This window comes from Bidens hawaiensis, unplaced genomic scaffold (assembly GCF_021521415.1).
Source record: "Bidens hawaiensis isolate Kalapana, Puna unplaced genomic scaffold, B.hawaiensis_p1.1 tig00000760_1, whole genome shotgun sequence".
Lineage (NCBI taxonomy): Eukaryota > Viridiplantae > Streptophyta > Magnoliopsida > Asterales > Asteraceae > Bidens > Bidens hawaiensis.
The window spans coordinates 5,203,724-5,275,812 of NW_027491043.1; the positions used below are offsets into that span (position 1 = coordinate 5,203,724).

Genomic DNA, 72,089 nt, shown 5'->3' on the forward strand with positions numbered 1-72,089 from the left:
TAGTTGGGTCAGTTAAAATGCCATGTAACGCTCATGGGCCGACCAACTCAATTGTGTTGTTACTTGTTATTTTAATTAGGCCAATAAATTGCTATGGAATGCTCATGGGAGGCCCAATTCACAAAATTTATGTTACATTATTTAGTTGGGCCATTCCAATTGTCATGGAAAGCTCATAGAAGGTCAACTCATTGGATGTATTTCGTTATTTAATTTGGGTTCTCAAGCTACCATGGAGAGCCCATGCAAAGCCCAACCCAATAACATTTTACTTTTTAATTTTAATAAGCATTATTTGTTCATTTAAATACCTCAAAATCATTCACATTATTTTAAATCGCGACTCATCCTCAAGTCATGATAAATCACTAGCACGATTTTATTACATTCCCCTATTATCTCACATTGACTCATTCACACAACTAACCCATCATCTTATAAAATTTCATTTTTGGTCCTAGTAGAATGTCTTCCCTAAGAAATCACCGTCGTAATCAACGTCGTTCTTCTGCTTCGATCGCCGTCTGGCTGCTAGAATCACCAAGGAATTTGCTGCTGCTATGCCTACTATTGTGACCCAGCTCCAAAGCCTCAATTCGAATGGTTCTGCTACTTCATCCGCCCACAGTAACTTTCACTACAAGAACTTCACTAGTGCTAAACCGCCCCCCGTACCTGGGAGAAAAGAACGCCACAAAAATTCTCTGATGGTTCGATAGAATGGAGAACATATTCATCCATTATGAATGTCCGGACGAAAAACAGACTAAGTATGCCTCGAGCGTCTTTGACGAGCGAGCTCTCAATTTGTGGAACACTTCCAAATCCCTTCAAGGAACCGAGAATGCTATGACTATGCCTTGGGATGAACTCAAAGAAGCTATGAAGAAGGAATTTTGCCCTGAACATGAACTGCAAAGGCTGGAGACAGAGTTTTGGGAGCTCAAACAAAGTGGTGATAACAACTCTTTTTACTCCAACCGTTTCAAGGAGCTTAGCCTACTAGTACTCCACCTCGTAACATCCGTGACTCGTGGTATTCGAACGTATATCCGTGGATTGACAACAATTTTTTGTGATGTCGTGGTTAGTTGAGACCCTCTCCATCGAGGAAGCTATTGCTCTTGCTGCTTCACTATCCGATGACCATGTTAGGGATGGAACCCTCTCTCAAAAGGACTCTAAACCTACCATTGACAAATCTAAAACCGAATCCTCAATCGATGCTAAGGGCGAACCCAAACCCACTCCGCACAATAACAACCCTTCTCACCACAAATGTAAGACCAATCACCAAAACTATGCCGTTAACCAAACCAACCATCCACCTCAACAAAACCAAACCGTCTCAAACAAAAAACCTTATACCGGACCTTACCCGTTATGCTCCACTTGCAACTATCATCGTCCTGCTCAATCCTCGTGCCGTCTTTGCACCCAATGCAATCGTTACGGTCACCTTGTTAATGTTTGCTACACACCGCATGCTCCTAGACCCCATACTACCCGTGCTTGCTACAATTGTGGAGACCCTAATCATCTCCACAATGTGTGTCCTCAACTCATCCATGCACACCAAGCTCAAGCTATACCTGCACCCTACTACACTACCAATGCTCATCAAGTCCAAACCTGTCAACCTTACATTCTTCATGCTCCTCTCAATCAAGATCATTCCAATTTAACCCAAACCTATCAAATCCCGTACCCACAAGCTCAAGTTTACCAAAGTTACTCCAATCAAACCCCACTATTGCCACCAGTTCAAGCTCAACCTATTCAATAGGGATGGCAATGGGTCGGGTTTAGGTATTCCCAAACCCATACTCGATTATGAAAGCTTGTCCCAAACCCGTCAAGTTTTAATTGGGTAATTACCCGTCGGGTTCCGGTTTTCTAATCGGGTTTTGTGAAAATAACCACTGGGTATCCCAAAACCAAAACCCGTCGGGTTTCTATCAGTTTGGACAAAGTATAACTAATCAATTACAAATAATGATTACCATAAAAATAAAATGTCTCAAATAATTGTCATAAACAAGTTGTAATAAATAATATATTTGAAATATTTTGAGTATACTTGTCAGGACCGTGAGTCGGGTGAAACCTCGAAAGGTTGACACGAACACACCGACTCTGTTTACCCAAAGGCCTGTTGAATATCCAGCGGAATCAGGATATCCAACAAGTGGAAACGAAGGAGTGAAAGAAAAAACAACAAACACGAAACGTAAATGAATAATCAGTAAGAACGAATTCAAAACAAAGATTCATTGTATTTAATAAATCATTAATGGAACAGTGTAATGGAATGTCTAGGGTTTCGTGTGACGGCGCAGGTGGCGGCGGCTATACAAGGAAACAAATAGAATATTCCTTTAAAATGTTTTCCGTACAGAGCGCCGGGTGAAAACTGTGTCTTAAAAGGTATCCTAGGACCCCTATTTATAGACCCTGACATTCCTTCTAGAAGTTTCTAATCATTACATAATGAAATACAAAATAATACAAGTGTTGAGTCATCGAGCAAGATAACAATCTTGCTCGAGCAAGCTCACTACGCTAGGTATGCTCGTTGACTGTCCTCGAGCATACTTAGAATATTTTCAGTGAAGATATTCCCTTCCAGTAGACTTCATTCTTCTTGACTAGTCCATGCTTTGCTCGAACCAATCCATCGAGCAAGCTCATTCTTCTTGATGTCTTCAGCTTTTCTTATTTAGCAATCTTTATCATGCTCGGATGTAAATCTTGCTCGGGAACTGAACTGTGCTCGAAGTCCTTGCTTTGATCACTTGACATCTTATTGCATCCATGCTTGTCCCCATGTGCTCGATCATCTTGTGCTCGTAACACTTGGTTAAAACTTGTTTGATCAAGCTGTTTGCTCGATTGGCAATCCATGCTCGATAGAATAATACTCTTGCTCATTGAAGTGTAGCTTGCTTGAAGCCTTAACACTAGAAGAATTGACCATTTAAGGTTCTGAAGACCTTGCTCGAAGTAGTAAAACCATGCTCGATCGCCTAGGCTTGCTCGAAGTCCATACTTAGCCGTTTTTCTGAGGAGGTTGAGAAGATTCCAATCTTCCTTATCATAAATCCGACCCAACAATTTTCTGAGGAGGTTGACCCGGACGCGGTAAGACCTAAGCATGTGACACGAGCCTCTCCACCACGAGTCAAACCCGAGTAATATATTTAACTCGGTCACAGCTTACACATCCAAGCACGTGATACGGGCCTCTCCACCACAGGTATAACCCGAGTAATATATTTGACCTAATCACGGCTCAACATACAAGGGGCCTCTTCACCACGGGATTTTAAAACCCGATTAATATATTTGACCCGCCAAAATGATGATCACGCCACACGGGCCTCTCCACCACGGGATTTGAAAACCCGAGTAATATATTTGACCCGGCCGTGATCACCATGCACACACACATCAATAAGCCTACTCACATCATTCTTAGTCACGAGGAACTAAATGTCATCACACAACCGTAGGCTATATGGTAACACATATTCATACATACATACATACCTCCATACATACATATATATATATATATATATATATCATCCCAAATGTGAACTAAGTAAATAGGTCTACTCGTATTCAATTTCTACCAAGCCTATTAACATCCTCGAGTCTAGACCATCAACGATATATGTAACCTTAAAGGATATAAGACCATAAACGAGACTAAAATATCCTAAAGCATAGCAAATAATTCAAATATAGCTTTCAAAATGCACAATCACGAGTAAGGCTATGTAATACCATTCAAATCGTTGTAACTAGTAAAATCGTATAAAATTTGTATTTCGGTGTATATGCTAGCCCAAAACTTAAAAAGAGTAAAAAAGGCATCATGAACTCACCTGACACAAGACACGTATTCACCACAAGCCAGATGATCCCTCCCAAGACTCAAACACCTGTCGGCTTACATTCAATCAATACTAATGACATCAAGATGACTCGTTTACCCTACGAGACGTTCTAACGGGGTTCGGGTCACCTAAAGCCTCGACCTCATCAAACTAAATCATAACATCCCCCGAGGCCTCACATTCACCAAAACGACCCTTAGACACTTCCAGGAATAAAGAAATCCCAAATTACCCCTGGAAGCTCTAGGTGATGCCAATACGAGTGTTTAAGAGTTGATTAGGCCATTAACATCCAACTCAGCCCCGTATGGACCCAACATGATAAAATCACAGCCAGCAAGTCCACACGACGCTACACGAGTCAAATGGGTCGGTAATTCGCAAGTACAACGCACCAACTACTCAATAAACGAAATTGCGCGTTGTACCGACCCGTTGGAGTAACCGACAACCAATTCATCCCCGTAACTTATAAAAATGATTTTCCATAGCCCGTATATCAAACCAAGTGTCCCCGAGCTGAATTGGTCGTTAACCACTTCAACCCTCGCGTTAAACGCGCCAAACTACAATTCTAGTCAACCAAACATAACAATCAAACTACAACTAGTTGATCAACTTAACGAACACCTATGAACATAATTTTGAAGTATGTAATACTAGACATACCTAGAAAGATGTTGGTGCAAAAACTCACTTCAAACAGCCCGACAAGAATATAATTGAACATCCACCGGTTAAGCCTAAAACGAACTTATCGATCAATAAAAAGTAAAACGTGCAGATTTTAGCATGCGAAGATGCATTTAATTACATAGGATAACTTTTGAAATGAATTATTAAATTTTTACCAGAATTTAATAAATGTCTTAGGTTTATAAAAATATTTTTATTATATTTTTCTAGTGGACACAAAAATCATAAAAATTCCTTCAACACAGAAAGGTATGTGCAGCTATTTCAGTACGCAACAAAATGGTTTTATTTTTATAAAAATCATTACCCAACCAAATTAAACAATTCCAATTGGGTTTGGTTCCTAACTCAAAATATTATCTACCAGAAGTGGAACCAACCAATTTGGACTTGTAGAAAAGAGTTATGATCTCGGCAAGACAGACCAGAATCAGTCATCCCGCATCAGCTTTGACACTCGATCTTATAAAATCATAAAAACTATTCAAATCTCGTCCAAAAATTACATATTATACCTTTCTGGAAACTAGACTCAAAGTAGAACATCATGGAAACAAGAATAGATAAAAAAAATAATTTTTAATTGAGTTACAGACCGAACAATAAACAAGTACGAATCTGTCAGCAACTGTTTTAATCAAAACTCAAACCCTAACATGTTTATGACATCTATAGGGTTCAATAAACATTTTAATGGTGAAAAAGACAATGCTTGATATAATACTAACCTTGAATTGGATGAAAATCACTTGAGAATGGTTGGAGAGGTGAGAAAAATGTGAAGGGGAGGTGGCTGGATGCTTGCGATCGGCAGAAGGAATAGAAGAGAGAGAGTTAGGGTTTATTAATATAAAAGTTACAGTTAGGCCCCCAAACTTGTAAATTATGAAAACCTGGATGAAAGGTTAGATATTTTGACTTACGGAAATGACAAGGAGGTCCCCGAAAATTCCGTATCAATCCCGGAAATTTATACAAACTCTACAAATGTCTCATGCCGATAACATAAATGTCAGGTCCTACATACTAATCTAACACTTTAAGTTATAAGAGACGATGTTTTGGGCAAAGGGATGAATAAATGGACTTTTACATTGTACTACAAGGCTCCTAAATTAGAAAGATGAAACCCCGCCTTTTTGACAAACTCGTATAAACGATCAAGCCGATTCACGAAATTTCCGGGCGTTACAAAAACATACCTGCATAAAGTTACACATGTATCAGACATAGAATATATATCATTCAAGAACATGTCATTTCATTGCATAATTAGGAATTCTGCCTCATGGGCATTACAAATTAAAGTTTTTACAAATTAAACAAAAATACAAAGATAAACAGAAATAAAATCCATCATCCATTAGCTCCAATTCTGTCATCTTCTTCCTTTGCTCCTTATATCAGATCTTTCCTTTAATCTCTTGACATAGGCAGCTCTTTGTTTGATCATATCCTATTCCACAGCATCTGAGGAGACATTTGGAAACTTTGCATCAATTAAGTCTTGAAGATCTTGAGGATGCATGAATTTGAGATCCTCATCATGTCGTATCACTGCAATGGGAATTCCAGACTCGTTTCTCAAAGTGATTGAATCATTGTGCTAATTGTACGTTATGTATGTGATTCTCCCAAATTGTTATACCATCGAGTTTGGTTCCTTCATTACTTCCCTCATTGCCAAGCACTCTTTCAAAGTCTTCCTTTTATAATGTGAGCTGCGTGCTTGAGTCTTTTGTTTCTTGCCATCAAAGAGGGAGAGCTCTTAGGTGTGCACTTCATTTATCCATTTGTTTCTTTTCTCCCTCTCTGCCTGGCTTCATATCTCCCTTTTCTTCTGTTGCATAAATGGGAACCCCCTTTCTGCCTGTTCCTTTAAAAATCTTGAGAGATCATTTCTTTGCTGACCAGATGGCTGACTTCTGATTTGATTGTCATACAAGGTCAATTAAGCCATCTTGGTTAGTTGTTCTTTCGTGAAATTTCTCAAATCATCCCTAAAGATGATGAGATGTTCTTCCTTATCTTCAGTAATGACTCTCAAGGTCTTTGATCGTCTATCGAAGAAGATATGTGTGGGTAAATTACATCACGTGGTGGTTCAGGCCTCACAACCTCTGACCTTTGAGTCCGGCTTGTGCTTCCTTGCTGAGTTTTCTTTTGTGCACCAAGCCCTTCTTCCTCATACCATCTCTTGATAGTCTCATCATTTTGTGAAATCAATCTTCCCATTCCAACTCCCTTCCTGTGCAATGCACTCATCATTTCTGCTCTCACTATATCATCCATCTTCCTTCTATCTTCCTGCAACTTTCTTTTTGTCTCCATGTACATTCTCTGCTCCCTTTTGTATATCTCTAGTAGTTGAGCATGGGGCATTCTATTGAACTCATCTTCGGACATTCCCTTGTTCATTACTAGCTCTTTTAAAGTCTGGACTCTCTTGGGGTCTTGAAACCATTCTTTTGCCTCAGTTTCTTTCTTCTCAGATTCAATTCTCTCTTTTTCTTTCTGCTCATTTTCTCTTTTCTCTCTTTCAAGATTTGCAGCTGTCTGTTTTCTTGCATGAGAGTCCTTCACATTTTGAACTTTCTTCTTCAGCTCCTCCAAGGTGAGATTAATCAATGACTCATATTTAAATCCATGAATTAGCAGGAATTGAATATCTTTATGTTTCTCCTTAACTGATTCATATTCCCTGTTATCATTAGTTCTTCTTCTTTTATTCACATCTTCAATCACCTTTGCCATGTCATCGACCAGAGCCTTTTTGTATAGTTTATCAATGGAGTCAAAGGATTGTAGATTTAAAAATGCAGGCTTATACCCAGCCTTTATCAGAAATTTCCTTCTATTCTCTCTCTCCATCCTTCAGCTTCAGAGGCTATGACTTCATTGGATAAGTCATATCCCAAGCTCATCAAATAGTCTCTATCTTCATTTTCCATTTCAGTCTCCTTAGACTCCTCATTGTCTTCATTCTCAACTTCCAAATCAATCACATCTTCAAGATTATGAAGAGCCTCAATCATTGGTTCTTCAACATTTGCAAATTGAGCCCTCCTTCTTTCTTCTAACTTTTCTGATCTCAATTTGTACACCATTTTCTTTACAGATTTCTGTCTTTTAGTTTTTGGTGTCTCAACTTCAGATGCAGATTTTCTTTTCAAAGATGATTGAGTTGGAGTGGATGTGTCAGGTTGCTCTACTTTAGTTTCTGGTTCTTCAATTATGATTTCCTCATCCACTGACTCTGATTCTTCAATAACAAGTTCATCTATATAAGTCTCTTCAGATTCTTCAGTAACTTTTTGAATAATGGGCTCATTTGGTTCAACATACTCTTCAACTCTTGGTTCTCCTTCTTTACTCAAAATAATGAAGTCTTGTTGAGCCTTTCTTGCTGCTATCACTATCTCTGGATGATGTCTCTCTGGGTTATTTAGAATGAGTGTAATATCCTTTATTATGACCAATTTAACCATAGTACTTGCGGAGACTTCAATGGTTTCATCTTCTTCATGGATAACTAATCCCAAGCCAAGTTCTTGTTCTTTTTCAGGATTTTCAGATTCAGTCACTGATTGTTCTGGTTCATTGGTTATTGGCTCTTCAGGCTCAGTGATAACTAGCTCTTCAGTCTGTGTAGATTCTTCATTCAAGTTTGTTTTAAGAGCTTTAATTGTAGCTTTAAAGGCATCATCTGCCTCTTTCATCATCTTTTCATCTTCCTCCTCCTTTTCTTTCATGTTTATTAAGGCTTCAATGACTTCCTGAGGAATTTCCTCTTCCTCTTCTTGATCCAAAGACTCTAACTCTTCATTTATCAATCTCATAGCACTCTTCTGCTATGTCTGGATCAATTATATTTTCTCTGTGTAGTATGTCATCAGATTGAACATTGTGTTAGGGCAGGGGATGTAGATCATCATCAGTAACTGCAATCCCCTTTCCCTTTGCTTTTCTTTTCAAAATTTCTTCTTCTGTTTCTTCTTTTTCCTCATTCTCCCCCTCATCCTCCGAATCTCCCTCATCATATGCTTGATTGATCATGTTTAAAGCATTTGATGGTTCAATCTCCATATCCTCCTCTTCTGAACTTTCATATAATTCACCAATTAAACTTAAGCCTTCTGCACCTTTAGTTTTCTCCCCCTGTTTTGGTGCATCTGAGGTCTTCTCAACCTCAGACTGCCCCTCAAGGGTTCGAATCTTCAATAAAGCTTCATTTAGTGCAACTTCCAATGACGAGTTCCTTGCAGCCAAAATGGCATTCTGTTCTTTTAACATTATGTTCTCAAACTCAAGTCTTGCATTCTCACAAACAACATCATATAGGTTAGGGCTTGATGGTGGGGTTTCCTTGAATTGGCTCTGGAGCAGGTTCAGAGGATGGCATTGGTTGAGTTGGTGGGGTAGGTTCAGAAGCATGTTGATCTTCAATGGGTTGGGTTGACTGAGGTGGTGAAGGAATGTTATCTGTTGGCTCATTTTCAGAGAAAACAGGTTCAGTGGTGGCTGGTGAAGAGATAACATTGTCATTTTCATCATTCACCTCAATGGAATCTGTGCCATCATGATAGACTGTAGGTGGTGGTGAGGCTGGTGGAGTTATCTTGTTGACTGTTTCTGCAACTTTTGTTACATCTTGAGTTACAAAAGTGTCATCATTCATTTGCTCAGTAGCTCGGTTAACTACACTCTCACCTTGTGCAACTGCCTCCTCCTGCACCTCAACTTCAGCATTACCTGCCTCATATGCGGCCTGCGCAATCAAAGGCACATTTACCTCAATTGCCTCTTGTGCAGCATCATCATTACCAATCATCATGTCATTTCCACCTTCCGCACCATCATCACCATCATTACTATTACCATCATCATTTGCACCATCACTATCTTCATCATCACTATTACCTGGAGTCCTTGGTATATCAATAGCTTCTAATGCTGGTACGAGCAACCATGGTAGTAAATCCCATTCATCATTATCAACAAACTTGCTTTTACCATCTTTCAATCCCTTGCAAATGTTTGGATTCTGCAATCCCAAAACTTCACCAGTCCGTTGAAGATCAGGAAAAACCCTATCTATCAAAATCTGTAGAAACCTCTGATACATGAGGAATCTTTGTCCTTCTGCCTTCTCTGCATTGGAAACCAACCCTTGAAAGATCAGTCTTGAAACACTAAAGGGTTGCCTGTAGAGTATTGCCACAGTGAGAGTCCCAAGCTCTCTGCTTAATAAAGTCCAAGTCCCTCTCCTAGGAGATAAGGACTGGATCACATGGTGAATTAAGAACCGGTAGATCAACGGAAAACTCCCCTTTTGAAACTGCCCCTCCTTCACTCCTCCCTAGTAGCCCATCGTCTCTTGAAAGACTCTCAATAGCCTTGGGACAGAGTAAGACAGCATAGCCCCAAAGTTGTCATTTAGGTCTAGTGCAGCTCTGATTGAGGCTTCTGTTATCTCCATGTCGTGATTCAGAACCGACGCCTCAATTCTCTCTCCGTTGACATCGTTGACATAAGTTGCAAAACCCCAAAAATCCGAAATATGATTCCTGTAGATTGTGGGATTTTCAGTCAATGCCACCCGCAGATTAGAGTTGCTTAAGAAATTTATCATCGGCTCCAACTCGCAATTTTCATCATCTATCTCCAACTGAGCGCACATATTGTGCCGTTTTTCGAATTTAAACGCCATCAGTTCTGTAAAGATAAAAGAATGTCAGTACACAAAGTTGCAAAACTAATATATGAGGATAGATAGATGATTAATGGTGTCTTCAATTAACCTGTTCCGTAGTAATATGCGTACCTTTCAGAACAGGTAAACAGTTAGTCAAAAGTTCAATTAGAAACCCTACTTTTGAAATCGTTGTGACGATTATCGAATAACGATGTCTTATCGAAGTCGAAACAGAGCTAATGGCTGTAATCGAAGTAAAATTAATCAGGTATTGAAGCAGCGAGCAAGAGGGAGATAGCACGAGCAAGAGGGTTTTTGCGAATAGGTTTAAAAAAGGAAGAGATATATGAAAAAGTTTCTAAGTCCCCCTTTTATACCTAACGTTTGGGTGGTACAGTACCTTGGTTTGTCGTCTAGCACACGACAGTTGTCATTTAATTTCAAATTTAATTGTACCTCCCTTGCTCGAGCATACAGCCAAAGTAAAAGATGCCCCCCTCTATACACGAGTACATGGTACGACCCTTGCTCGATGTACTTGGAATATTCTCTGTCCTTGCTCGAGTACACGGTACAACCCGTATATGAGACAGAGCAGTATTCCTCTAGACTTATGCTTGATTGCCTTCCCAAAAGTTTCAACTTACTGGAGTATCGAGTCATACTCGAGGTGTAATGTGCTCGAGTGTACTTGTCAATTTATTCAATATAAAGTCCTGAGTCATACAAGTAAGCAGACCTTACTCGACTATGCATCATGCTCGAGATACTTAGAAATATATCATCACTATTCTATGCGCGAGATGTATTCCAATGTTAGAAACTTTGCTCGACTCTATAGCTCTATGTGCTCGACGTACTTCTATGCTCGAAAGCCTTAGTAGATTAAATCTTTCCTATTCCGGTACTCAAATTCACAGCCTAAGTGTCTAGCTCTCAAGTTGTTCGAACTATTTCACAAAATGTTCCATCAAGTTCCTTATCTCGAATTCTTATACCTAAGTATCAAGCACATAATGATGCTCGAAACACATAAATGTCTCCTATCATTCAGTTCTTTGTGCTCGAAAACTTAGATCTTAACTACCTACCATGCAATCATGCTCGAAACACATAACATCAATTTTCATAGCATAGCATGTGCTCGAAGATAAGATTCATGCTCAAAACAATAAATTTTCAGTATGCTTGAGAGTAAGAGTCATGCTCGAAACACTTGACAACAAAATTTTCATGTCATGCTCAAAACATATGTCAATTCACACGTCACATAGTATACTCGAAGCAGCGATACTTAAGCAAGCACAGTCTCCATGCTCGAAACACTTAACTGAATATGCATGTCAGTTTGAGAATCACAACTGCTAAGCCACTAACCCAAGACATGATTAATCATGCCTTGTGCTCAAATATTAACTTTCACCAAAGAATTATCATTGCAGAATAGTAAGTTAAATTGAGCAATTTGTTTAAGGTGACTTAAGAGATCAAAATCCAATTCAAAATAAAATTCATTTTAAGTCATTTGGAAAGATCTCAACATGGGATCAGACTATTTAAAACAACGATCACACCACTTCATGGTCAGTGTTATTATGACTCAAGTCAGGTTGACAGCAGGTATACTTAGCATAATGGTCATTGCTTTCTGTGATACATTTAGGATTCAATTAGAGCATAAAATAGGAATGGTTATCACTATAGCTTCAGATTGCTTCTAATCTCTTCTCAAAACGTATTTAGCTTTTTCCAAATCACCCCGAATTGACTCCGACCCCCTGATGCCCTGGTCAAAATTGATTTTTTGTATACTAGAGCAGTTATTGATTTATATTTTGTCTTTGATAACAGACTGTAAGGTGAACGTTGGACTTACATGCCTTACATTCAGGGTGTTTAGGACTTACTTGTATGCCCCACCCTGTAGTTCCCTTAGTGCCCCTTAAGTCATGAAATCAGATAACTTATTTATATATATATTATACTTTTGATCTTTTTATACTTTTCAAACTCTTTCTTTCTCTTTTCTTTTGAGAGGTTTTCCATAAATCAATAATTTATTTCTGCTCAAATACTTAATAGATATTTTATAGACCAGAAACACCAACGGGCTCGTGTATGATTGATAATGACCTTTCTGCCTATCATTTGGAGAGATATGCTGGAGAACATACCTTATTTTCCAATGTTTCACCACATCATACTCAGCAAATTTAAGTGTATATCACATATTGCAACTACAGACTATGGAAAGCTACCATACTTTGCCAATGACTGTACTCAAAGCCTTTTGAACTTATAATCCATGGGTTAGTTATCTTAAACAGTTTTCTATCATTTCCCAATTTAGGTTGGATTCAATTTCCCAAAAAAAACAATTTCTTGCTTCCTTGACGCTGGGAACTTGGATGATATTATCATTTCTCTTATTCAATATCACCGAAAACAGTGTTGCTTAGTCAAAAACTTTTACCATTTTAAAAATCATTTCCTTTTGAGAGTTCAATTTAAGAACGGTGATTTTTAAAGATGGTGTTGTCATTTAAGCATTTGTAACAAGCACACACTTTCACAGGATCAAAACACAAACATTTAGATAGCATAGAACAAACAAATCATCACTTAAGTCTGTCGAGCATGCTCAGAACTTCATCGAGCATGCCCGAAAGTCTACCGAGCAACCTTAGTCAATGATTGTGCTCGAAAAACTTTAACTTTGTGCTCAAGCAGTAATTTGCAAGGAATAAGCACGGTATCCTGAACACATGTACATGCTCGACCACTGATAACAACACTCGTGCTCGAGTTACTTGAGAAAAAATTCAAGTATGGATTGTTTGTGCTCGAAGAGCATTAAACACCCATCTACCACAAAAGCATGCTCGAAACACTTGCAAAAGTTTTCAAGACAGCATTCTATGCTCGAGCTATTGAGCAATGACATATGTGCTCAAATGACTTAGAATAGTCTTACAGGAGCCTATGCTTGTGCTCGAAGAGCAACAATCACATTATCAAGCACAGATTCATGCTCAAAGTACTTAGAATCATAAAAATTCATCATGCAGGCACAGATAAAAGTACTAAAAGCTGAAATTAACACAGTTAACAGAAATTCCACACAAGAACAGTCACAAACATGATTCATGCTATTTGAGTAATCATTTAAGCATAGCAATTTTATCATGCAAACATTCAAAGTGAGTAACATAGATCATCAGTAAGCACCTCACTTGAGCACACATCCTAAATTAAACCTCATCAGCATTTATCATTCCTAGGCATTTTAACAGAAAATGAAACCTGGTCTTATCTAAAGGTTTGGTGAACAAATCAGCCAAATTATCAGATGTGTCTACTTTTTTCATTTCTTTTAGCCCTTTTTACTGACAATCCCTAATGAAATGATGTCTAATTTCAATGTGCTTAGTCTTAGAATGATGGACTGGATTCTTAACAATAAACATAGCAGCAGTATTATCAGTTAAGATAGGAGTAAGTAAGAAATTCAGACCATAGTCCAGCAGTTGATTTTGAATCCACAAAACTTGTGCACAGCAAGCAGAGGCAGCAGTATACTCAGCTTCAGCAGTGGAGATTGACACTGTAGTTTGCTTCTTGCATTGCCAAGACACCAGCCTATTCCCTAGAAACTGGCATCCTCCAGAGGTTGATTTTCTACTCATGTTGCAACCATCATAGTCACTGTCTGTGTAGGCCATCAAGTCAAAGGAAGGGTTCTTTGGATACCAAATCCCCAAATATGGTTTTCCCTTTAAAAATCTGAAAATCCTCTTAACTGCTAGCATATGTGAAACCTTGGGGTTAGCTTGAAATCTTGCATAGACACACACAGCAAACATAATATCTGGCCTAAATGCTGTGAGATACATCAATGATCCTATCTTGGCCCTGTATTCATGCTGGTCCACTGGCTCCCCCTTTTCATCAGGTACCATTTTCTCATGTGTATCCATTGGTGTGGACACTGTCTTGAAGTCTTAGCACTTGAATTTGTTAAGAATCTTTTGTACATATTTGGATTGATTTATGAAGAGGCTATCAGCTTTCTGTTGCACTTGAAGTCCAAGGAAGAAATTCATTTCTCCCATTGAGCTCATCTTGTACTTGGATTTCATTACTTGCTCAAACTCTTTGAACATCTGTTCATTTGTAGAGCCAAAGATAATGTCATCCACGTACACTTGCAGCAGCAGCAGATCTTTGTTCCTTCTTTTGTAGAAAAGAGTCTTGTCAATTGCCCCTCTGCAGAAGCCATTTTCCAACAAATGATTTGACAGCTCATCATACCAAGCTCTTGGTGCTTGATGTAATCCATACAGTGCCTTGCTGAGCTTGTAAACCTTGTTGGGATGCATTGGATCTTCAAATCCAGGAGGTTGAGTGACATAGACTTCTTCATCAATTTTTCCATTCAAAAATGCAGAGTTTACATCCAATTGATAAACCTTTATATTCATGGATGCTGCATATGCCAGAAAGATTCTGATTGCTTCTAGTCTTGCAACTGGAGCAAAAACTTCTTCAAAGTCCACTCCTTCCTCTTGTAAGCATCCTAGAGCTACCAGTCTTGCTTTGTTCTTAATAACAATTCCTCTTTTATCCTTTTTGTTTCTGAAGACCCATTTTGTGCCAATAGCATACTTACCTCTGGGCTTGTCAACCAAGTCCCATACATGTAAGTCTCAGAATTGGGCTAATTCCTCCTGCATAGCTTCTACCCAGCTGTTGTCTTTCAAAGCTTGATTAATGTTCTTTGGTTCAACTTGGAATAAGAAGCAGGCATACAGGCAGATGTTTGCCTTTTCAGAAGAACTTCTTGTCACTCTCTCATGCAAGTCTCCTATTATGTTTTCTGCAGGATGGTTTCTTTCAACAGAGGTGGTCTGCACAACTTGTTGTGCAGAAACTTCTGTCTCTAGATTTGTCATTTTTAACTCAGCAGATTCATCTTCAATTCTCACTTGGGATTCTTCATTTGCTTGAACTTGATTTATTTCTGATGAAGATGCTTCATTTGACCCAAATTGAAGAGAGTCAAACAAAGACTGAACCTATCTTCAACTTGATTTATCCTTTCAGTCTGAACAGGTTGCTGACTTTGAATTGGTTCACTCTGTACTTCACTTGGTCCTTCATTAGAGACTTCCACTGCATCATCTTGTCCATTTGTATCAACTTCAGAAGCTTGACGGTTGTTCCTTTCAAAGTTAAATCCATTAGAATCAGGAGCAACAGATGACCATAGCTTGTCCAGATCAAATTGTCTTTGTTTTTCTTTATCTTCAAAGCTGGCTCTGTACATGTTGTCATCCATATCTTCACTGTAGATTTTGAAGGACTTGATCATCTTGTCCAAGTCAAATAGCCACTTGGGTCCTTCAACATTATTGAAATGGTTTTCATTGAAAATTATATCAGAAGACTCAATAACCACCATGTGCTCTTTCACATAGACTCTATAAGCTTTTGAATGAGATGAATAGCCCACAAAGAAACATTCCAGTGATTTGGACTGGAACTTGTTCAAATAGTCATTTGTATTCAGGAGTGAGCATCTGCATCCAAAAGGCTTTAAGAACTTCACATAAGGATTTCTTTTAAAGATAACCTCATATGGAGTCTTATTTTGAGCCTTGTTCAATAGAACCCTGTTCTGCACATAACATGCAATGTTGATTGCTTCTGCCTAGAAAGTGATTGGCAGGTATGCATCAGCAATCATGGTCCTTGCAGCTTCAATTAATGTTCTGTTTCTTCTTTCTGCAACACCATTTTGTTCAAGAGTTCTGGGAGCACTATATTGTTGAAAGATACCCTTAGAAGTGCAGAATTCATCCATAGTTCCATTCTTGAACTCTGTCCCATTGTCACTTCTAATGACCTTCACCTTCCTCTCAAGCTGATTTTCCAATTTTAGCACATACGTTCTGATCAACTCTGTAGTTTCATCTTTGCTTCCCATAAAGTATACCCAAGTAAACCTTGAATAGTCATCAGTAATCACCAGGCAGTATCTTTTCTTCCCAATACTTGGAACACTTATAGGACCAAATAGATCCATGTGTAACAGTTCCAATACCTTATCAATAGTATTTATCATTTTGCTTTTATGTGAGGATTTATGTTGTTTCCCTTTCAGGAAAGATGTGCATTTTTCTTCCAATTTGAACTCTCTTGTGGGAAGACCAACAACATGTTCACCTTTTACAAGTTTGTTCATGTTCTTTAAGTTCACATGACACATCTTCCTATGCCATAGCTGAGTTTCATTTTCAGTTGCTTTTGACACAAAGCATGAACCACCTCTTAAAGTTGCATTGTTCATTCTCAGTTCATAGAGGTTGCCATTTCTTGGAGCCATCATCATAATCATATCAGTTGGAATCACAAATTCAGGCTTCAATATCAGGCAGTGTTCATCATTGAAAGCCACCTTGTATCCTTTGTCACAGACTTAAGAAATGCTAAGCAAATTGTATTGCAGTCCTTCAACATGCAGTACATTCTCAAAGGATACATTGTCATTTGTGAGTGTTCCTCTACCAACAATTTTACCTCCATTTTCATCACTCCCAAAGGCAACTGGCCCTTCATATTTCTTTTCATAATTGATTAACACACTCTTGTCACAGGTCATGTGCCTGGAACATCCACTGTCCATATACTATGAGTGATTTTTGTTCAAGGACTGTTCCTGCACATACACATAAAACAGAATTAGTTTGAATCTGATTTACAAACTGCATCAGTTTGTAATTCAGTGTCAGTGGAAGATTCATCAGGAGTTGAAAGTGGAACAGGATGTGGGTCTTCATACACAATTTCACAATCTTCTTCTGTGTCAGAATCTGACCCATTCTTCACTACTTGTGATTTAATTATTTCTTTTGTCTGCTCAATCACATAGGTTTTCTTTTCAATCACCTCCTTCTTTGTCTTTCATTGGAACCCTTTTGGTTCAAACCCCTATTTTAACAGAAACTTTTCATCACCATTAAGAACTCCAGGTCTGATCTTTGCTTTTCCCTTATCAGTTAACCTTTTGTTATTCTCAGCTTTATGTGACTCTTTCTCATTTACTTTGATTTTCATAATGGTCTTGAGTTTTCTTTCAAGAATCTCCTTTTGTTCCACACAACCAGATGGTTTCCTATTTCCACTCAAGTATTTCTGATACATCTCTTTGTAACTCTTCATATCAAATCCACTAACCACATCAGGAATTTCAAAGGTGTCCTCAAGAATCCAGCAAGAATCAGTGTGATGACCATATGCATCACACTTCTTGCACCAGACCTTGGCATAGCTTCCCATATCTTCAAGCAATTGTTTGTCTTTGATTTTGTCACTGGGTTTGGGAAAGTCAAAGCCTAAAGAGGTCTTTGGACACAAAGTGTTGGAGAAATCCATCTTGATTGGTTCACTGATGTCAATTGTCTGTGGATACTTTTCTTTGACAACACTATTTTCTTCAGCTTGAAGGGAGTTCTTAATGAGCTTCCTTCTTCTTCTCTTGAATATCTTCTTATTGGCACATAATCAACATCCCCAATATCAAATAACTCATGATTAGAGAAAACTGGGTAAATTGATGGATGTGACTGATCATAAGTAGATTTCTCAGTTTCTTCTGTTATTTTCTTGATCTCAGTTTGTGGTCTAGCACAGATGTCAAATACCACATGTTCTCTTCTCATTTTGTTATAATGCCTTTTCATCTTTGGAGTCATCTTTGGAAGAAGAGGAATCTTTTCACTCTTCTTTTTGCTTGATCATTTCTTCTTTTTGCCCTTGGATGACTTAGAGCTTTCACAACTGCAATTACTGTCTTCACTGGAGTACTCACTCCACTTCTTGTTTTCACTTACCAATTTGTTATTCTTCTCATTTTCTAGCTCCTCACCCTTCTTCACCGAAAATTCTCCATTCTTGTCCACATACACATCAGCATACTGCTTCACAAACTCATTCTTGTCATCAAAAACATTTTTGAATTGCTTAAGGTATTCACTTCTACTCTCCTTGTCTACTTTCAATGGGTAGCTGTCACAAAAAGGTGGTGGCACCTTTTTATACTTCTCTTCATCAGTCATTTTATCAACATAACCCACGATATTGCCAGTAGAAACAAGGTTCTTCAAGAAATCCATTTGAATTAGCAATTCAGCGTTCTTCATTTTCTCTTCTGCATACATCTTCTTCAGCCCTTCAATTTCAATTGTCATTCTTGATTGGGTCTGGTATGCCATCATACAGTCATTTTCAAGTCCTTTGATTTGACTTTCATATGTTGCTTCACTTGTTTCATAAACATTCAAGAAGGCTTCCTTCCTCCCACACTCAGTTTTCTATTTCCAATCTCCTTATTAAGTTAATAAATAGTAATAAGAAGATCAGAAATTGAGACATCAGATTGTACCTGAGTATTTGAAGATTCAGCCTGGTCATGCACTTTTACCATAAATGCAACATTTTCCCTCTCCATTTCAGCAGCATGATTGCTCCAATCAAATTCTCCATCCTGTGGCACCCTGGTAACAGCAACATTTCCTTGGTCTCTCTGCTGGTTCACATTATTCTGATTTGTTATGTTCTGGTTAGTGTAAGCCTGCATTTGGTTGTTTCTTTGAGGCTGAAATGTTTGTTGTTGGGGTCTGTTTGGATTTTGGTAGGGGTTCTGGTTGGTAATCTGATTCCTTTGCTGCTGGAAATTTTGATTCTGGTTCTGGTAGAATTAATTTTGATTCAATTGATTTCCAGCTTGCCTTGGCATGTTACATTCTCTGGCAAAGTGTCCAGGTTGTTGACAGTTATAACAGATGGCCTTCGATTTGTCAAATCCAATTCTTTCAGTTGGACCATTGAAGCTTGTTCTACCTGTCCTGTTATACAATCTCTTGCTTCTCACTGCTGGGCATAGCTGCTTGCCATTTAATGTCCATATCTTCTAAATCATCAGCATCTATATGTTCTAGATCTTCTTGTACAATGCTTGTATTTATCATATTCTTGGCCACAAAGGCATGGTATGACTCAGTGAACATGGAGAACAAGGCCTGGTAGTCTGTTCCTTAAGTTGGGTTGTGCTGCATGATTGTAGTCTGACCATTTGCTGGAGATGGTGTGTCATCTTCAATCAGCTGAACATTGAATCTTGATTGGCTGCTACAAGATGAGCTTGTTTCTGATGGTTCCTCAACAATAGGCTGTTGATTCTTGACTGAGAGGTTTCCCATTGGTGCTACAAGCGCATTGTTCATTTGAAAACTTGGCTTGTCCTCTCGAATCATATGGTTCTCAATCATCTCATGTTCTGCAGCCTTGAGAAAGGCAATCACATCAACCAATTTAAAGTTTGGAAAACTGGCCTTTTCTTTGTTGAACTTGCTGGCAGTGTACCACTCACCAGACAGAGATGACAAAATTTTCTTGTTCAGATCAAAATCAGATATCTGAAGGTCTGTTGTTCTAATTTCATTCACAATCATCATGAACCTTTGCAGAACTGACTTTAGTCTTTCTCCTTCCTTAAACTTGAATCTGTCAAGCTGCTGTTTCAATCTGTCTTTCTTGATGTCTCTCAATTCAGTATTCCCTTCAAACATTTCAATAACTGCATTATACATACCTTTTGCGGTCTTATGATGATTTACAGTTGTCAGGATTTCCCAAGAAAGCCCTAATTTCAGCATAGACAAAGCTTTATCATCTCTCTTCTTCATCTTCAGTTCACCGGTTGCGTTGTTGTTTGGAGCTGTTGAAGGAACGTAGTTTCCTTCAGTGATGGAAGTCCAGAGCTCTGGGTCATTGTAGTTCACAGCTGCTTCAAAGAGCACCTTCCATTTTATGAAGTTTTCTTGTCCAAGCAACCTTGGAATCTTGTTTGTGGATACTTCTTGGTCTTCCATTTTAGTAGATCTGGAGTTTACAGTAGTGAAAGCAGAGTAAAGCTTCAAGCTTTTTCACAACCTTATGTCCTGTGGCCTTCAGCGAGCTTACTCAGGCTCTGATACCACTTTTCAGGACCGTGAATCGGGTGAAACCTCGAAAGGTTGACAAGAACACACCGACTCTGTTTACCCAAAGGCCTGTTGAATATCCCGGCGGAATCAGGATATCCAACAAGTGGAAACGAATGAGTGAAAGAATAAACAACAAACACGAAACGTAAATGAATAATCAGTAAGAACGAATTCAAGACAAAGATTCACTGTATTTAATAAATCATTAATGGAACAGTGTAATGGAATGTCTAGGGTTTCGTGTGACGGTGCAGGTAGCGGTGGCTATACAAGGAAACAAATAGAATATTCCTTTAAAATGTTTTCCGTACAGAGCGCCGTGTTAAAACCGTGTCCTAAAAGGTATCCTAGGACCCCTATTTATAGACCCTGACATTCCTTCTAGAAGTTCCTAATCATTACATAATGAAATATAAAATAATACAAGTGTTGAGTCCTCGAGCAAGATAACAATCTTGCTCGAGCAAACTCACTACGCTAGGTATGCTCGTTGACTGTCCTCGAGCATAATTTACTTAGAATATTTTCAGTGAAGATATTCCCTTCCAGTAGACTTCATTCTTCTTGACTAGTCCATGCTTTGCTCGAACCAATCCATCGAGCAAGCTCATTCTTCTTGTGTCTTCAGCTTTCTTATTCAGCAATCTTAATCATGCTCGGATGTAAATCTTGCTCGGGAACTGAACTATGCTCGAAGTCCTTGCTTTGATCACTTGACATCATCTTGTTGCATCCATTCTTGCCCCCATGTGCTCGATCATCCTGTGCTCGTAACACTTGGTTAAAACTTGTATGATCAAGCTGTTTGCTCGATTGGCAATCCATGCTCGATAGAAGAATACTCTTGCTCGTTGAAGTGTAGCTTGCTCGAAGCCTTAACACTTAGAAGAATTAACCATTTAAGGTTCTGAAGACCTTGCTCGAAGTAGTAAAACCATGCTCGATCATCTAGGCTTGCTCAAAGTCCATACTTAGCCGTTTTTCTGAGGAGGTTGAGAAGATTCCAATCTTCCTTATCATAAATCCAACCCAACAATACTATATATAAATATACAAAAAGTTATGTCGGGTATATCGGGTATATAATCGGGTAAATGGGTCAATGTTATCGGGTAATCGGGTATGTTGCAAATCCCAAACCCGTGAAAAATTTCAAAACTAATCCCAAACCCTAATGGGTCGGGTATTACCCATCCCAATTATGTCGGGTTTCGGGTTTTCCCATCGGATTCGGGTTTCATTGCCATCCCTACTATTCAAGCTATTCCAAATTAATCTACCTCAATTGCTCAGGTTCTTATGGATCCAACTACCTCAAGTGCTCCAAGTCAAACGAATCAAGTCAACCATAACTAAAGTTTCTCGAAGACTTTGAAGACTTTTGTTGCTTTCGTTATCTCGATCTTAAGTTATTTTATCTTTTCAAGTTATGTATTGCATCGAATCTTTACTTAATTGTGGTCTTGGATAATTTCAATTTGGATTATTTATCTTTGGCGCGTTCTATCTTGTGAATAAAGTTTGTCTTCTTTATCAGGGTTAATTTTTTTATAATATCGTACCCTTATCTTAAGTTTTGTTCATCACAAATCCATTTCAATATCTGCTTCAAGAAATCCATTCTCTTTCAATCTACGAGATTTTTATTTTTGCAACAAAAGATGTTTTAGAAATTTTACTATTTTATTAATCAACTCGAACGTTGATCTTTAAAAATGTTTGGTACATTTATGGTCTTCTGGTTTATTATTTAAACTTATCAAAAGTTTTGCTTTCCTTCAAAGTTATGGTTTTCAATGTTTAATAAATCACATGATGGGACGGATTATGCGGACCATCCAACGATAAAGGTAATTATGGTCACGAACATAATTATCCAAGTCCTCGTATGGAAATCATAATACGTACAATTGTGTGTCATGATCTAGAACCGAAAGTGGTTCAAGTAACGTTACGAATGATAAGAAGATAAGGACATGGTGGATACGCCGCTGGTACATCCTATATATAATTGCCCTTATCGGATTTTCGTTTGGAGTGTTGCTACGGCTATTAGAAGTTCTATGTTATGGTAAATTTTAATTTTAATTCAAAAATGTTTTACTTAAAGTTTATTTATTTTTAACACGGTTATGTTCTAGTTTTCCTTAATTTCGGGACAAAATTCCCTAAAGTATGGGAGACTGTAACATCTCGGATTTTCGTATTTGTATTCATTTACATTTAACCCGATTCGGGAACGTTATTCGGGTTTTTATCAAACATTTATAAGTATCTAAGAATGTATTTTCATTTTTGTATCCTTTATGTTTCAACCTTTTTTTTTTTTGCATAAACTCTTAAATAATCAAAAAATTAACCCTTTAAGAAAGTTCAAGGACCAAAACTGCCAAATGACAAAACCCCTCCCCCCCCAGAGGATTGCTGCACCACACGACCAAGGGGGAGAGGCCGTCGCACGGCACTGTGGCACATCTGTTCAGATGCCTTTGATTATTTTGTTTCCTAGTTAATTTTTGGTGCTAAATCGCTTATTTTTGGACCGAAATGCATGATTTAAGCCCCAAGAAAACTAACTTAAACTAAGTACTTGTCTCCATACATTAACCCTTCCTCAAGAACAAAATTTGGGTAATTCTATAGATGATTTGATCATTAAAACATTATTCAATTTCTTAAACAAGTAAATTAACTAAAATTGGTTCAATTTTGCTTACCCTATATAAACAAGGCATATTTCACCTGCCACATTCTTCCCTAAAGCCTTCCAAATCCGTCACTCTCATATAACCCTTGGTTTCTCTTTCGTTTTTGCCATATTACTCAAGATACAAGTGTTCGTGTTTGACTTTCAAGCATTCTCAACCTTTGACTTCTGTTTCTCATCAATTTAAGCATTATCCGGGTAAGTTGTCTTCTATAAAGTTGTTCATTATCATTCACTTGTCAATAATCCTAATTCAATTTCTGAGATTCAGGGATACTGACGGGTCAATTTAACTCAAACCCGTTTAAGGGTAAAATAGTCAACATGTTTGACCAATCAATTTCTCATGCTTCTGGTCGGAACCAACTTTCGGTCCAGAAGACTTTTGTTATTACCTCGACATTTTAAGACTATTGACCAAAACCCAACTTCCGACTCGCTTTTCGGATTCCGGTCAGTACCAGCTCGCTTAAACGTTAATTATCTCATAACCGAAATTCTAGACATCCGTTTGGATCGATTCAAGCGGCTATGTTCTCGATTTTATTGATAGTTTATTATCTCTAAGTTTAAGGTCTATTCGGTTTATCTTAGTCAGCACGTTAAAGGATGGTTCGTTCGTTTAAACGTGTTTTCATTCTTATTTCTCGCGCACTCGCTTAATCATCAAGGTGAGATATCATTCCCCTTTTATTTTACTGTTTTCAAATGTTTTAGGTACATATGCATATTTAATTCATATTTTATATCATATATATACACAAACTCGCAAACAATATATATTGTGTGTATTTCAAACAAATGCTAATTGTTACTTGCTTATGTGCTTATATTCTATCATATTCGGAGAGGTCTATCAGAAGTCTAGTATGTCAGTATGATCATACGCCGTCTTAGTAGACATAGCCCGTGTTCGTGAGACATAGTCAACCGACAATCACTTTTGTATGTTAGTCATAGTAGCCAATGACCTATTCATTAGGCAACCGCCAATTGACACATTATTTGCTTATGCTTTGATTGATTTATCACTCACAGTATTTTGTTTGTGCATTTATCATTATTTATATATCTATATATATATAGATATTATTTTACTCGAAAACTGGTGATCATCTCACTCAACATATGTTGTTTACAAATCTCTTTATTTTCTACGCATATGCAGGTCAACAGTTGATTTGAAGCAAAGGTGAAGAACGCATAGAAAGACCTTATGAAATAAAATAAAGAATATTTGTTCTATTATTTAGTTTGAGATTATTATTGTTATATTTGAAACTTGTGCACTTTATTTGAAATTTGAAATAAATAAATTAAATAAATGTTGTCATATTTTATAATGTATGATAGTACCTTATAAGCTGTGAACAATCGGTTCGCGCCTTGACATTTTCGCCTTAGGTTGGGATGTGACACATGAATCCGCTCTACTAATATGATAAAATAGTAATGACATGGCAAAACATCACGAATCAAAAGATAAATACTAGATTTCAATCAAGCAACCTAATACTAACATATATTCAACATGATGGGTTTTCAATCAAGAGATAAAGATCAACCAAATTGTTTGTCAAAACAACCAAATCTCATAATCAAAAGAAAGTTAGCATTAGAATTACATTCCAACTACATAAAATCATGTTAAACTAGCCAAAGTCATAAAATCAACATCAACATATGATTTTTTTAAACTAGCTAGTCATCACTATGCAAACAATCATAATAACACTCTTCAATTTTCCAACATCAAGTGAAAGTTTCCGTACTTGTTAACAATTTCACAATAAAATTAGTTTTTACTAGTCATTCCTAACATAGAGATGTAAACAAATAAAGTATAAACATTCAAAGTTTAAAAACAAGCACCTAACACATAGTTTTCCAACATGAATGGTTAAGCATTTGTAAAACTAACACAAGTAATTCAAACTAACAAACACAAGAACCATTAATATCAATTCATAAATTTGCCATAATCTTAAAAGAACACCAATTTATCAAAATCATGCTTAGATAATAAATCGCATTAGCAAGAGCTTGAACATTGTCTAGATAGCAAGAGTATTTAGCCATAAGACCTGATACAACTAAAATCAAACTCATAATAAGCTTACAAAACATGTTCTTGAACAAGGAAATACAAACCAAAATTAAGTAAAGATTGAAGAATGGAATGAGGGATCTTGTGTTGTTGGAAGCCATTAAAATTCTCTTGAAATCTCTTAAACTTTTTGCGCTTGGTTGAGAGTCTACAAAGCTTCACCCTTCAAAATGAAGGCAAATGGGTATTTATAAAGCTGTTTGGGCAAAGTGCGCTACCATGCACATTAAATTGCACGGTCGTGCACCAATTTAGTAAGTAAATGTTTTGCTTTTACCCGACCAGAACTGCTGTTGTCATTTTCGGATAAAGTCCAAATTAGAAAGTTGGCACAGTCGTTCACCTTCTTTTATATCTGCGCTGCAAGTGCATGTACGTGCACTGACACTTTTGGCCTGGCACGATCATGCACCCTTTGACTGGCGTGGTGGTGCACTTGCGTGCACTGGCATCTTGGCTTGGCACTCTGGCATCTTTGGCTTGGCACTGTCATGCACCTTTGGCTGGCATGGTGGTGCAAGTCTACTGTAAAATAGTGCACATCAAGGCAGAATCAAAATTTTGTCACGTAACACCATCTTTTTTTTCATTTCTTGTTGGCGGATGTCCAGGCCTTCAAATTTGCAAATGACTTAAGTACCAATACAAAGAATTTGTATAGAATTTTCTATAAATATATGGTTAATTTGATGAACAAAGATGTCTCCTTTGTGCTACATCATCCTCTTTATCTCTCAACCCCCTTCGTTTCTCTCAAAGCATTACTATTAGTGGCCTACACATTGTTGTCAAATCACTGTATATCGTCAGTGCCTACTAGTCTTGCATGAGCCAAATAGGCCCTTAGTTCCTATCATCACCTTTCAACGCTAGATAAAAAACCACAAATCAACTCACTGATAAAAATGCTCTTTGAATCCCTTCAAGTAGGAGAACCACAAAAATCAAACGAGTAACCAATTGTGACGCACATACAACACGTGAGTTAAGAACAATAATTTTCATCATCAAAATTTGCTTGTAATTTCGGCTAAATGCAATAAAATTGAATCAAAATCCTTATATGAAAAAATTTGAATCAAAATCTTATATTTCACACGCAAGTCTTTGTTAGACAATGGTAAATACTGGATTGATTATTTCATTAAATAGTCTAATGTGCGACAAACCGAAGTCAGGGGCAATGGCAAGGAACCGAGGTTCAATGGTCAGCGGACCAAAGTCGACGGCAGTAGTAGGGACCGTAGTCCAATGAGCGGCTAACCGAAGTCAGCAGCAATACATAAAAAAACAAAACAAAAAAACAAAAGAGAGCGGGCGGCGCGATGGACTATAGTCATGCAGCGAGTACAGAAGATCTGTTCACGCATCGTCATGCACTGCCTGAAACTGTAGCGGTGGACCAGAAGCATGTGTTGCTAACTATTAGAGCGGTAGTAATTATTTCACTTTGAGCTGAAGATAAGTATTGCAATTCCAAGCCAAACAAATCCATTTTACCTCAATGCCCCAAACATCTAATTAAGACAAAATCAAAGTAACTTTGATATATATCAAAGTCAACCTAAACTTTAGCAATAGTAGGCAGTGAAAATATTCTTCAATTTACGGCAGCGATGAATGAAAGCGGAAGAAATTAAAAAAGGATTCCATTGGGTAAGGAAACTTGAATAGAAATGAAGCTTTATTTAAAGAATACTAACTAAAAATGAAAACGAGATAGAAAACAAAATTGAATGGCGGCCGGATAAGGCGGCGGCGGCAGTGGCAGCACGCCGCCCTGTCTAGGGTTTTTCTCAAGTGACGGCTAGGGTTTGGTTATTTGAGTATGGCACGGCGGAAACGGTATAGAGCTTCACCTGGTTGTGATACCATGTTAGATAATGGTAAATACTGGATTTATTATTTAATTAAATAGTGTTACAATATATAGAGATGATATATAAACCTTAGAAACCTAAAGTGGACCTGTGGGCTCACACTAATAATACTTAATGATAATATAGTCCAATAGTCTTAATCCATGATTTCATAACCCGGGACTCAAATATACCTTAATGAAATAATAATAATAATAATAATAATGTTAGTGGTTTAGCATAAAATCTCAAAAAAATTTTCCCATTTCTCATGTTTAACCCTAGAATTTTTTGCTAAAAATTGGTAGTTTGAAGCAAAACCAAGATCAAAATCAAAACAGTAATATTTTCCAAGGTAGATCAGATCACAAGCCTATTTCTCGGATGCTTATTACACAAACAGAAGAGACGACACAATCCTCCATTATTATTATTATTATTATTATTATTATTATTATGCCTTCAATTTCATTAACATAACTCTCTCTCATGTTATGTCTCCTCCTCTTTCTATCACAAACCCATGTCCATTTTCCCCCCTGAAACTTCAGGTACTTTCTCCCTCTCTCTCTCTCTCTCAATTATTAACAACGTGTATAGATCTTTTGCTTCTTCACTCTTCTTGCTTTTAATTTTATTCACAATCTGGGGTTTGTAGGTCTGTTTATGATTTGGGTTTAATTTTTTTTACTTTTGAATTCTGTGTCATGAGTTTACAGATCTTGATCTCTAGTCCTTAGATCCTATGAAAATGGATGCTTGTGAATTATAGCTGGTAGTTGCAAAAATAGCAAAATACAAATATGGTTTACAGAATTGCAGAAATGCATATGCTGATAAAAACTTATCTTGCTTGACAACTTTCGTCCAAAACAAACTGAATCTTGCAAGGTTTTATATTCGTTTTCCATTTATGTTCCGACAACAATATGCTGGTTTTCGTCCCTTAATGGTTTAATAAAAGGGAGAACCGCATAAACAACTGTAAATGTTACTTTAACTGTGATACACCAGACAGCTATGCGACAACATAGTCAATAACTTGTGGTTAGGGGTGTTCATTGGTTTATTTGGTTTTGAATTTCTTTTGGCCCTAACCGGAAACTGAACTGATTACAATTTAGAAATGCGTCTAACCGAACCTAATTCAACCAACTTTTGGTTTATTCGGTTCGGTTATCCGATTAAGCCACTTATTATTCTGTTTATTTGATTGAATTTGGTTCGGTTAACCGAAAACTGAAACGATAACCGAAGTCATAATTAAGATACGGTGAATTCAAAATCCAATTTGGTTTTTTCCGTGACAGATACAGTTCGGCTTATGGTTTCTTTGAACACCTCTACTTGCGGTTCTCTGCTAAAATTTGGTTCTGCATTGAAAACACCTTTAATAAAAGAAAATTTAAATATGTCCAAAATGTTTTTCTAACATAATATATAGGTTTGTTTTCACCCTATATATTTACTTTTCTGCTTCTTTCTTTATAATAAAGGATATGCTTTCTTGATCTTTTTACCAGTCACATTTACTTTTTGGGCTTGTTTTAGGCTTATTATCTGCTTCAAATTCAACCATTTCGACTATGATCAAGCAATTTCTTGCAAAAATCCCAAGAAAATCACCAAAATCCAACACAAACGATACCGATGGAGCCAATTCTTCAAGTAACATCACAACTGATGCAGGAAACAACAGCTTCATCAACACTTACAATGCCATTTCAAGCCGATTAAACACGGTCAAACAAATGTCATCCTCAATTTTCCCAACAACCATAATGTCAGGAGGCCAAATGATCGATCCCCATACACCTTTCAAAGATGTCCAGAGTTCAGATAAACTAAGACTTCTAATCAGCAAACTAGATCTTTGTTCAAAGTTATATGATTTCCAAAATCAAAATCAAGATCAAGATCAAGATTCTACTGAAAAAGACGTAAAGCGACAAACTTTATTAGAAATTATCGACTTTTTATCGTCTGAATCACCAAAACTTAGCGAACCCGCGATGTTTGCAGTTTGTAAAATGTGTGGTAACAATCTTTTTAGAGATTTCCCGCCAACACGGTTATTTTATTCGCCTCGGGGTGAAAAAGAAGACGATGAGCCATCTTTTGATCCTGCATGGTCACATCTACAACTTGTATATGAAATATTACTCAGATTTCTAAGTCAAACCTCTGTTGACCCAAAAATTGCCAAACAGTATATCGACCACTCGTTCATACTTCGGTTACTCGATCTTTTTGATACTGAAGACCCTCGAGAACGAGAGTGTTTGAAATCGGTTTTGCATCGCGTTTATGGTAAATTCATGGTGCATAGGCCCTTTATTCGGATGGTTGTGAGTAATATTATACACCGGTTTGTTTTTGAAACCGAAAAACATAACGGGATTGCCGAGTTATTGGAGATTTTTGGGAGTGTGATTAGTGGGTTCTCGTTGCCATTAAAGAATGAACATAAGATGTTTCTGTTAAGGGCTCTTGTTCCTCTGCACAAACCGAAGTGTGTCCGGGTTTATCATCACCAACTAACTTATTGTGTGGTTCAGTTTATAGAGAAGGAACCGAAGCTCTCAAGTGCGGTTATAAAGGGGTTGTTGAAATATTGGCCCGTTACGAGTAGTCAGAAGCAGTTAATGTTTTTGAGTGAGTTGGAAGAGTTGCTTGAGAAGATTCATACTGATGAGTTTGAGAAAATTATGGTTCCGTTGTTTCAGCGTTTAAATTGTTGTCTTCGCAGCACCCATTTTCAGGTATATTTGTTTTGTTTTCTGTAGTTTTTTTTTTATTTTTTTGGTTATTGGCCTTTGGGTAACAGCAACCAAGTTTCTTCCGTGGTCCAGTAACGTCATTGTTGTGAATTTCTTTATAAATGTTTATTTTTTAAGCTAAGTGACCTAAATGGAACGTATATGGATCTTGGCTACTATTTAGTGATCATTTTTTTGAATTTACTAAAGTAGGAAGTAATGACCAAGTTATATAATTGTTCAATATTAGTCAATTTGTAAACATAATCACTAAATAGTTACCGCGCTTCATATATCTTCCATATAAGTCTCTTTGTTTTAAATTTTGAAACACTTGTAAAGAAATTTCACAACGGAACAATAGTGAAACTTTGAGTGGCTTTTATACTTAGAAAAAGATAAAGAGTGACTTTATTGGAAAATATTAAAACATGTTTATTATATCATGATTTTATTAATTAAAAATATATATATATATTCGGAATATATATCGACGATTGCTAGCTCCTATGATTCGAATACACATCAATTCTCGAGCCCCGCTGTTATCTGCTACATTCAAATGGGTCTGAGGTTGAATCATATCATTTTATTTTATTTATTTTTTTTTTTGATCTGTTTTTTACAATACAAAGTTCGAAGAAAAAAAGAAATATTATTTGTTCAAAAAAAGAAACCTGCACCCGCTATTTTTAAGGCCTATTTCTTTTTTATCCCGAAATAATGAATTGAGCTCGTTCCAAGTTCGAAGTACCAATTGTACAAATAAGAATCCACTTCGTTACATGATTTCTTTTTCATATAGATAGATATAGGATCTATGGAGCAATTACTTAAAAGTACACTATTCACTAAATAGTAGCCAAGATTCATACATGTTTCATTCGGTCAAGTTTTGTTTTTTTTTTTTTTTTGTTAAATAAACTTTATACAAAATGTCACAATGAAAACTTTGAGTGATTTTCTATAGTTAGAAAAATAAACTAGGAGTGACGGCGGAACAATGTTAAACTTCGTTTGGGTGGTTTTTGACCCTCTTTTTTAGCCAATTATATTGTATATGACCCGTTTTCACTTACAGAAAGATTGTATACTAGACTCCTGTTTTAAAATATCTGAGTTTATGTGCAGGTGGCTGAGCAAGCACATTTCTTATGGAACAATGAGCATATCCTCCATCTTATAATGTGTAACCGCCACACCATTATACCTATCGTCTACTTGTCAATAGAACAAAACTCACAAAATCATTGGAGCCACACGGTACTCAACCTTGCCCAAAACATGATGAAAATGTTGAATGATGTGGATCAAGAGTTGGTGCTTTTATGCCAAGGGCAGTCAGAGGAAAACAAGTCTAACTCAACCGTGGTGGCCGAGAGGCGGCGGCTGACATGGGAGCGCCTTGAAAGTATTGCTAGTTTTCAGCCAGTCGTTGGAAATGTTCCGATTTTGGAAGAAACCTCGGCTTGTGTTGTCTCTTGTTAGTATGGTTTTGCATTGGATTTCTTCTTGTTTTTTTCTTCAATTTTTTTTTTTTTTTTGTATGGGAGAAGATTGATGGTGGTGGTAGTACTGTAGTTTATGAAGTTTGATGATGTTATTGCTTGATGAGAATAAGGAGTTGTTTTTTTTTTACATATTTAGTGTATTTATATCCTAACAATCATTTTATTGGAATATATTTTAATAAAAAGTATAATAATTAGTTTTGGCATTTAAGAGCAGGGTCTTTTTACTTTAAGATTAAATTTAGGATTTATTAATTTTTTTCAAAAAGCAAATTTCTTATACATTCTGTAATTCGAGCCCAAGATCTTTGGATCTTTAGGTGTTTAAAGATAATTTACGATCAGCCTATAAGAGAAAAAAATATTTAACATGGCAGCATTCATGGGTACTGCTTATGCATCAATCAATCCATCATTTCATTTCTACTCTTAAGTATTCACAAACTACAAAATTAGTGGTAACACATATCCACATGTGTAATAAGTCAATTATTAATTCATTTTAACTCTTGACTTTTGTCATGAAATCAGCTTTTTGTGGCAAACATTTGTCATGGAATGAAGTCATGCACATTAACCATATGCGATTTGGAAACCATGCACACTACACATATGGGTGTCCCGTCCTCTCTAAATGAATAAATTTATTGCTCGTGAAGCTAAACAAATTATATATGAATTTATGGCCAAGGTTACTGATATAATGCTAAATATATATAAATCCCTTGTTTATTTTACATAATATTTTATTAGTTTTGTTTGGTTTTATGTAAGATTTGTATATTACTAACGTATTTGTATATTTTAGGTTCCGGGCTTCAATCATGTCGAAAAGAGGGCGAAAACAAGCAAAATGGGAGAAGGCCCGTCGCGCGGCACTATGGACTCAGTTTTCTATAATCCTCTACAAATATTAAGTCTAAAGGCTTAGATTTCTAGAATCTTCTACGAATTTTAAGTTTATGGGCTCAGATTTCCAGGATCTTCAACTAATTTTAAGTTTATGGGCCTTGAAAGTCTATACAAACACCCATAAACTTAACCCTAATCATATCCTGAAGTTGCCTTCCGAATTTGTGGAGTTCAAGGCTTATGATTGCATCTTTTCGCGACTTTGGAGTTGAAGAATCATTCGGTGGTGCGCGTATTGGTTGAAGACGAAGAACACAGGTTTTATCTTTTGTTTTCTTTTATTTTCTTTTATTACCGCCATGAATCCTTATTTGATTGTTTTGTTTAAATTTAAGATGTTAGGCTAAATTGCATGAACTACTTAGGCTTATGATGAACCTACTTTGATGTTATGAATTGACTTTGGATTATTTATCGTTATGGTTTTTATGATTTAGTAAAAGATTTAATTATATTAAATTGATGCATATGGATTCTTAGGATTGTTTGATGAGTTTTATTTCATAGTTTCCTTGATTATTGTTTGTCATATGATAGGATTCTATTAGGTCAATCACTTTGTGTTCTTGATTATTTTATGATTGATTTCGCGATAAGATCATAGGAATAATATTGTCAAATAAACCTAAGTGTGCTGCTAACCTAAAATCTGTAAAGTATTAGGTTATTGATAGATCTTTATTATTTAATCTTGCTAGATTTTGTTTTTCGTAAGGAGTCTGTCTATGTTTGATTATTTATTATTGTCTATTAAATCAATTAAATATATTGAATTGCCTTTGATTTCCGCGTTGTAAGATAGGATTTCATTATAAAGGAACTAAGTCATAATTAATTAGGTGACCGTAAGTGAACTTGATTTTTAATACGGGTGTGGGTTAAAACTTATTAGAAACCTATAGGTGTCTTCTTGAAAAGGGTAAGGGGTCCTGTTCAGGTTTTCTTTTAAGTGTCTATTTTACGATCCCAGTACATAACAAAATATTTTCTCGATTAATTAATAAACTGAAATTTAAGGGATTCTAGCTTAGGTAGTTTTCTTATCATCATCTTATTTTAAATAGCAAACTCTTGCTTTCGTTTATATTACTTGTTTTCTTAACTAGTTTTTAATAATAGTCTTAAATTAGTATTTTAAATATAAACCCCCTCAAGCAAATATAAATTGTCTATAGTTATGTAACATCCCGGCTTTAAGCGGAATACGCCCGGGTGTAACGTACAGATCACTCATAAGCTCGTAACGCTATTAAAGTGACAATAATTATATTTATTCCATTTCATTACATCACAAATACACAATATAATAACTTTGAATTATGATATGTTTCTAATAACCTAAACCTACTGGTCCAACTAATCTAGTCTTCAATCCTTAAACTTCAACCTGCAGCACGTTTAAAATAATATATTTTGTCAACAATAATGTTGGTGAGAATTCATAAAGTTTTGCATATATATAATACGAAGTATGTAAAATTCACAAGTCAAGATGTATAGTATAAAGTAAAAGAAAAGTTAATGCAACATATTCTCGTTCGCTTGACGTAACTCAAATCTACTAAGGAACCCCCGTTCGCCGAGCTACTTGGAGTATAGAATATGATGATGATACCGCCATTTATTAACAATGAACGGCACAGGTACGTCCCGTCGGACCCTCCCACTTTGAGTGTGTGTATGAGTCTCCACCAACAAAACAATAAAACAACTAGCACATAATCAAATACGTTACAAGTAATATGATTCGAAACAAATACATACAAGACACGCATGTGAATTTTAGTTTGAAACATGCAACAAAGTTTGGAACGTGCTACACCCCAAAATGTGCAAAAGTAAAAAAAAAGGGTTATGAAAACTCACCTTTGAAATAGATGGTAAACGAGAAACGAAATCCGAAAGCAACCGAAAGTGCGTTTAAAGAACTCGAAGCGATTGAACTTTTCGAACTACAAAATAAATACGAAAATTCAAAGACTAACTAACCGGATTATACGGGTTAATTATATAGTTTTTAAAGATGTTGCGTTATTTTATTATCTTAAGGCGTTGATTATTCTAATATTATTCTAAGTCTTAACGGAATTATAACTTAATTTTAATCATTTAACTAATTACGTTTAATATTAATGAATGATTTTTAATTATGATTTACGAAAACAAAAATTTGGTTTTTAAGTGTAAAACGGTGAGATATATTTTATATCTAATTTATATAATTTTTATTTAATTTAAAACGATTTTTATAAATTTATTATGAGTTTTAAATGATTAAAAATAAAGTGACATTTAAATAAACCGACATTTAAAAAAAATTAAATAACCGACCCATATGCTACAAGTTTCATGCCTTAACCAGTTGGTCCAGAGATGACATTCGTTTAGGTTATATATATATATATATATATATATATATATAGTTTTAAGGTTATATTATTTATTAATAATAAAAAACCAGTTTAATAGGGGTTAACCCGGGGTTTCGAACCCGGGTCACGAGTGTAACAACCAACGATCTAACCAGTTGAACTATGATTGATATTCAGTTCTTTATACTAAAACATGTTATTATATTATCTTACATTCTGGATCATCTTCAAACCTAAACCCTAGGTTTTCAATCTCTGATCTTTAGTCCGTGTTTGATGTAATTGATTTAGGGGTTTGTTTAAGGTTTCGCGATGAAAAACCATGTAATGATTACACTCGTGGGATGCGGGATGTACAAGAACGATAGTTGGCTAGAAAGTTGATCGGAGAAACTTGATTGGATTATAAGCGTGATTTTGTGATAATTGTTATTTGCTGCGAGTTTACACATGTTTGGTTGTCCTATTTATACTACTTGGAGGAGCGTTTACGCATTAATTACATTGATTTGATTAGCACGATTTCCGGCGAAGATTTCGGGTTTAATTCGCGGCTACAGGTTGTTATACTATAATTAACAGTTCAAAATTGTTTATTTATCTATGGCGTTGCGATAGTGCATTAATGTGGATTCGGTTGGTACCGACACAAATTAAATAAAAAAATTAATTAGTGTTACACAGATTACAGTAGCAGCATTCGTATAATATATTGTAAAAGGAATTAACATATTTAAAACAATGTTTATTCGGTCGGTAAAACCTGATTGTTGGTTAAACCCGAGCGTTGTAGGTCCTGGGCGTTGTGGCGATGAGTTGGTGCAAGTCGGGTACTGGTAAAACATGAGTGTTGTTGGTCCCTGACGTTGAGATGGTGAGTCGACGCGAATTTTGTCAGTTTCGGTTACGTTCGTCATAGTACCAAAATTGAAACAAAAAGGTCAGTAAAACCCGGTCATTGGTAAAACCCGAGTCTTTTGTGTCCAGGGTGTTGCGATGGTGAGTGTACACGAATTCAATCGGTTTCCGTCATGTTTGTTACGTGACCGGAAATAAAACAAAAAAAATAATATAAATATTGAGGTAGACCAACGGAGTTGCGTCAGCCGTAAACTCGGGTGTTGTCGGTCCCGAGCGTTGGGCCGGTGAGTCTATACGAATTCGGTTGATTTCCGTCACATTTGTTTTGGTATCGAAACTAAAACAAAAAAATGACGTTCGATCAGTTTACGTTACGTTCATTACACGGTAGCTTAACTAAAAAACAAAATTTGCAAACTAATACGGTGCCGCCAAGTGACCCAATAGGAGCCTTGGCGGCACCAAAGTTCTTAATTATTATATAGTAATAATATGATAGATATCGATGTAAATTTACGAGTTAAACTAAAATTCCGGGTCAAAGATTATGGATTTATGGGTGTTTAGGATCTCCGGCGCCGCCACCGGCAGCGGTGGCAGGAAAAGCGGGAATGGGGGTGGGCTGGGAATTTGTTTTTATAAAATATTATATTTTAAAATGAAGTTACACTTTTTACCCCTTGAGTGTTAGATTCTTTTTAAACTTAAATTGAATTATAAATTACAGAAATGGTCCTCGAGTTTATCAAAATAGATTTAGTAAGTATGTTTATCGATTAGCCCTTGAACTTTGGAGGTGTTATGATTTATGTTATATAATTATGCTATTCGGATATTTACGCGTTTAACTTGTAAGGCTCGATTAACGATAAGACTCGGGATTTCATAAACAAATTGAACATAGTAATAAATGAACGAACATTGAACATTAATCGTTGGGTATACTTTATTAATGATAAATAATAATGATAACACATCAAAACGACCCACCGGGCCGGGTTAACAAATACAAATACAAGTCGAAATTTGACGAATGTCACAGTAATTAAACAAATGAAGCATAAAAATTAATTAATGATGTGATTGGCTCTCTAATTAAATGCAAAGCATGAAACTGGAACAGGGGGCAACACCCGTCATCTCAATGACGCCAATCGTAAAAACACCTCTTTATTTTCTATGGTTGTAGAGGTGTTTGGCGTGTCCAAGCCTATTTGACAGTGGAATGAAATGAAATGAATGTCGATATGAAATGTGGTTGTGTGGAAATATAGAGTGGGATTGTTGGTCAAATTATTACTTAATCATCAAAAAAGTGAAAAATATCCCAAACTATGCTTCACTCCCGCCAAGCTACTTACAGTTGCCCGATTTCGCACATGATGTGGTGGTTTCACGGCCGCTCTTATGATACTCTTTATGATACAAATTTATCATATAATGTATAGGGACCTTTACAAATAAAAAAATCATAAACTAAAATCCACGCACTTTTGAAATACAAATGTGTGAAATTATATGAAATACACATGTGAAATTAACGAAAGATATTAATTACCAGCACAATAAAGATAATTACATAGAGGCTATGTAATGAAATTTGTGTTGATGTGGTTGTCATTTATTTTATTAATCTAACAAGAACAATGCCTTATCAATCTTTTATCGTGTTTAAGTAAATGAAAAGGTATACTAGTAAAATCTCACTTTTAAGGCCACATATTTTCCCTATCACAAGATATAGAGATATTGTAATTTCCAACTTAAAAAGAAAAAAAAAACAACCTTTTTAGACCTATAAATATACAAATAACATGAATTGTAAGTAAAAAGAGTGTTATTGTGGTTGAATATATTTTGAGGAATTGTTCACATGATTTGAATATAACTGAAGTATTATTGTTTTCTTTGTAGTGTTTAAAAAGTGTTAAAACTAATATTAGTATTTTATGTTAAATGTTTAAAAATATTTATGTTAAAAATATGAATGAGTTGGATTACAAAATCAATTAAAAAAACTAATGGCTGACGTTCACATGACCATCATACACGTTAATGAGTGTTAGGGGTGGAACTACCCTTGTCTACAGCATATATTTTCACACTCACGTGACCATTACATATATCCTTATTGATGTAGCATTCTACATTTGAGAATTACCAAATAAACTTCAAATTTTCTTCTTTTTCATAATTTCTTTCAAGTTTTCTTCCCCTACATTGTTGCTGTTCCTCACTATTCATAATGTTGTTCCTCTCTATCAATCCTGAAACTCACACCCACCAACATAGTCTCCACCCCAGCCCACCTTAATGTTGCTCCTCTTCGCCTAGCTGTCGGGAGGGCATCCATAACGTTGGGGATTGAGGATCTCAAATTCGGTTAAGAAGACAAAGAACTGTCATATTATAAGTTGATTACTTCAACTAGACAAGATAAGAAAACTCACCAATGAAGACACAACACGTAGGGGTGTTCATTATTTAGTTTTTAACCGATTAAACAGAAAATGATTAAAACCGAACTAGATTATAAATTCGGTTTTTGGATTTCACCTTATATGAATTTTGTTCAAACTGAATAACAAATAGTGCTTTAAGCTTTACAATTTGGTCCAATCTAATTACAGTTTTAGACTAATCTATTTAGCTTAACCTAATCCAATAACAGATAATTGTAAATTTTTCTTTGAGAATAAATAATAAATAGAGAATAAATAATTTTTTTCATATATTCGACAACTGCGAGTGGAACCACTATATCTTTTGTTGTTTGAACTATGGTGCAACCACCTTTTCAAGGATGACACAATAGTCTGATAAGAAGACGGTTTTAGCTAATGCAAGAACATTCTCGGGTTTCATTCTTTTTAAGCTTTCTCCAAAGAGTTTAACAGATTCGGAGTCGTTTTTGTCTATAACAACCAAAGGGAAATAGGATGCCCATTCGTAGTAGTTTGACTCAATGCTTGAGAATAGTTGTTCAAGTTCTTTCTTATCAACTTCATAGCCTTCAGAATTTAGGTACCTGTAATTCATGAATATTGATTAACAGGCATTTATATAGTATACTACTAGAAAATAGACATTTAATGATGCGTAAGGTGTGTCATAACAAGCAACTCGAGCATGGATTAATAAAAAACTCAAATCGTATAATAAAGCTTGTTTGGTTATTGAGCATAAGCTCAAGCCTTGTATGGGAAGCTCATTTTGGCAAGTTTTTGACTGGTCGACAGCCGATAGTTTATTGATTTAAAAAATTTTTAATTAGTGATTATCGAAGGCAGGTTCCAATTCCTGTCGATGATTAGAAATACATCAATTCCAGAAAAGGAGAAGATCTTGATAACGAAAAAAGGTGAAAGAGACGTATCGATGAAAATATAGTTAAAAGATCGAGAGTGAAAAAGATATCGTTAAATAAATGGCATTTTTAGCATTTCAATTAAGTTATAGTTCAATTATTTTCATAAATTTACAAACCAAACTACTTATAATTTTTGAAGTAGTCAATTCCAGTTATTTTGATTTCCAATTTGCATGTTGATACCAATTCCTTTCTCTTAGCTTTAATATAAATTTTAGTGGTGGAAGGTGCACCTCATTTTGGGCCCAAAACTAGCCTAGACAACATCAGCCATTAATAAAATGCCACCTTATTTGAACAGAAAGAAAAAAAAAAGAAACTCTACAGAGTTGCGACACTCTTTTTTGAACCCAAACTATGGAGCGGATCTTCGTGTGCGGGTTCACGGAAACCCACTGAGTTTAGGATTTTATATAAAATATGAGAGTAAACCCATATATAAATTCTGAGTGAATCCATTAACAATATGAAATCATGTAGTGATAAATTCCCCTACTTCCTTAATTAATTATGGCTTTTTAGTTTTTAACCAGCCTCTCATGCTCTCCACACATACACAAGAACATAACACAATACGCATCCACCATCGAACTTCGACCGTCGCCGCCTCCCTGTTCCACCCTCCGCCTCTCCTTGAGTCTTGACCCTTCAGTCTTCAAAGTTCAGTATTTGTAATAAGTTGATGAGTTAGTTATTCAGATATTGTAGTGATTTACTCCCTTTGTTGTATTGGCTTTTTGTTGCAAAATTTGCATTCATAGATAAAAAAGTATGAATTATTTTAAATGATAGAACATACGTAGTACTATATATTTTTTTTTATTTTCAAAATAAGAACAAAGTAGACTTGTTTATAAAAGTATAACATTTTTTTATCCTAAAAGGTTGATTTGGGTTTTTTCAACAAGTTTCGGTCGAAGATGCAATGCAATGTTTCCAAAAGATTAAAACCCGTAAAAAACACTCATATTTATATTACGAGTGTATTAATTTCTAAAGACGATGTTTGTTTTTTTTGTTATTGTATCGTGTTCTTATTATGTGATGAACCTTACCTGACCCGAATCGTTGAATCGACCAGAATTTTTTATGTCCAGGCGTATAAAATTAAAGCACCTAAAAACAGTGAACCCACTGAAAAAAAATTCTGGATCCGCCACTGCTAGATGCCAAGAACACTTGTTTCCCACAGCTTCATGCTTCACCCTCATGTTAGTGAACATGCTTTTGAAGTCGATGACCTTACTCGCCCAACTTACAAATAGTATTCTCCCCTAACAAAAAACTAGCCAAGCTACGCCATGGCACCCTCATAAACTTGTGACCATTTTTTCTTATAAATAACTACTTGGACTATTTTAGCTTATATCTATCAATACTAATAACATATAAAAAAAACAATTAAAGATCGGACCATTTTTTCCTTATACCCCTTGTGATAGGATGCTAAAGATGTTAGAACTACTCAACAATCGTTCGAGCTTCATAAAAAACAAAATATGAAGAATAAAAAAATTAGTGGTTCAAAAAAAATTAGTGGGACGATTTTGAGCAAAGCCCATAATCATAACCGATATGTCGGTTAATGGATAACCATAACCGACCCGTTATGACAGTTTTGGTTAATCGGTTTTGTAGGTTATAGTGAGTGGGTTATGGATCGGTTAACCATAACCAAAACAATGTAACTGAGCCTAAAAGTTTTGTACCAATTATTATAAAAAACCGACATGACATAATCAAACAAGGTATACAATCCTTAATATTAATACCAAATATTCAAAAAAGAATGACATTATATAATCCAACAATAAAATTCAACTTAATTTGATAACAAGCGTTGAACAAAAACATCAAAATGATATAATCCAACAACATGTTTGGTGGAAGTTAATCCAAAACATATTAAGCATATTGCTGGTTAAATAAATGAGTCGGTTCGGTTATAGCGGTTTTGGAATTATCTTTAACCAAAATCGACCCGTATTTGGCGGTTTTAAAAATTCATTAAATTGACCCACCGGTTATGTCAGTTAAAATCAGTTAGGTCATGTCGGTTATGATTCAGTTTAACGATTATGACGGTTAAGATGCTCACCTCTAAACAGAATGACAACATTACAAGCTGCGTACGTTGACTAAAAAGTCAAGAAATACAATTCAAGCAATACCATGTGCACAAGAATATATAAGATATCTCCCCAAACCAACCCACCCATACACATTCATTGCATACTATTTTGAAATGGGCACACCCCCATAACGAAATAAAAAAGTACGAAACAAAAATATCCCTAAATAGTAAAGTGATAAAAACCATTACCGCCAATGCATATGTCGTCACTTCAAAGATTCCGAGATGCAACTGTTTATTGATCGATCAATGATTTCAAAAAGCTGAAGAGGGGATTTGAGTTGAGGAAAATGTCCAGTGGTATCGATCATCTCAACCGTAACTTCTCCCTTGATCATTTTTTCATATATTCGACAACTGCAAGTGGAACCACTATATCTTTTGTTGTTTGAACTATGGTGCATGGAAGAACCACCTTTTCAAGGATGACACAACAATCTGATAAGAAGACGGTTTTAGCTAATGCAAGACCAATTTCGGGTTTCATTCTTTTTAAGCTTTCTCCAAAGAGTTTAACAGATTCGAAGTCGTTTTTGTCTATAACAACCGATGGGAAGTAGGATGCCCATTCGTAGTAGTTTGACTCAATGCTTGAGAATAGTTGTTCAAGGTCTTTCATAGCAAATCCTCCTTCATAGCCTTTAGAATTTAGGTACCTGTGATTCATGAAAATTAATTAACTGAAATTTATCTAGTACACTACTAGAAAATAGACATTTAATGATATGCAATGTGTCATAACAAGCTACTCGAGCTCGGATCGACAAAAAACTCGAACAAGCCGAGCCCGAGCCTCAAATACAGCTCGTTTGGTTATCGAGCCTAAGCTTGAGCCTTGTATGGAAAGCTCATTTTGGCAAGTTTTTGATTGGCTTGACAGCCGATAGTTTATCGATTTCAAAAATTTGGTCGTACGGTGAGATTTTATTTGACTTTAGCTTTGGTAATTAAAACTTACAAATCACCATTAAATATGAAAGGCAAACGGACAACAAATTATGGCACCAACCGTTTGATTAATAACTTTGTTCAAAACCAACCAAACCAGAAATCCAAAAATAAAAAATATTAAAAAAAGAAAAGAAAGAAAGTAGTAAGATAAAACGTAATTAAGTAAAAACATCTCATATTTACATCTTTCTACTTGTAAAACACCATCTTTTAATAAATAAAAATTACAGGCATAAATAGACATAAAATAATAGTGAATATGATAGACATTGTCTTGAGGAAAATCCTCAAAATAGCCCATTTACAAAATGAGATTCTAACTTTTTCCTCTAAACTTTATATTTCCAAAAATGGCCCTCTCTAACTCATCTTTGATCACGTATTAGGAAATCTAACGCGTCTTTGATGACATGTTAGCATAACACGTTGTTAAAGACGCGTTGGATTTCCTAACACATGGTTAAAAACGCTAACACGTCGTCGAAGACGCGTTAAATTTCCTAACACATGGTTAAAGATGAGTTAGAAAATCCAACGCGTCTTTGACGACGTGTTATGCTAACATGCCGTCAAAGACGTGTTAGATTTCCTAATACATGGTCAAAGATGAGTTAGAAAGAACCATGTTTGAAAATATTAAGTTTAGGGGACAAAGTTGGAATCCCATTTTATAGATGGACGACTATTAAACAGCAACTGCTTTTTGTTAATACATTGGTAATTGACGTGGTCACAACTTAATTATGTTTTTGGTGTTTGTCTCTTTCTATTTTGTGTAACTTTTTAGAAAAGACCAAGTGTTGTCCGATCAGTGAACAAGGTGCAAACGCTAAGTTGACATCTATCCGTCTTCCTTTTTAGTTTTATCTTTTCACATTTAATATTGCAATAAATGCATTTTTTCTATTTTATGACAAGAAATAGGCAAATCATCTGCCAGATTCAGACTAGAAAAGTTATGCATATTTTCATATTTAGTCCTCTAACTTATTATTTGAATGTAAGCACTCCCTCTAACTTAGATCAAATAGGCACAAACTGATCTAAACTATCAACGAATAAACGCTTTATGGCATATACAGTAGGGATTTATAACTTCAAAACATGAAGATTATTTATTCGTTTTCAATTGTTATTTATGACATATACAGTAGGGATTTATGAAGATTATTTATGACATATACAGTAGGAGTTTATTCGTTTTCACCTGTTATTTATGTGTATGACAGTTGAATGAAACTGGTTAATAAAATATTTTCACATGTTATTTTGTGTGTAATGATATAAACGTATTTCAGTAAAATAATTAATTTAGGAATAAACTCTTCCAATTATATTAACCAAAAAAACAGTTTAAAACTTGATTACAACCGTTATCATGACTCAATATATACATCTATATAGGTCTCTAATAAAATAATAAAGGCAATTAAGATAATTATCTATGACCCTCTAATTAACTTTATTTGCATTTCAAGACTTCTTACTTGTACCGCAAGCCATATATAATTGAAGAAAAGTTTAGTAATTCCAACATGTTATATAGTAACACAACCAATGTTCTTAATTTGTCTCGGATTATATCCAAAATAAATAGTCTTCAAACGTTAAATTTCTCTTCGTTCTTTTAGGAACCGTAAACGTTAGATTACTAATTAACTTAAAAATTTTATATTAAAGCCCCGTGTGTATAATCTATATGTTCAGTGTTTCCTAAACCAAAATAAAAATAAAACTATACCTGGGAGATGCCCCAACAAGAATAAGCTTTTTGAACAACTGCGGCTTTTTGATGGAAGCAATGCATCCGATCATGGCGGACATAGAGTGACCGACGAACACGATTGAATGCAAGTTCAGCTCCTCCAGAAGTGTGATTAGGTCGTCGGAAAAAGCATCATAGTTGTTGTATTTAGCCGGGTCATAGAGGGTGTTTGGTTCTTTAATGGCCCCGGAGAAACTCCAGTCAAAAACAACAACTTGGTAGGTTTGAGTGAGTGAAGGGAGAACCTTATCCCAAACAGATTAGTCTCCTCCAAAGCCATGAGCTAGAACCATAGTTTCTTTTCCTGAACCTATGATTCTTGCATTCATGAGGGTTGATAGATTTTTGTCTAGCTTGATCACCATGGTTAATAGTCTTAATGTGTTTGTGTTTGTGTTTGAGAGAGAGAGAGAGAGAGGTTGGAGTTTTTAGGTGTGTTCATGGATGCGTGGTTAGGGATTTATAGGAAACAAAGGTGTTGAGATGACGGTTGATGGGTTCAAGTGAATACTTTTTTTCTCTTTTTCTTTTTTTACTTTAAATAATAGTAACCAAGTTTGCAATCAAAGCCAAGTTTTTTTTTACTTTAAAGTCATTCAAATTTTATTAAGTGTTCTAATCTTGTCAATTCGAAAAAAAAGAAGATGGTGCTATTTTAAATTAAATTGTAAAAAACTAATCACCAAATATTAATCAAGATTAATATATATTTAATTTGTTTTACCTAATTTAAGAAAATACAAATTTATAAAGGAAACTTACTTCAGATTAGATGATTATGAGATTACCTAATGAGGCTGTGTGTTATGGTGGGGGGGCTTCGAAGCTCCTTCACAGTGTCACGTCAGCGTCACATGGGTACTGGAGGCATCGAAGCTCCAGGGCACAATGCCCCTCTATGGTGAGGGAGCTTCGAAACCCAACCTTTTTTTCTTTTTTCTTTTCCTATAAAACAAAAATACCAACACAATAATATATAATAAAAAATACAATAATACTAAATACAAAATAAATTAAATAAAAAACATATAAAAAAAATTACAGCTATTTTTAGTCGTCGTCCTCGCCGCCATCTTGCTTATTACTTCAAAGATGTTCAACCAAATCCGATCGAAGGCTGAAATTTGTTTCCCTTTTTCGTGTTTTTAATAAATTAGCAAGTTTCTCATCTTCGTTTAGTGTACAGATCGGCTCTGGCTCATCGTTGTACTCGCCTTGTCAAATTGCTCTACCCGAGTCCTCTAATATCATATTATGCAAGATAATGCAAGTGTACATTATGTTTCTTAACTTATCCATTTGTTGAAAACGAGCAGATTGTCTAATAATAGACCAACGTTTCTTTAATACCCCGAATACCCTTTCGATGTCTTTTCTTGCCAACTCGTGTTTTTTCTTGAAATACTGACGTTTTTCATCAGTCGGGCACGTAAAGCTAAGAAACAACGTGGCCCACTCCGGATAAATACCGTCGACTAGATAATATCCGTATTCGTAGTTGACATCGTTCGTGGAAAATGAGGTGTCGGGTGAGACTCCGTTTTTGAGGCGGTCAAAAATAGGGGACGCGTTAATCATAGCTTCATCATTGTTTGCACTGGGTATCCCAAAAAACGCATGCCATATCCAAAGATCAAACGATGCAGTCGCCTCAAGAATAACTGTTGGGCCATCATGATTACCCCGATGATATTGACCTTGCCAAGCAACAGGATAGGCTTCCCATTCCCAGTGCGTGCAATCGAGGCTACCAAGCATCCCGGGAAAAACTGTGTCTTTGTTGATGCACCTCGTATATTTTTTGTACGTCACTTTGAGTCAGCTTCCTTAAATATTTTTTATGATATAGTTGTGGAATACCTAAGTTTAACAAATTTTATAAAATTCATACTCAAAATGTTACGGTTTTGAAATAAATAATTAGAATAATAAAACTCACATTCGTAGAATGTGCGAAGCGCCTCACGAGCCACTGTCTCCGACATCTGTAAATACTCTTCCATGGCATCGCTCGTAGTCCCGTACGTTAGTTGACGAATTGCCGCCGTACATTTTTGCATAGTTGAATATCCCGGTTTACCTCTCCTGTCTGGCCGTTGTTGGAAGAATGCATAAACGAGTTCTAAATAACCAACTATTCGTAAAAATAGTTGGCGACTCATCCGAAAACGCCGCAAAAGTCGTTCCGAATCAAAAGTCGCCTCCGGCGAAAAGTAATCTTTCAAAAACCGGTCATGAGCACCTACGCGATCCCGTTGAAGATGAGGCCGTCTTTTTAGTGGTTGTGAGCTTTCGCAATGCTGGACTACGAGTTGGGCAGCCTCTAGAACGGCACTAAATATCGCTTCATCCTTTGAATCTGAATTGGAAATATCGTCGATATCGGGCTGGAATTCGGGTGTCAAAGATACATATTCGGAAGAAAATTTTAAAAAGTTTAAATAGGAGAATGTGATGTTTGTAGAGATTGGGTGTATATATATATATGTATGTTTTATATTATTTAAAATTGAATTTCTTTTATATCAATAGTAATATACCCGTTGGGGGCCCCACCCCATCTTCCACCTTTCGCGCCCGCCTTTCCCTTCACCGCCCCCCTTCCGCGTGCCCCCAACCCATCTTCCACCTTTCGCGCCCGCCTTTCCCTTCACCGCCCCCCTTCCGCGCCCGCCTTGAAGGCGCCCCCCAGCGGTGTTCCCTCCTCTTCCGCGCCCCGTTCCTCTCTCTTCCGCGTCCATAACGACCAGCCTGACAGTTAAGTGAAAACTTTAAAGTAACAATTAATTTGAGTGACTTTCGTGGCACAATTAAAATTGGTCCTATTTTGAAATAATATATAGATTGGTCCTATTTTGAAATAATATATAGACGCCGTATAATTTAGCTAGCTATTAAACTAATCTATAGAAGATTTAAATTTGAAAAAAAAAAATGTTGATTGTGAAACATTCATTTTATTTTCGAGTGTTCGGTAATGACACTACAAACTATGTAATTGTTATTATAAATTCTACTTACAATAACAAATAACATAAATAATCAATAAAAAATACGTATATGTCACAACTTTTCAATTTTACGACTAATATGTATTATTTTTATTTATAATTCTTTAAGTTATACTTTATTTGTCGCAAACCTTTCAATTTTACGACAATTTGCAACATATATGTACGTTTTATTTATTAATTTTTTACATTACATATAATAACAAAAATAAATATATAAGTTAGTTAATAAAAAGTTGCATATGTGTCGCGCAATGTTGCACAGTTTGTGATTCTGAAAGTTTATAATTAATAAATAAATAGAGTTTTTGTTGTTAAATTTCGAAACCATGTAAGACGAAATTGCAACAAAAGTCAAGTCATTTGCCTTTCTTTTTTCTCGGAAACTTTTGTAGGTTACAAATGCTAAACAAAATTAATCATATTCTTTCAACAAAAAATAAAAGAATCTCGCAAACGGTTAAATCCTTAGTTAATACATCAATGACAAGTAATCAAAGAATTGATAGTCTAATTTGTGACAGTTGCTGCCCACAAAGTTTTACATGATTTGCCAACAACCACATATACGGACAACACTAACAACTTCTCTAAAATCCTCATGGTTACTTTTTTTGAACGACAATATAGCGATGGATTTTGCCTATGGAAATCCTTCATTACCAAAATTAATAAAACAATTTTATATAATCTTTGTGAAAACTAAAATAAAGAATCAATCTAGAAGTTAATTGCAATAAAGTTATATGCACCAAAACAAACCAAATAAAATTCTCATTATAATGAAGTTAATTGCAATAAAGTTAAATACACTGAACAAACCAAATAAAATTCTCGTTAAAAAATAGAAAGTTGAATACATCAAATACTAATAAATCAAAGTTTATAATATACACATATTCAACCCTAATTTCATACACTTACGGCTACTTCTCAAAAACATGATCATAATCATTGGTAAAGCACATTTTCGCATAACAATTAACATGGTTATTTGAATATTGGGTCTTCTTCAGTTATACATATATTGTTATCCACCATGATTTCGCCTTCCATAACCCCGGTTAAGAGGCCTTACAGTGTTTTAGTTCATATGTACTAGTTAACAAGCATTGTGTTTTAGTTGGCAAAATGCTAACATGCTTGGTGTTTTAGTTCATATATAAATACATGTATGGCGTTCATATACACAAGTGTCTAAGTTATGAATGACAATTTAACCAATAAAAATGCATGGATGGTATTTTAGTACTCATGCGAAGTGTTTTTGTAGTGTGTTTTGTTTCTAATATGAAGTTTTAGTTAATAGAGCTTAGTATGGTGTTATATATTTGGTGTTTTCATTTATCTGTAATAAATTAGTAAATAGCATATGGTATTTTAGCTCATATATAATTAACAGTCATGGTGTTCAAGTTTATATATTTTTGAGTATGGTCTAAAATTAAGCCTAATTTGTTTAAAGACAAAAAAAGAGTCTTATATATATAACCACATATTAAAGTGAGTGTACTACCTTCCGGCCAAAAAATTGAAAAAATGTACATGTCAAATTGTCAATCTAACATGGCTTCTTAGGCATTTAATTTGCAGTAAATTGTTTTTTAATCTAATTCTACTCTCTCTCTCTCTCTCAATATATATATACACATAAACTATTTTATTCTTAACATGAGAACAATGAGAACCAATTTGCTGTTATTATTAAGTTTATTTTTATAAGTGTTTGCTGTTATTTTTTGTTCGTATATGCTAATTTTTTATTATGAGACGGTATAAGTATTTGCTGATTTATATTTTGTTGTTATTATTAGGTTTTTTCTTTTACTGTTATAAGTATTTGTTGGTATATGCTGTTATTGTTTAGTTCTTGATTTTGATTCTTTTGTTGTAATTTTTAGGTTTTTTTCTTTGTTATTATAAATCATTGTTTATGTAGATTGATATTGTTTCTTACGTTTTCATTTTTTTTATAAATTGATATTATTTTCTACGTTCTCATGTTAAGATTAAAATGCACATTAATCTTCCCCTATATATACATATGGGATGGATCTTGCGAAAAGTGATATTGTAGCGAGAAGTAAATCTCAACCATTAATTACACAAATCAATGGTTTATGTTACACCATGACAATTTAGTAAATATCAAGAACTTGTTACCATATGTTAATTGCTTACAAGGGCAAAGAAGTCATTAGTATGTAACTAACAAAAAGAATCAACAATCAAATGTTGAATGTGTTTTATTTTTTTGCACATACATAACATAAAATATTTAGTTTTAGATACAACTTGTTTTTAATAAATTTTATAATAAAATGACGACAACATAATATTTAATAAAGTTGTTTATTTGGATATTTACATCGGAATTCAACTTTTTTTTCATTTCACACATCCGCTGTTTATTTAGATATTACAATGGAATTTAAAGTGAAGACAATATAATAATTAAAGTTGTTTATTTGGATATTAAAAATGTACATACATACATATCTATGTTCGTACGTACATACATACATACCGAATGACCCACGTACATAACCGAACGCATATATACTTACATACAGTCATACCTACATAAAACCCCGTACATATTAGGCTTTAAAACTAAACGCATGCATCCCTCCTAACTACAGACGTACATACCTAAACAGTTATGTGCATACATATCATCACACCCGCGTACACCCAAATGCGTACGTACATACATACCCATGTACGAACATACGTCGATGTCTAGATACAAATAGTCAAACGATATGTACCTACACAGATACGTACGTACTTACATACATATACATACGTGGAGGAGGCATAAACAATTTGTTGTAAAAAACAAAAAATTGAATAGTTATGGTGCATAAATGTTTAAAAAGATCATATGGATGAGTATAGTATGAAAACATGTTTATTTCTTGGACGGTTGATGTTGGGATAAAGTTATAAACAAATAATATTTAAAAAAAATATATAAATAATATTTGAAACCTCCAACCATTAAAAGTTACCATATATAAGATTATGACAGATTACCACTATATCCTTATATATAATTTAAAGGTAAAAATAAAAGAAAAGATATGATTGTTTGTAATGACTTCTCGCACTAAAAACACTTCTGAAATGAACCAAATATATATATATATATATATATATATATATGTATATAGGGTTAGGTCAGAATAAAAACCCACTTGAGTTGTGAAAACTTTAGAAACATATTCTCAACTACATGTTTTTAATTAAAGATTAAATCTTGTGGTCTACAATTAAAGTTAATAAAAAATGTAAAAGTTTATTTACATGTTCTCTCTCCTGAAAATAGGGCTGTTCAAAAAGCTCATGGCTCGAAGCTCGCTCGAAAAAAGCTCGGAGAAAGCTCGCTCGAAATCAGCTCGACTGTTAACGAGCCTGAGCCGAGCTCGACTCGATATCTAAACGAGCCGAGCCTGAGCTAGCCCCGGCTCGACTCGAGCTCGCTCGATAGGCTCGTTCGATAGGCTCGCTCGATTGGCTCGATTTATTTATTTTAATTTATTATATATTTATATATGTATACATAGAATCATCTAGTCCAATAATTTAATAAATGGGCTTACTTTCGTATTTAAAAAGTCCAGCCCAATACAAAACCACTCAAGACTCAAAAGTAAACCTAAATTGCAAAACATAAACAAACCACACAGTCACGCACACCTCTACTCTTTCTCTCAACCCTAATCCTAATCGTCTCTCTTCAGCCGCTCTCTCTTTCTCTCAACCCTAATCCCAATCGTCAGTCGTCACTCTTCAGCCGCTCTCTCTTTCTCTTAACCCTAATCCCAATCGTCACTCATCAGCCGCTATTGCGTAGTTCGCCCACAAAACCCTAATCTGAAGTCACGAAGCTATATCTGCCATTCTGCCTATAAGACATTGATATTGTTGTTAATTCATTTATATACATATATTTTGTTATAAACTTTGCCATATTGCACCATCTGATTTTGTGATGTTTATTGTTATCCGTTCTGTTTGTGATGTAGAGTGGTGTATTTTATAGGTTTGATTCGAAGCTTTTGATATCTTATGTGTTATTGGTCATTACACTTATAAACTTGTTTAGCAGCTTTTGTTGAATGAAAACACAATGTTTAGTATTAGGCCTTTTGATTCCAAATGAGCACATATATTTTTGTGATAGCTATGAACTCTTGCTTGCTCTTGTAGCAAGTCATTGTTATATCATTTAGGTCTTTTTGATTAAAACTATTTCTTGTTTTTGTTGTAATGATAGTTGATAGTTAATTAGGTCTTTTTGTTGTAACTGTTTTGTCATTTAGGCCTTATGTAGTTATGCTTGTTTTGTGCTCAAGTAATTTTGCTAGTTTTAATTTCTCTATGACATTTAGTAACAATTAGTAAACATGGTTGAATTATTAGCTTAAATTTGTAAAATGTGTTCTTTTAAAGAATCTGTTAATGGAATCGGGACTCAAAGTAATGTTAAAAATTTTGCTTAAATTTGTAGAATGTCTTCTTTCAACGACTCAATTGGTGGGATTGGGAGTAATGATCATGTTGATTTGGATGATGGAGAAAGTGTGGATTTAGTTGATGAAGTGAGACATGAGTTTAATGAGCTTGAAGTAAATGATGCCAATCGAGATGGCCCAAGACGTAGAACTCTATCTGATGTTTGGGAGCATTTTGTTGTTGTTGTAGAAGAGTACAAAGGCAAAATTGTGAAGAAAAGTATGTGCAAACATTGCAAAAAGAGTTACCTTTTTATTGCTGAACGTCCTACGACATCTCTTAAACGACACATGGCCCATTGCCAATTTATCTAATGAATGGCCTTACAACCAATTGACAAAAGGTATATCGTGATTATGTTATGTGTTTTACTAATTTTATTTAGGTAGAAAAACATTAATATTGGTTTTGTAGCATTGTTATTGTGAGGCTATGAAAATTCACATAAATATTCAATTTAGTTTTGAAACACCTACTGTAATTTGCATTTGCTATCAATTCTGAAAGTTTCATTTCTTTTCATTTTTAACAGGAATCATGTTGTCAAAAGTTGGTATTATGGAAGTGTGAGTTGATGGCTTGATGTGGGACCTGTTGATGAGCTTATTTAGTGTTTCGATTTGATTTTGAACATGTTGAACTTAATTTGTTTTGGATGGTGTTGTTTTGGATATATTAAACTTATCATGTATTTGGTTGGTGTTATTTTGATGTGTTATTTGGTTTGTTTAACTTAAATGCTGCATATTTTTATTATAAGTTTTTTTTAAATTCGAGCTAAATCGAGTCGAGCCGAGCCGGCTCGATTTAAAACCGAGCCGAGCTTGAGCTCACATTTTCAGCTCGATTGAATATTGAGCTCGAGCCGAGCCAGCTCGATTGAATATCGAGCTCGAGCTGGCCTTGGCTCGGGCTCGGCTCGCCTCATGAACAGGCCTACCTGAAAACACATATAAAAATTACTAAAAAAATGTAAAAAAAATAGCAAAACATTTTTTGTATGTTTTCAATGTTTTGTATTAAATGTAACAACATATATTACATGTAACAAAAAAAAAACGATGTTACATAGGGTTTTCATGGGTTTTCTCAACTCAAAAGGGTTTTCAAACTATACTGCTTATATATATATATATATATATATATATATAGAGAGAGAGAGAGAGAGAGAGGGTGAGGATCCTAAGAGAACTTTTTGAAATTGAGAACTTTGAGAACCATTTTGGTCATAAAAAATCCCATTAAAAAATATTAAAAAATTATAAAACAAAAAATCGAAAATTTTAAAAAAGTAAAAAAAAAACAAAAATTTTATTTTTCATCCCGGTTTCATATAAAAAAACCTAATTATACACATATGTCTATTTTTATTTAATCTCGATTTACATAATGTACATATATGTGCATTATCATTTATCTTAATTGTACATATGTGTATATAGAATAGCATGTATAAAATTAAAAAATAAGTCTTATACATAAATGTATAATTTGCTAAACTGATATTTTTTAAATTTATTTTTTTAAGAAACCGGGATGAAAGATAAAAAATTTTGATTTTTTACTTTTTTTTGAGTTTTTTGTTTTATTAATTTTTTTATTTTTCTTAAAAAGAGTTTTTTTTGTGGTTTAAAATGGTTTTCAAAGTTTTAAATTTCAAAATGGTTCTCACACGATATATATATATATAGGAGTGAGATCAAACGAAAACTCCTCTTAAAGAAAAACTTAAAAACTCCTAAAAAACTATTTTTAACTTTTTTTTAAAAAATTTTTTTGAAGTTTTTTTTCTCCATTATTCTTATATGTTGTTATTGGTTAAAAAAAAACCCTTGTTAGTAACCTCGTCGGTGTAGTACATATGTGTAATAGTGTGCATTGCATGTATGCAAAAGTGTTTGCATTGCATAGAATACAACACTATTGCACATATTTGATACATACCATTGCATATATGCAATATAAGACTAATACGCACATTGAATACACATTAGTACATATGTGTAATACAACATTAATGCACATGTGCACTACGACTACTTTTATTTTATTATTATTATTTTTTTCATATAATACAATACTACTACGCATATACATTATACAAATATTGAATATATGCAATTAAACACTATTGAACTTAAAAATACATAGTAATACACATGTGTAATACAACGGTTTCGCACAGTAATACGTATGTGCATTACAGCGAGTTTTTTTTATTTATTTTATTTTTTTTTATTTTTTTCGAGCAAGTGGTAAGAAAATATAATAATAATGGCAAAAACAGAAATTTGAAAATATTTTTTTATTTTAAATTAAAAATAATTCTTTAGTAGTTTTTAAGTTTTTTCTTGATCCTCTCCCTATATATATATACATATATATATATATATAGGAAAGATAATTTGAGAACCTTGTTTAATTTTAATAACTTAAGAACCTCATTATTGACCACACATTTAATTAAATAGATTAGATTATTTGGTTGAGATTAAATGTGATTAAAAAATTAAAGTAAAAGAGAGAATAAAGATGCACAGTGATTACACTAATTTAAACGTCTATTACACCTATATAAAAAAGTCGACTCGGTGCGTAAAAAATTCTGTAATTTTTTTCCGTATATATAACCTACATATATTACGTATGTGTAAAAAAAACCCAAAAAAAATTGTTACGCTGAGTTTTTTTCGAGTTCTTAAAACTCAAAGTGATTCTTAAAAGAACATGTGTGTGTGTGTGTATATATATAGGGAGGGATAATTTGAGAACTTTGTTGAGTTTTAAGAATTTAAGAACTTTATTCTTAACCACACATTTAATTAAAAAGATTAGATTGTGTTGTTGAGATTAAGGTACTGTTTGTTTTTGCTTAAACCATCTGCGGGCGCGAAGACATAAGCTTCTGAAGACTGTTTTTTTTTTTAAGATCTAAAAAATGCTTTTATGGTCTTAAAAAATAAGCTATTATTCAACTTCTTCACACTTCTTAGCATCCTACCAACACCCACTGTCCAAAACCACCACCACCGTCCACCACCACCCACCGTCCGTCACCGCCACCACCACCACCCACCGTCCACCACCACCACCGTCCATCATCACCACCACCCACCACCATCGTCCGCCACCCACCACCACCACCGTCCACCACCACCCACCGTCCGTCACCGCCACCACCACCACCCACCGTCCACCACCACCACCTTCCATCATCACCACCACCGTCCATGACCACCACCACCACCACCACCCACCGTCGGCCACAACCACCGTCCACTACCACTGTCCACTACTACCCACCGTCCGCCACCAACATCATCCACCACCACCACCATCGTCCATCACCACCCTTGTAAGGCCCCCGAGCCCGAGAACCCTACTTTCACGCTAGTTGGATTTACTCATTCACATAATTCGGAAAATCAGAGTTAATTAAAATATTTCGCGGAATAAAAGTCAACCATTCTTACATAACTTAAATACTTTGTCTTAAACGGAAACAACATAAGTCTTAAACATTAAATATAAATAACACGTGACTCTTCTTCTCCTCGATGCCAGTCTTCTTTTATTTGCCACGTGTCTCCCTCATGCAACCTATCTCATCCTACTCACCTGCGTGCATACTAAAAGTCAGCTACGCTTAGTGAGTTCTAGTTAATCAATTAACATAAAATACATTCACGTCCATACTTATACGCGTCCGAAGATACGTATTTCATACTTTACTTGCTATTACTCATTCATATATACTTTACGTACATACGTATTTACATACTTTCTTTCCTACTTTCCTAAGGTATACCATAAACTATCCTACTTCTACTATCTCGGATATTATTAGGGTCTGGTCCCTCAATCTCAGATATTTGCAAGGGTCTGGTCCCTTCTATCCCAAATATTAATAGGGTCCGGTCTCTCTAATCTCAGATATTATTAGGGTCTGGTCCCTACTATCTCAGATATTATTAGCGTCTGGTCCCTTCTATCACAATCTTAGATATTATTAGAGTCTGATCCCTACTATCACAATCTCAGATATTTTTAGGGTCTAGTCCCTTCTATCTCAGATATTATTAGGGTCTGGTCCCTTTGTCTCGTTTAACCATACAACCATACACGCCCCGTCAATCGTCCATACATTACTTCCTATGTTTCCTATCATACGTGCATACTTTACACATCTTTCAATTGCATATATAATAATTATATTTATATACGCACATTCGTACAACGATTATTAATAACATTAAATAAATAATCATACACATATCATACACTTATCGTTTAGGATAAGTGTATTAACTATCACATAGGAGTATGCACACACCCTCGAAAAACGTCACAGAGAAAGGGGCTAGAACTCACATGGAGACGATTTCTTTCCGAATTAATAGTAATTCCCTTCTTCAACTGAGCCCGACTAACTGTTAATAACATACACGTATTAAACTCTATATTTGTTTGTTATTTATTCTCTAAAGTTAACGGAGTTAACATTTAAGTTAACCGAACCGACATGTATTCTTCTTTAACCGTTCATTTTAATTTAATACCCTTTAATCCTCATTTATTAGTATTGTATATCCATATTATATTCGCTTCGTTATTATTAATTCACGTCCTTAAGGCGTTTACAAGTTAACGTTTCCTTGACCGAGTTCGGGTCGTGTCGGGTCTATGCTCAACTCCATTAATAATTATATTTCTTTAACGAGTGGGCTAGTGTGTTTGGTTCACCTTCAACTCTCGTTCCGTTATTTGGGCGGGTCACGGTTCTAAACAAGTCGGGTCTTGCGTTCGGGTTTCGATCTTGTCTTCTCCTCTCCGCAATCCTTTTATTAAATATTATTATTATTATTATTTTTACTTTCTTAGTATTATTATTATAAGTTTTATTATTATTAACGCCACCAACTCCATTTCTCACAATACCCTACCCGACTCCACTCCCCCTCCCTAGGAATGGCAACGGGGCGGGTTTGGGGCGGGTTTTGCTTAACCCGAACCCGAACCCGAAACCAAAAACCATCCCCGTACCCGCCCCATTACCCGTCGGGTTTAATTCGGGGATTCCCCGTTTGGTTTTTTGTACCCCCCCGACCCGCCCCGTCCCCGAACCCGAAAACCCGAAACCGATCCGACCCGACCCGAAATTGGTTCATCACATAACTGAACATTTATCGAAATAAACTTCTGCATCAGACACATGAAAGCTGAAACAATGTGTTACAAAGGAAATAAAACCAAGTCTACATGGCCGAAAAATCATGCCGGAGAGAAGTCGGCCGGAGAGCTGGATTGCCGGAGAGCTGGATTCACGGCCGCGTCGGCCGGAGAGAAGTGGGTCGGAGAGCTGGATTGCCGGAGAGCTGGATTCACGGCCGCGTCGGCCGGAGAGAAGTGTGAATCACACAATCGGGGGCGGCGGGGCAATATGCAGATATGAAATTGAAACTGGATGTAGGTTTTTAATATATATATATATATATATATATATATATATATATATATATATATATTATTTATATTTATATTTATATATATTATATCGGGGCGGGTCGGGGCGGGGGTACCTGAACCCAAACCCGAACCCGAACCCGAAACAATCCCCGAAACAATCTCCGAAACCCGACCCGAAACCGAAAAAACAAAACCCGACCCGACCCGAAATAAGCCGGTTTTCGGGTTTCCCCGTCGGATTCGGGGATTTTTGCCATCCCTACCCCTCCCTTCACCCTTCTTCTTCCTCTTTTCTTACTTTCTGGCTCTCTGCAACACTACCGCCGCCATCCCCACTTCCGGCCACGATGGCCGTGCACCCCTCCACGCTGGAAGTCCATTCGGGTCGCATAAAGATCCAACATATCGCATAACAATGATTCGCACCCAGCTAGTCGCTCACAATCCATTCGCTCACAAAAGAATTCGCATAATCTATTCGCAAGGCTCACAAAGAATTCGCTCCATCAACTATTCGCACGGCGTACGAATCAACTCTTGAAAACAATTCGCACGGGTCTATTCGCACGGATGCGAATCAGTTCTCGTAACTACTTCGCACGGGGTCTATTCGCACGTGTTTCAGGTCGCATATGGTTAGTTGGTTTCGGATCTAGTTTAGGGGGTTTGTATCTGGTTCGAGAAGGCCGCGCCTAGGGTTTCGTGTATGTTTCTGCTCACCGGAGATCCGCCCTTGCCGGCAACTTAGACCCAGGTTACGAGCTCCGGGTTCCGTCACATCAGCATCTGCCCGATATTATTTTTCTTACGTATAGCCGTATCGCCTTAAGTCAAGCCGGCTTCCTTATTTGGTTTATTTGGGGTTTAAGCAGATCGGGTTCGGGTTTCATAGCTGGCCGTTAGGGTTTGTTAAACCATCGGTTTCAATCCGGGTTTTGTTTGAGCTGTTTAGCAGGTCCGGGTTCCGTTGAAAACCCGTCTACACCGAGCCTCCGCTACGGCTGCTGCTTCCCTCAAAATCTTGTAATCTAGTACTCCCTCCGTCCCATTAATTAAAAGTGTCCATATTACCCTTTTTATTTGTCCCATTACAAATGTCCAATTTCTAAATTTATTAGCTAATTTTCAAGTTTACTCTCAAGAATACACAACTAGCATTAATAAACAATATGGTGGACCCATTTTTCAAGGGTATTATTGTCATTTGGTTAGCAAAAAAAGTAATCATTCAATTCACCTTAAACTTTGTGTTTTTCAAACTAAGATACTTTGACCGGGACGGAGGGAGTATTATTATTTGTATCATTGCTTAATATCATGTTATTGTTACTTGTATTGGGTTGTTTGAAGCTTGTTTATCACGGTTCGTTTGTGTTGGTTTGCTTTAGTTGTAACTTACAGATTTGGTTTATTCATTTGTTATTAACCGTAATAAGAAATGAAAATAAACATAATACTTACCTTAAAGATTGGATTAGATCTTAAATATATGTAAAGATGGATGAATTTGGAAATGTTGGTGCACCGGGAATTGTTTGTGTGTGGGTGTGGGTGTGGGTGACAATGATTGGAGAATGATGAGGATAAGGATTAAATTTTGGGTTTAGTGTTTAAATAGGTAAAGCCCAAAGGATTTTAGGCCCATAATCATCCTTAGGTCCAATAACTCCTCTTAACCTTATCCGTTTTCTTAAAACTATTTAAATAATTTAAATAACACTCACGACACTATAATGAAAACAATCCGTCATATTTATTTACTTGTTTATTGAGACGAGGACGTTACAACCACCACCCACCGTCGGCCATAACCATCGTACCACCACCCACCGTCTGCCACCACCACCACCCACCATCTGCCACCACCACCCATCACCCACCATCACCACCATCCATCACCACCACCACCCACCGTCGGCCACAACCATCGTCCACCACCCACCGTCCACCACCCACCATAGCCGTCCATCACCACCACCCACCTTCCACCACCACCGTTCACCACCTACCACAATCATCCGCTACCACCCAATTCTACAGTTCGTACACCACCACCAATTATTTTAGCAATCTACGGATGTTAAATGACTTTTATCTACTGTGATAAGTGTGATAGGTAACTAATTTTCAACTTATGCAGACGATATACAGTTTATAAAACAACAATATTATATTTTCATATTGCAGACCTTCAGACCACATCTTCAGTTGCAGACATGAAATCAGATTGCAGACAGTTTTTGTCTTAAAAAACACACAGCACCTAAACGTGATTAAAAAAATTAAGTAGAAGAGAGAATAAAAATGTACAGTGATTACACTAATTTCAACGTTCCTTACACCTATGTAAAAAAGTTGACTCGGTGCGTAAAAAATTATGTAATTTTTCTACATACATGTAACCTACATATTTGTAAAAAATTCAAAAAAATTTTTTGTTACGTTGAGTTCTTTCGAGCTTTTAAAACTCAAAGTGGTTCTAAAAAAATCAATCCTATATATATATATATATATATATATATATATATATATATATATATATATATATATATATATATATATATATAGAATTAAGATCATGTGAGAACCATTTTGAAATTGAAAACTTTAAGAACCATTTAGGACCACAAAAAATACTTAAAGAAAAAATAAAAAAAAACTATAAAACCTAAACAAATGTGATAATAAAAAAAGTAAAAAAAACAAAAACAAAACGTTTATCTAGCAACCCGATTTCATTAAAAAAAAATCTTGGTTTCGCTAAATTATAAATATATGTATAATACTTATAAACACGTATATACAATATGTATATATATATGTTATTTTTATACACATATGTACAATTAAGATAAATGATAATGTACATATATATATATATATATTATGTAACTGACTATTAAATGATAATACACACACACACACATATATATATATATGATTTAGCAAAACCGACAATTTTTTTATGAAACCGGGATGCTTGATAAACGTTTTGGTTTTTTTATTTTTTGAAATTTTTGTTTTATAATTTTTAAAGTAGAAGTAACTTTGTTTCCTTGTAAATTTTATTGGAATCGTTATATGTAACGATTCCGGCAAATTCAGGTATACCCTAGCCGGTATATACTATTTACGTGTTATTTAATACTGAATATATGAATTATAATGTGTATATACGAGTATGTATGATTCACGGTACGAATTATACTCGATTATACCGTTAATCGTATTGGAAGTACGGTTAACCGATTGACGGTTATTGAAACCCGAATGAATCGGAGATTACGTTATAGAAGAAATATATGATGTTTAGTAATGTTTACGAAGCACTAAAGCTTCGGGATAAGTGAATTATAGCACGGAAAAAGAATTTCGATTTAATGGTACGTCGGTACGTTAAACGAAACCTTTTGTAACACCCCGACCGAAGGCGGATTATACATCGGGGCGCTACGAATTGTTTCATTACTCGTGACACTATTTGGGTGTCAATATTTAATAAATACATTTCATTGCGCATGCGCATAACACACCATAAAGTAACATAAATCACATATCATAACTCATAATATTCAAATACATAAATTTGTCTTGTTATATTTTAAACTAGGTCCAAAGTAAAAGAAAACATCCTACGTGTCCTCGAGTTTCCAAAAGCAGCTACAGCAAACCTGAACATGTGTTAAAATAAAACGTCAACACTTGCGTGTCGGTGAGAAATCAAGTTTAATAGATATAAATAGATAATAACAAAGCACTGCGCGCAACATGTGTATAACTGGTGTTCAACATAGTGTGTAAACAGATTGTGATCAAGCCTAAATAGATCATAGCTCATAGTTCATAGCGTGCTCCAAATTGAGCAAAAACAAATAATCATTCGTGTATGTGCAAACAAACAAAGAAAATCGTAACGATAGGTCTCCCGTGTTTATCTAATGGATCCATGAAAACTTCGGAATAGGCCGATCAAAGCGGTTAATGATCCACACATACAAATATACAACACTAGTAAACGTCCATAACACATGGGTTTTGCGCTCATAATTTCATAAACAAGTTTAAGACTCAAGTTGTACGAACACATGAACATCCCAAAACGTTAAAAATAAAAGGGGATTAGGTACGAGATTACTCACTTGTAAAAGGTGCGTTGAAAGATAATGCAAGAACCAACTTTTAAACAAGCGAAAGTTAACCTATAAATAAGAGGTTATTGGTTTAACGATTGGTTTTTATGTCTTGAATATATGCAAGTCACTTAAAGAAAAATTATATATTAATTATTTACCGAGATTTCTGGGCAGAAAAGAAGAGAAGACGGATTGCAAAGAGGGGAGTGTTTAAGTGTTTAATTATCCAAGAAATTAGTTTTATTTATAGGAAAACCCTAGGGAACACATCCCTTGAATTGGGGAAAAAAGATCTTATCAAATCAAAGCAAAAGATATCAAAAGCAAAAGATATGGTGGCAGCTGCAGGGGATGGGGAAGGCTGACAGGTTACTGTTCAAAGCATGGGAGGGGTCAGTCAAAGTACTGTTCAAGACATGGAAAAGAAGATTTTAAAAGATTATGCCAGTTACTCTTTCTAACAACCAAGAGGGTTGGTAAGCAAGCTGCGCCGAAAGTGACTTTTCGGACAGATGTCAGATCTGGCCTACTGTGCCCATACCTTGACAGGTATAGCACAGAAGATAAGATATTTCAAAAGCATACAGGCTGGCATAAACAGGAGAAAAGACTTGTGTCTAGCGCGAGAAGGCTTGAGTGCGCGAGGGCGAAGGCAGACAGAACAATCCTTAGCGCGCCGCGGGAAGAACAACAATCCTTCGCGCGCCGCGGGAAGAACTACAATCCTTAGCGCGCCGCGGGAAGAACTAAAATCCTTAACGCGTCGCGGGAAGAACTACAATCCTTGGCGCGCCGCGGGAACAGTTCGCCTCGCGTATCGCAGGAACAGCTGGTCTTCACGCAGGCTTCCTTGTAAGGAGTCTGGCGCGTGGAGCTGCGCAGACATCCTTAGGAAGGAAAAACCAAAGGACAAGCAAAGAGTTAAGAGAAAAAGGGGTTCAAGGCTTAAGGGTTAAGCAGAGGGGCGGGACGGCGACAAGAGAGAAAGGGGCGGGACGGCGGAAAGAAATTATTATTATTATCATTATTATTATTAGTAATATATATATATTTGATAAATTTATAAAGATTATAATCAAATTTTAAATCTTAAAATCGGATCCGAAAACGGGTACCTGGGTCGGGTCGGATTTGGGCAGTTGTCACAGTCTCCCCTACTTTAAGAAATTTCGTCCCGAAATTTATCTCGTAGTAGGATGCGCAGAGAAAAGGTGCGGGTATTTGATCTTCATTTGATCTTCCCTTTCCCAAGTGAACTCGGCTCCGCGCTTGGACTCCCAGCGAACTTTGACAATAGGGATGCGACTGCGCTTGGTTTGCTTCACCTCGCGATCCATAATCTCAACAGGCTTCTCAACGAAATGCATAGACTCATCAACTTGAACTTCATCAAGTGGTATGTGGAGGTTCTCGTCAGCTAAACATTTCTTGAGATTGGATACATGGAATGTTGGATGCACATTGCTAAGCGCGGGCGGCAGGTCCAGTTTGTAGGCAACCTTTCCCACTCTCGCAAGAATCTTGAATGGACCAACATAACGAGTAGCAAGCTTACCTTTCTTCCCAAAGCGGACAACACCCTTCCAGGGCGACACTTTGAGGAGAACAAGATCACCAACTAGAAATTCGAGAGGCTTCCGCCTGCGATCTGCGTAACTCTTCTGTCGGCTTCTGGCAGTCAGCAGATGATCACGGATCTTGGCGATTTTATCGGTTGTCTCTTGAACTAGTTCGGGTCCAGTGATTTGAACTTCACCCACTTCGTTTCAACAAATCGGTGAGCGGCACTTTCGACCGTAAAGTGCTTCAAATGGGGCCATACCGATGCTGGAATGATAGCTGTTATTATAAGAGAACTCGATCAGAGGTAGCTGTGAATCCCAATTACCTCCAAAATCAAGAACACAAGATCGAAGCATATCCTCAAGGGTTTGGATGGTTCGCTCAGACTGTCCGTCAGTCTGAGGATGATATGCAGTACTCATGTCCAAACGAGTTCCTAACGCAGATTGGAGAGATTTCCAAAAGCGAGATATAAAACGGCCATCGCGATCGGATATGATGCTCAAGGGAGTACCATGACGGCAGACAATTTCTTTGACATATAGATGCGCAAGTTGTTCAACACGGTAGGTTTCACGAATGGGCAGAAAGTGGGCAGACTTGGTCAATCGATCCACTATTACCCAAATGCTATCATGTTTGCTTGCGGTCGAGGGTAACTTGGTGATAAAGTCCATTGCTATACTTTCCCATTTCCACGTAGGAATTTCTGGTTGTTCGAGCAAACCAGATGGGCGTTGATGTTCAGCTTTTACCTTAGAACAAGTTAGGCATTTAGCTACGAACACAGCAATATCCTTTTTCATACCGGGCCACCAATAAGTAAGGCGCAAATCTTTGTACATTTTGTCAGCGCCAGGATGAATGGAATATCGAGTTTTGTGCGCTTCACACAGTATGTCAGTGCGAAGAATCTCATCATTGGGAATCCAGATGCGATTGAGATAACAGAGAGTTCCATTCAGGTTAGGGACTAGATGTGCTTCCGCACCACACGCTAACTCGGCGCGTAGGTTGCCTTTGCTGATCGATGCGTGCTGCGCGTCGCGAATGCGCGATTCAAGATTGCTTTGGATCGGCGCGAAGTGAAGCTGCGTGCGCGGCAAAATACAGTTGAGTTGACTGGGTTTGCGGCTGAGCGCATCGGCTACCACATTAGCCTTTCCAGGGTGATATCGGATCTCACAATCGTAATCGCTGATGAGTTCGTTCCATCGGCGTTGTCTCATGTTAAGTTCCTTTTGATCAAAAATGTGCTGAAGGCTTTTATGGTCGGTGTAAATGATGCACTTAGTACCATAGAGGTAGTGTCTCCAGATTTTTAAGGCAAATACAACTGCGCCAAGTTCGAGGTCGTGAGTCGTATAATTCTTTTCATGAATTTTGAGTTGCCTTGACGCGTAAGCGATAACCTTGCCTCGTTGCATAAGTACACAACCGAGACCTTGGTTGGAGGCATCACAATAAACGACAAGGTCGTCAGTACCCTCTGGTAACGTTAGAACAGGAGCTTCGCACAACTTTCGCTTGAGCGTTTGAAAGGCTTCTTCTTGCTTCGTGCCCCAAATATACGGTTTGCCTTTGTGCGTTAATGCTGTTAAAGGCAAGGCGATTTTTGAGAAGTTCGAAATGAATCGCCGGTAGTAACCAGCTAAGCCCAAAAAGGAACGGATTTCGGTAGGAGTGGTCGGTGCAATCCAGTGCTTGATTGCTTCAATTTTGGATGGGTCGACATGAATACCCATCTTGTTTACAACATGACCAAGAAACTGTACTTCGTCAAACCAAAACTCACACTTGGAGAGTTTGGCATAGAGTTGTTCGGTTCGAAGCTTTTGCAACACCAATAGAAGATGTTGTTCATGCTCGGCCTTGGTTTTGGAATATACCAGAACGTCATCGATAAACACGATCACGAATTGGTCCAAGAAAGGCCTACACACCCGGTTCATTAGATCCATGAAGACAGCGGGTGCGTTGGTTAAACCGAAGGGCATGACCAAGAATTCAAAATGACCGTAGCGGGTTCGAAAGGCAGTTTTGGGAATATCTTCTTCGCGGATACGCAACTGGTGATAGCCAGAACGGAGATCGATTTTGGAGAAACAAGAGGCACCTTGGAGTTGGTCAAAGAGGTCGTCAATACGCGGTAAGGGGTACCGGTTCTTAATGGTGAGCTTGTTCAGCTCGCGGTAATCGATACACATGCGAAACGAACCGTCTTTCTTTTTAACGAACAAAACCGGAGCACCCCACGGCGAAGAGCTAGGGCGAATGAATCCTTTGTCGGTCAACTCTTGAAGTTGACTTGCTAATTCTTGCATTTCAGCGGGTGAAAGTCGATAAGGAGATTTGGCTACGGGGGATGCACCAGGAACAAGATCAACACGAAACTCGACTTCCCGAGCGGGAGGTAAACCAGAAAGATCTTCGGGAAAGACTTCAGGAAAGTCACGCACGATGGGGATTTCATGAAGTTTCTTCTTTCCTTCATCGGGTTTGACCACATGAGCTAAGAACGCGACACATTTCTTTCGTAAAAGTCTTCGGGCTTCAGTGCATGACATAAGTTTAAAACCGTTAGATGGTTTCTCGCCGTAGATATGAAGATCTTGACCATTTTCCCGAGGAATGCGAATCAATTTCTTGGCGCAGATTACTTCGGCGCGATTTTGCGAGAGCCAGTCCATACCAATAATAACATCAAAACTTCCAAGAGGCATGGGAATGAGGTCGATTAGAAAATCGTGTTCATTAAGGTTAAGCGTGCAATCTTTGATTACGGAGTTTATTATAATTGTTTCACCGTTAGCCATTTCAACTGTAAAGTTTCCGTTTAAGTTTATTCGCGGTCGCGCAAGTTTTTGTTCAAATGCGTGAGAAATAAAACTCCTATCGGCGCCAGTATCAAAAAGTATAGATGCATATTGTCCGTTAAGTAAAAATGTACCATTAACCACGTCATTATTCGCTTGCGCTTGGTGCGCGGTTATATTAAAAGCTCGTCCGCGCGCCACTTGGTTTGAAATTTGGTTAACCGGATTAGCTTGCGTAATTTGTACTTGCAGTCTCGGGCACGCGTTCCGGAAATGACTGGGGTCACCGCAGTTATAGCACGACCTGGGTCGTGGATTATGGTATGTTGATTGTGGGTTTTGCGGGTAGGTTGGTGGTGTTTGCGCGATTGGGTTGGCGGGAAGGACTCTACAGTACTCAGCAGTGTGACCAACACGGCCACATCGGTTGCATTGTCGACACGGGGCTTGAGTTGGGTGATGAAGTTTACAGGTTGGGCAAAAGGGTTGGTTTCCTGTGTAAGGTTTCTTAGTTGACGGGGCAGGGAGTGCGGAATTGGTTAAGGCATAGTTATGGACTACAGGGGGTGTTGGGTAGGTTGACAGTGGGTTAGGAGCGTGTACTGGAGGTTGGTAGGCGGGTTGCTGGACAATGAGCGGGTTGGTAAGCGCGTAGGCTTGATGATTGGGTTTGTGCCTGCGTTTGAGGTTGTTACGGTTTGAGGGTTCTGGCTTGGTTTCTGTTGGTTCTGGGGCAGTCTTGGTGAGTTTGGTCTTCTCGGCTCCCCGCAGGAACAGGGTTCCTGCCCTGACGTGGTTGTCGCTGAGCACAGCGGCCAACTCGATGGCGTCAGAGAGGGTTACTGGGTTCCTGGCCCATACAGAATCTTGAATTTCCATGGGGAGACCCCCAAGAAACTTTTCGATGGCGCGGCGGGAAGGGGTAACTAGGTGCGGGACAAGCAAACTTAGTTCGTGAAAGCGCGTAGCGTACTCGCGCACTTCGCCACTGTACTGTTTCAAGTTCCAAAATTCCTCCTCAAGGCGCTTTACTTCGTTGGGAGGGCAGAATTCTCGAGTCAAAAGATCCTTGAATTCCTCCCAGAGCATGCTAGAAGCAGCCTCTGCGCCACGCGCGTGAGCTACTCCGTTCCACCATGTAAGCGCCCTTGATTCCAGGACACTTGAGGCGTATAAGGTTCGTCGGTCTGGAGGGCAATGGGTATGGAGGAAGGTGTTCTCAATTTTCTCGAGCCATTGGAGCATTACGGTGGCTCCTTCGAGCCCTGTGATTTCGGAGGGTTACCCGCATTAAAGGACTTAATATTGTATCCGGAGGGGTTGGTATTATTTTGATTTAAGGCTTGGGCTATTGCGGCGGCCATTTCCTGGGAACGACGCTGCATACGTCTGCGCGAGGCTTCTCTCCTCTGATGACGGCGAGCTGATAGCGGAGACATTCTATAAAAGTTTTAGTTTTTGTTAATATCTTGGTATGGGAAATCGTTTTAGCGCAAAGTATATCATTGTAAAGCTTGTTTCGCGGAGTTATATGCTATCAAATTTTGAAGTAAAATACGAATTTAAATGCAAATTTAATACAGGTAATGAATTCGAATTGAAAATCGACAATTCATGCATCACCATGACTTTTCAAATCTTCAATTTAAAATATACGAGTAAATGAGTATTGGAGGTTGACAATTCATGTATCACCATGACTTTTCAAATCTTCAATTTTAGAACATAAAGTTAATGGGGATTGAAAATCAACTATTCATGTATCACCATGACTTTTCGGATTTTCAATGTTAAGTCCCAACAACAAACGAATATGTAAGTAAAGAAACGAATTGAAATTTAACAATAAAAATCGAAAGATCGCGGATAAAACATGAAATCATGTGCTGCGTATGCGCAAGCATATTTTATAAATATCGAGTAATTAACAATTAGCGCGCAATCATGAGATTTTTCTCATGCGCGAGAAGGGACTCTTAGGTATTCTAGGTCGTTACGTCTAACCACCTAATCCTAAAGTCACGGAGCTCTGATACCAATCTGTAACACCCCGACCGAAGGCGGATTATACATCGGGGCGCTACGAATTGTTTCATTACTCGTGACACTATTTGGGTGTCAATATTTAATAAATACATTTCATTGCGCATGCGCATAACACACCATAAAGTAACATAAATCACATATCATAACTCATAATATTCAAATACATAAATTTGTCTTGTTATATTTTAAACTAGGTCCAAAGTAAAAGAAAACATCCTACGTGTCCTCGAGTTTCCAAAAGCAGCTACAGCAAACCTGAACATGTGTTAAAATAAAACGTCAACACTTGCGTGTCGGTGAGAAATCAAGTTTAATAGATATAAATAGATAATAACAAAGCACTGCGCGCAACATGTGTATAACTGGTGTTCAACATAGTGTGTAAACAGATTGTGATCAAGCCTAAATAGATCATAGCTCATAGTTCATAGCGTGCTCCAAATTGAGCAAAAACAAATAATCATTCGTGTATGTGCAAACAAACAAAGAAAATCGTAACGATAGGTCTCCCGTGTTTATCTAATGGATCCATGAAAACTTCGGAATAGGCCGATCAAAGCGGTTAATGATCCACACATACAAATATACAACACTAGTAAACGTCCATAACACATGGGTTTTGCGCTCATAATTTCATAAACAAGTTTAAGACTCAAGTTGTACGAACACATGAACATCCCAAAACGTTAAAAATAAAAGGGGATTAGGTACGAGATTACTCACTTGTAAAAGGTGCGTTGAAAGATAATGCAAGAACCAACTTTTAAACAAGCGAAAGTTAACCTATAAATAAGAGGTTATTGGTTTAACGATTGGTTTTTATGTCTTGAATATATGCAAGTCACTTAAAGAAAAATTATATATTAATTATTTACCGAGATTTCTGGGCAGAAAAGAAGAGAAGACGGATTGCAAAGAGGGGAGTGTTTAAGTGTTTAATTATCCAAGAAATTAGTTTTATTTATAGGAAAACCCTAGGGAACACATCCCTTGAATTGGGGAAAAAAGATCTTATCAAATCAAAGCAAAAGATATCAAAAGCAAAAGATATGGTGGCAGCTGCAGGGGATGGGGAAGGCTGACAGGTTACTGTTCAAAGCATGGGAGGGGTCAGTCAAAGTACTGTTCAAGACATGGAAAAGAAGATTTTAAAAGATTATGCCAGTTACTCTTTCTAACAACCAAGAGGGTTGGTAAGCAAGCTGCGCCGAAAGTGACTTTTCGGACAGATGTCAGATCTGGCCTACTGTGCCCATACCTTGACAGGTATAGCACAGAAGATAAGATATTTCAAAAGCATACAGGCTGGCATAAACAGGAGAAAAGACTTGTGTCTAGCGCGAGAAGGCTTGAGTGCGCGAGGGCGAAGGCAGACAGAACAATCCTTAGCGCGCCGCGGGAAGAACAACAATCCTTCGCGCGCCGCGGGAAGAACTACAATCCTTAGCGCGCCGCGGGAAGAACTAAAATCCTTAACGCGTCGCGGGAAGAACTACAATCCTTGGCGCGCCGCGGGAACAGTTCGCCTCGCGTATCGCAGGAACAGCTGGTCTTCACGCAGGCTTCCTTGTAAGGAGTCTGGCGCGTGGAGCTGCGCAGACATCCTTAGACGGGAAGAACCAAAGGACAAGCAAAGAGTTAAGAGAAAAAGGGGTTCAAGGCTTAAGGGTTAAGCAGAGGGGCGGGACGGCGACAAGAGAGAAAGGGGCGGGACGGCGGAAAGAAATTATTATTATTATCATTATTATTATTAGTAATATATATATATTTGATAAATTTATAAAGATTATAATCAAATTTTAAATCTTAAAATCGGATCCGAAAACGGGTACCTGGGTCGGGTCGGATTTGGGCAGTTGACACACCTTTAATACCAAACCAAGCAAGAGATGATCAATCAAGCCGAAAAAGATGTGCAGTCATTAATAATATGATGTTTTAAGTCAATAAATGTCATGGTTTAAGTTTTTAAAGTTTTTAAATCGGTTTTATATAAATTTCATTTTTAAACCGAAATACGACCGTTTTAGCCTCGTTTTAAGCCGAACTAAACGTTTAACCGAAAAACGAACTGAACCAGATTATCCAAAACATTATCCGGATTACACAATCCGAATGTGTGGCCAAGATTGGAGGTGTGGGCCCCACCCCCACACCTTATGAAGACCGATCGGTCTTGTTAAGGCATTAGCCTTCATTTTTTCTTTTTTCTCAATCAACCAAACTCAAATTCTCTCAACCCTTCAAACATTCATCCAACTTCCCTTTGATTTATACCAAGAAACCGAGGTAAAGATCGTATTATAGTCGTGTTCATCTTCTTTTCTCAAGTCATTTACAAGAAAATGAGGTTTCAAATGAAAAATGGGTGAGAACCCGAGATGAAACCGATTCTTGCATGATCAAGTGATGTATACAAGTTATACAAGGGATCTTGGTCCAAGAAAGGAGTTAAAAAAGTCAAAAACGAATTTTTACGGTTAAAATCTTTGTTTTGATGTCTTAACCGAAACCATGAAAGAAATGGCTTGATTGTGGGTGTAACTTGCTTGGTGTGGTGTTATTATGCTTGTAGGTGTTATATATAGTTGCTAGCAAAGGCTAGAAAGCAAGATCTTTGCGATCTAAAGCTAGAAACACAAGGTAGTTCGGTTTTTCGTATGATTTATATGATTTGGACAGATTGTGATAGACTTAGATTTGGGTCATAAAATTTCACAGAGATGATCTACACATGAAAATATGAGATCTGTGAAAATTTGGTAATTTTTGGATAAAGGATGAATATTTGGTGAATTTAATGCTCGGTTTTGGCTAAAAATGATGAAAAATAGTTAAACATCATGAAAAATTCTGGAAAATTCCAGATAAGTTTTTTATAACATATAAAAATCACACACAAAATTTCAGATCCGTTGGAGAAGTCTAAGTAGGCTTTTCGGTAAAACGAGTTCTAGGGTTTTCTAGCTCGGTTTTGGTGAAAATGGCATGAAAAATGAGATTTTGGTTTTGGAAAAATTACAGGGAACTATGTGGATGGCAGGGGTCATCCCAGAAAAATTTGGGATTTTTCTAAGGTCGTTTGGTATTTTCGATATATTTGGTGTTTAAATGACGTTTAAAAATAGATAAATAAATGTTAAATATAAAAATTAATTCTGGAAATATTTTTATAAAATTCCTTACTGTCAAAAAGTGATTTGTGCAAAATTTCAAGATCCGAGACTAAACGGATAATTATTTGTGCTAAAAAGAACATAAAAACAAACTTTTAAAGCTTAAAACGCGTAAACCGGCAAAGTTCGCCTAAGCGAGCTGACTGGTGTATAAAAACCTTAAAAATGAACTATTTTCATGAAACTAAGTTAATCAAGTAAAAATAAATCATCCGAAAATAATTCGGATGATTTGGGTATTTTTATCCGAAATAACAGTTTCCGGCACCCTAAAGACGGAAACGGGTCCCGCGGCCAAACGGGGCGTCTAAACCGAGCTCTAAATTCACGGCTTTAACTAAAATATCAGTCAAACACTATTTTCGGGTCGTGTGTGACCAAACTCATTTTTGAAACATAAAAACGGATAACCGTGCTAGGCACGCAAAACGGGGAAAACATAATAATAATAATTTTGACGGATAAACTCTAAGAGATATCACAATCTAAGTTCTGAGAAGTGTTTCGGGGTTAACATTGTCCCCAGATCGTGTACGGTACTGGGTTAACAGTGTCCCCAGACGTACCGGTTAACACGAATTTAAGTTATATTAATAGAAATTGTATAGTAACGACTTAGGGATCGTATTACAGATCCGGACCGGTAGCCGTGCACAGTGTTACATATTTGCTCACGAAAAGGTGAGTTTCACGAGCCCCTTTTTACTGAACTGTTTTAAATATTTTCCCGGGGCGGAAAGCATGTTTCTATCAAAATGTTTAAGTACATGCTGATCGCATGGAAATGAATGTATTTATATAATGTTTATTGTACGGAAATCGTACGGTAATGTATTAAGATGGTAATTGTCTGAGTTGCTAACATTGTAAGGCCCGAAACAGTGTTCTGGGTTAACAGTGTCCCCAGAGGTTATTAAATGGGTTTCTGGGTTAACAGTGTCCCCAGAGGGTATTAAATGTGTTTCTGGGTTAACAGTGTCCCCAGAGGTTATTAGATGTGTTTCTGGGTTAACAGTGTCCCCAGAGGTTATTAAATGTGTTTCTGGGTTAACAGTGTCCCCAGAGGTTATTGGATGTGTCTCTGGGTTAACAGAGGTTTCACTTGTGGGCTCAGCATAATTTCATCGCTAATATATGATTACTATAATGATTTGTCATGGTTTATTTAAATTAGTGAAACTCACCAACTATTCGTAGTTGACCCGTTTTCTTTACATGCTTTCTAGGTACTCCCAAACTGGAATAATTGATACGTGCTTGATGATGCGTGCTTTTGTGGAGGCTTAGTGATCTTTATTTTGTGTTGAATATGTTAACGTATTATCGGTAAAACTTATGTGTTAACGCCTAGATGATAACGAAACTCGGAACAATGTATTGCGATGTAAATTAATGTAGTGGTGTTTTCTTTATAAGCAATGCTGTTGATATCAGATGCGTCTGTTGCATCCCGTTTACGTTTCCGCTGCAGTTACGGGGTGTTACATTATAGAACAACTATTGATATTAAAATTTAGATAAAAAAGATATCTGACAGTTTGAAACAAAAGTTTGTTAGAGTTATTTCAAAAGTTAGAGAGAAAAAATAGTAATTTGTAGTGTAATTATCTTACTATTTTAATAAATAAGTACCACTATATGTCACTTGTCATCTTTTTAGCAACTCTCACAAATTTTAACCAATTTTCAAAAAATGGTATCTCATTCGGT

General features: G+C 36.5%; 2 protein-coding genes and 1 pseudogene across 3 annotated transcripts; 1 reads left to right on the top strand and 2 right to left on the bottom strand.

Moving 5' to 3' along the window:
* Nucleotides 1–27,464: 27,464 nt before the first annotated feature.
* Nucleotides 27,465–31,330, top strand: LOC143535110 (serine/threonine protein phosphatase 2A 57 kDa regulatory subunit B' kappa isoform-like). Its single transcript, XM_077029450.1, has 3 exons — nt 27,465–27,563; nt 28,564–29,774; nt 30,903–31,330. The coding sequence occupies exons 1-3, from the start codon at nt 27,536–27,538 to the stop codon at nt 31,257–31,259; spliced, it is 1,596 nt and encodes a 531-aa protein (XP_076885565.1). The 5' UTR covers nt 27,465–27,535; the 3' UTR covers nt 31,260–31,330.
* A 6,875-nt stretch (nt 31,331–38,205) lies between these two features.
* Nucleotides 38,206–40,008, bottom strand: LOC143533974 (karrikin insensitive 2 receptor CA-like). Its single transcript, XM_077028594.1, has 2 exons — nt 39,914–40,008; nt 38,206–38,455 (listed from the first exon to the last, which is right to left on the bottom strand). The coding sequence occupies exons 1-2, from the start codon at nt 40,006–40,008 to the stop codon at nt 38,206–38,208; spliced, it is 345 nt and encodes a 114-aa protein (XP_076884709.1).
* Nucleotides 40,009–41,115: 1,107 nt separating this feature from the next.
* LOC143534405 (strigolactone esterase D14-like) lies at nt 41,116–44,083 on the bottom strand (annotated as a pseudogene). Its single transcript, XR_013135547.1, has 2 exons — nt 43,624–44,083; nt 41,116–41,587 (listed from the first exon to the last, which is right to left on the bottom strand). The product of XR_013135547.1 is annotated as a strigolactone esterase D14-like (transcript).
* Between the last annotated feature and the right edge of the window lie 28,006 nt (nt 44,084–72,089).

What these genes read in the sequence shown, in the direction of transcription:
- LOC143535110 (XM_077029450.1), top strand. Translation starts at nt 27,536, where the DNA reads ATGTCCATTTTCCCCCCTGAAACTTCAG. An exon ending in TTTCCCCCCTGAAACTTCAG is followed by an intron (nt 27,564 to 28,563) that starts GTACTTTCTCCC and finishes GGCTTGTTTTAG; the next exon opens with GCTTATTATCTGCTTCAAAT. An exon ending in TTCGCAGCACCCATTTTCAG is followed by an intron (nt 29,775 to 30,902) that starts GTATATTTGTTT and finishes GTTTATGTGCAG; the next exon opens with GTGGCTGAGCAAGCACATTT.
- LOC143533974 (XM_077028594.1), bottom strand. Translation starts at nt 40,008, where the DNA reads ATGAGGGTGAAGCATGAAGCTGTGGGAAACAAGTGTTCTTGGCATCTA. An exon ending in AGTGGGTTCACTGTTTTTAG is followed by an intron (nt 38,456 to 39,913) that starts GTGCTTTAATTT and finishes CATGAATTACAG; the next exon opens with GTACCTAAATTCTGAAGGCT.